The sequence below is a fragment of the Notechis scutatus genome, chromosome 3, assembly GCF_049901735.1.
Source record: "Notechis scutatus isolate UNSWTSFEM ecotype Mainland chromosome 3, rNotScu1.2, whole genome shotgun sequence".
Lineage (NCBI taxonomy): Eukaryota > Metazoa > Chordata > Lepidosauria > Squamata > Elapidae > Notechis > Notechis scutatus.
The window spans coordinates 42,328,062-42,400,150 of record NC_142011.1 but is presented as its reverse complement, the minus strand read 5'-3'; positions in this window follow the sequence as shown (position 1 = coordinate 42,400,150).

Here is a 72,089-nt window from a genome sequence, read left to right as displayed (position 1 = left end):
GGTACATTGTTGAAAGGAAGGGAGGGAAGGGGAGAAGGATTTAGTCCAAAGTATTCATTACTCATTACTACATTCAGCACTGTTGAAATCCTCTTTTCTAGTGAATTTTCAACTGGAAGTGATTTTACTTTAACTACAAATGAAATATTGTTTGTTTTCTTATTTTTCAGTGATATCTGTTGAATGTGTGAAAAGTAAAAATGTGTCCCTATATTCCAGTTCATTCTCTTCTATTATATCATCTGTGCATATGCAACTCTATTATTGTGAATCATGCATATTTAAAGTCTTGGTAAGTCACCATCATACTAGGAATCATGCATATTTAACATCTTGGAGTCCCAGTGAATGGTTAAACATGAGCCAATAGTGTGCAGCAGCAGCCAATAAAGCTAATACAATCCTTGGTTGTATAAATAGAGACATAGATGCAAAATCACATAAGTATTAGTAGCACTTTATAAATTCTTAGTAAGACCACACTTGTAATACTGCAATATGTTTGGTTACCATATTACAAAAAAGACATTAAGACTTTGGAAAAATTGCAAAGAACAACAACTAAGATGATTAAGGGCCTAGAGACAAAAACATATGAAGAATGGTTGCAGGAATTGGGTATGGCCAGTCTGGAGAAAAGAAAGACTAGGGGTGACATGATAGCAATATTTCACTATTTGAGGGACTACCACAAAGAAGAGGGGGTCAACATATTTTCCAAATCACCAAAAGGCAAGACCAGAAACAATGGATGGAAACTAATCAAGGAGAGAAGCAACGTGGAATTAAGGAGACACTTCCTAACAGTGAGGGCAATCAACCAGTGGAAAAGCTTGCCTTCAGAAGTTGTAGGTGCTTCATCACTGGAGTTTTAAGATAGGTTTTTTAAGCCATCTATCAGAAATGGTACAGGGTCTCCTACTTGAAGACTATGTTGTTCCTAGAGAATGACATTTAACAGACTTAGAGTAAGCACAATGGGGTGTAATCCTGCATATAAAAATGCAATATTTGAAATATTAAGGTATCAGCCCCACAGTTGTTGAGGATGGAAAAAAATTAATATGGTTTCCATCTCATCCAGGTTACATAAGGATACCTGCATAGTTTTCCTCATCTCAATTCTCACCATGCATTTCTGTCTGCTGGAAGATTTGTGGAAGCGGTAGGATTTGTCCTCTGGTAGCTGGTAGAAGCTGTTATAAAATGCCTTGTGATGTTCAAATTCTTGCTCACCCTCCTGTGCCCCATCTGTTACTGCAAGTCTTATTTTTGCGCAAAAGAAAGCAAAATAGAATTTGAATAGCTTGATGAATGGTCAGTACTGAAGGGTCAGTCAGTATTATTCAAGTAAAGGATGATCATCTGTAAGGCTGTAATGGTCTAAAATTTTAGGTCAAGACGAAACACTATATAAGAGAAGGAAATCCATTAATTAAAGTTCTCAGTAAGAACAACATTCATAAGGGACAGTTTGGAATTCTCATTCCCTTACCAGGGTATTTCAAAAATTTTGAAATGGCCTATTGGTCTCCATCAGCTTCATCTGCTTAATTTTACATTTTTTACATTCCACAAACTGCTTCAATTCCCACAAACTCAGAGGTGGTATTCAGCAGGTTCTGACCAGTTCTGGAGAACCGGTAGAGGAAATGTTGAGTAGTTTGGAGAACTGACAAATACCACCTCTGACTGGAGATTTTATAGTATCCTTGCCCTGCCATGCCCACCAAGCCATGCCCACAGAACTGGTAGTAAAAAAATTTGAATCCCACCACTGCATAAACTGATAAGATGGAAGCTTCAGCTTCATAAATTCAGAAAGGTATTAATCTGATTCAGTTCCACCAAATACTAATAGAAATAACAAAACTAATCATGAGGTTTATAAAGGCAATTTATTTAAAAAAATGTCTCTACAAAGCTTCAGATATTTTAACTGATCCCAAAATTCCCACATTTTTTATGATCCATCTATGTAGAAGGGAATCAAATGTTTTCTCCTCACTAGCATAGAATAGAATAGAATAGAATAGAATTCTTTATTGGCCAAGTGTGATTGGACACACAAGGAATTTATTTTGGTGCACAAGTTACTTTTAAAAATTACTTTAGCTCATTTCGAATATTTTAGCATTGCTTTACCTATAACACCAACTAAGCTTTAGTTCTTGTGAATTTTTGCTGTTTTCCTTTTGCTGAATTGAACTGAGAGAATTTTCTTCAGATTGAATTTGCTGTTATACTTGTAGACATTTTGAACAGGATATGTCTCCCTTTTTGTTTTTCTTTATTAAAAAGATGTTTTCAGTTGTCATACAGTCTTCATTTGTACTTTAGTGCAAGAGTAAACTGATCAGCCAACCACATATGGTTAAATATTGAAGCAAAAATGTATTCCATTCAGTACCAGATACATTTTAATTCTTGATTTTCTATAAATGCTTCTGAACCATTAATTTCCTTGTAATTAATCTTTGCATAGTTTTCCTTTGAAATTAATTTTCTGTAGGATAAATCCATTGTGCCCCCTTGTTAGGTCCAATTGGGCAATATCAGAATATTCTCTAAGGTGCAAGACTTCTTCATGGTCAGGTTTCAAGATATTAATTTCACTTTGATGGTACTTGGAGCCAAATTACTGTCCTCTGGAACACTATTCCCCACCACCCTTGCTCAATTTAAATGAACCATTCAAACCTGGCTCAGACTTCAGGTCTTGGGTCAGAGTGGGTGATGGATCCCTTGTGTGTTTTAAATGACTATTGATTTTTGTCTCACATTCTCTTTTGATTATATAATTCTGTATTTTATTATTTCTGGGGAGACTATAAATCTCATCAATAAATAAATCCATCTTTCTGTTCTATAAAACTGAGGATGACTTGTTATAAATATAAGTTTGGTTCATATTGGTCTATGCAACATATAATGCTACAATCATTTGTTTTAGTTATTGCACTTTAGCTATGGCTTTAATTCCAATGTGATTTTTTTTGTAAGAACCAGTTTCAATATTTCAGTTTTCCTAGTTTCATTTTTTTTTCAATTACTCTGATTCAGCTACAGATTTTTCTTGGTTTTGTTTTTCTCATTTTCAGTTTCTTCATCATCATCATCATTATCATCACCATAATCATCTCAAATTATAACCTAGGCAAGGCAGGCATTTATTCATGACCTTGTAATGTTTCCATTAATCAAAATTCTCATACCATTTGATTTGATTTATTATGGCTCTTATAGTCATTTTACTCTAAACATATATCTTTCAGAGACAATCTTAATGAATGGAAGGAGGTCTTCTTAAGGTCTCATACTACAAGATTATCAAAATGGTAATAAGTACAAAAAACAATGCACATGAACCATAAATGAGGAAAATGTATATATTGACTGTTTCCTAGTATGATTTGATTGCTTACTGTACCCTATGACTATTATTAAGTGTTGTATCTTATGATTCTTGACTCTTAACAAATATTTTCTTTTATGTATATTGAAAGCTTTTGCACCAAGACTAATTCCTTGTGTGTCCAATCACACTTGGCCAATAAAAGGATTCTATTCTATTCTATTTAAGGAAAAATTGAACATTAGAAAAATTTGGCTAATATTACCCATGTTGCCTCACAGCTTCACGAGCTGCACTGTCTGCCAGTTTGTTTCCAGGTACAGTTCAAGTTATTGGTTATGACCTTTAAAGCCTTCTATAACATAGGTCTAGACTACTTGGTGAATTGTTTCATCCTGTTAAGACAAGCCCAACCTAGTCATGCTGGCAAAGGAGGCCTCCTGAAGATGCTGTCGGGCAAGGAACTCTTACTGCTAGGATCCAGGAGAGGAATCTTTTCTGGGCTGTAGCACTGACCTTCTGGAACATCTCACCCCCTGGGTGAGACTTGCCCCCACCCTCCTATCCTTCCACAAGGACCTGAAGACCTGGTTCTGCCAGTTGGGCTAGGGATTCAGTAGGGGAGTACTTCATTGGAGGTGGTTGATGGGTTAACTAGTTGACCTCACCCCCTTATGCTTCTTGTTCCCCCTCTGTTCATCTTTTTAATGTCATATTTGTTAGGGATATAAACCCTAGCAGAATCTGCACGGCAGTCAGGCAGGCAGGCAAATATGTGAGACAAACGTTTTTGTAGCTTACACTCAGTAAAACAGATACACTGTTCTAGTTAAATAGTTTATTCCAGTAAAGAGTTTTTTAGCATAGTCAAACAGTCCATATATCATTCAGCAGTTCAGTCCGTCCGGGGATTAATCAGTTGCAAAGTCCAGTGTCGAAAAAGAGGTCGGTAAACTTACAAATATCAGTCCAGTAATATATCTCTTCACAGTTGAGATATGAAGAAGTCAAACCTCTTTTCTTCCTTTAGCAACAGGGAACACGCAGTTATCACACCATCAATCCATCATCGTCAGCAAGCAATCCAGTAAGCTAGCAATCAATCCAGTTCTCTTGCTCCCTCTTATGGCGATTTACAGCCGCACCCAAAATTACATGCTTTGGAGTTAAAGTGACACACACTTAAACTCACTATCATAGTTTATATATATTATTTTACCCAAACTACGTTAGGTAACCATGTTATTCCTAACAATATTACTGTACTTCCACTGTTTATTTTTATTGTTTCACTCCTTTACTATTGTTATTTTTACCATTTTATTGTTGTTAGTCACCTAGAGTAGCTCCACAGTGAGATGGGCACAAATAAATTTAACAAACAAATGAATAATGAATTGTGGGCTTTATTCAGATAAATTTATATTGTAGATGAATGTGGCAAAGCCGTATCTGTGCAGCTTCCTTTCCCAGGTTTGTAGTACTTGTTCACAGTGATGAAAATGAGATACAAATGAGAGTTTGTTTCATTTCCGGTAATGTGAACATTGAAAATTAAATTGCTCCTTCCCAGATTTTTTTTCCATTTTGCTTGCTAAGTGCTTCTTGACTGAACTTGGTACTCAAACATATATAAATATATAATACCAATTAAATATACACGTAATAGTTCTTTGTGGTCCTTCTATAATATTACCTTTTTCCATTTTCTATCTCCCTTTGGTAAATCTTGGTAAGTTCATAATATTGATTAATATTTTCAATTTGCTTATCCTATTATTCTCAGCTAAATTGGATGTAGCTGGCTGAAAGCCTAAATCATATGAACTAAAATGAGAATGCCATGGAGGAAAAACACACACTTAGAATTTCTGTTATTAAGACACCTTTACAAAAAATCTTCCAGAGGCCCTATTTCATTATAATTAATTAATTAATAGGTGTTTATACTTTTTTTCAGCAAAGCTACCAAGATGGCACATTACCAAGATAATATAACTTCAGTACAAAACCCACTTAAGAAATACACTGCAGACTAGCACATATAGGATAACAATGAAGTGCTTAAAATATATATATTTGAATGTCATGATACTGTATATGTATGCCCACAAAGATCAAAATTGTTCAGGTAATGGTTTTTCCTGGTGCCCTCTATGAAAGTGAAAGTTGGTTTTTCAAGAGTTTAGGAAAGATATTGATGCTTTTAAACTTTGGTATGGGAGAAAACTATGAAGTAATTGTAGTATTAGGAATGAGTAATATTGCTTGCATTTTAGGAAATCTGAAAGCTTTATTACAGATCAGTAGAACTGGTTACTATCAGTAGAACAGATAGTGGGATGGTGTGAACAATTGAAATAGAGATGCTTATAAAATGTCTTGTAAACTCTGTTTAATTTGCTGGAGCACTTGCCTCTACTCACTTATCCTCCCTTTTCAAAGACTCATCTGGAGCAGGAAAATGGAGAGACAGTAACAGATTCAGTGGATTAGTAAAAAAACAATTTTCTCTGCTGAGAATGGCATCAAGAGCACAAAATCCAAAGTAAATATCATATTGTTTACATATCACAGAGCTCAATTTCTCTAAGAGCTATTGTAAAAGTAAATAGTCCATCTTCTCCCAAGCAGTCATAGAAAAGAGGTACAGAGGTTACATTATGCTTCCATGTATTTTACATGATTTCCATCACCTCAGAGGAGGATGAAAATTATTTTTATATACAGTTATCGTGACCATAAGAAAGACAATATGTCTGCTATCATGCTATGGGGAAAAAATCAAACATACTATAGGTATGCAAAAGTTATTGTATGATGTTCAAAACTTGTACCTGGAATTAGACTACAGACCACTAAGTGTCAGGATCTAGATAGCTGCTAAAGTTATTGTACTGGTTACAGTTGTCTAAAGTACAAAGACAGTTAAATTCCTGATAGATGCTCTCAGCCACACAGAATAATATCTGGCCACCCACAATCAGTAAAATAAAACAAAACTGGTCACATGGTGTGCTTAATTGACCAATTTTCTTTAAACTTGATGGGTTATTATGGTTCTGGATAGACATAAAGCTCACAAATGGAATTATGCATCAGATATATAGAAGGATGTGCATGATAACAAAAGCATTTCAGCATGACAGAAAGAAAGAGAGAGAGAGAAGTGCTCTGGAAAAATGTATAATATTTTGCATATTTTATACAAAAATATACAAATATTTTAAAATAATAATATTACAAAGATTATTTTCAGACTAAGCAATTTATTTCTTATTTAAAAGAAATAAAATAATGGAATTGTCATGCCCCTGTTGGAGATTGACTCCAAGGGAGAGGAGGAACAGCCAACAGGGAGTGGAAGTGTAGCTCTGGAGGAAGCTGGGGAAGGGCACAGGCTGGCTGGGTAGTCAGAGGAGGACCCAGGCCATCCCCTCTCCATCCTAGGTCATGCAGGGAGGAGACGATAAGGGAGAAATGTGAATAGCATGGTCTACGGAGGAGGAAAGGGTCTTGATTCCCCTTCATGGGCTGCAGCTGTGAGAACTGGTTAAAAGGACGGACTGCGCATGAGCCAGTGCTGGAAACAAAGTGTCCGTTCTTACCTGAGTTTGGCATCCTTCCCGGTGTGTACTCCAATATCTGTGCACGTCTTCAAGTCTTTACCTTGCCTGGTTCCCTTAATTGCTTCAGTGTGGTTTGATTTGTTTTTTCTATTTATAATTTATAGGTATTTTTAGTTTAAATGGCATTTTCTCCTTTTTGCAACTGTTTGTGGGGAGTTTTTTGTCTCCAGTCAAGGATATTTGGAGCTTTGAAGCCAAATTGAAGGAATTAAAGGGACTTCACTTGTTTTTGGGCTTGTGTTGTTTTTGCATCCCACCCTGGGTCATCACAGGAATTTTGCAGATTGACCCTCCTGAGTATATTGATTTTCCATCTGCCTTCCAACTTAACTATTACTGAATCTTGTATTCTGCAAGACTTCTTCATACAATATCAAAGTTCACTCACTGATCAACTCCTAAGTACTGACACACCAATGAAACAGACTAGTGACTGGGGCTTCACAATTTGATATTTCTAACAGGTCCTTCATGATTTTTATTTATGTTTGCAACCAGTTTTTGCTTAAACAGATTGAATAACTAACCTGAACTGAATGTTGAAAAACTCATCCTGTTATATTTCACCTCTGTGCAAGAAATATTTTTGTCTTGTAGGTGATTCATTAAGTATTGAATTGGTTATGATATCATTATTTACAGTATATTTGAATTTATGTTTAAAGTATTCTATTTACATATTGGTCAAATTGAAGATTCTCCTTACTCACTCTAGAATATTATCTATCAATCAATATTTCTTTATATTCAGCTATGAAATTTTCTTCAATATATTTATATGGGGGGGGGGGCGGAATTTAACTAGATCTGACATACTAAGCTTCACAATATATTGTTACCCACTGACAATACAGCTTAAAACTTCAGTGAGACTGAACTGATTGCTACTAAAAATATTTACTTCAATTTAAGCAACTTTTGATGATAGGCTTTTGGTTTTAAAATGTTTTAAAGAACATCCTTGAATTGACTGGTCATTTCTAGTCTGTATTTCATGAATTAAATATACACATTGATTGCAGTGAACTTAACCAATTTGTATAATGTAATGAACATGAAAATCATGTCATTTTATAGTCTATAATTTTGTGCCACCCACATGAATATAAATGTTGATTGAGTCTCCTAATTTGCATCCCTAATTTTGCTTTAATCTTTTCTATGGAATTTGAAATGCCTTTTTTTTTTAGAAAGAACAAATAAAATTGTTTTCTAAGATAAAAGTAGTACCGTGTTTCTCATATAATAAGGCCAGGTCTTTTTTTTTTTTGAGCCCCGAAAAAATGGCTAGGCCGTCTTTTCGGGGGTGACTTAATTCCCCCCCCCTTGCATCCTCGGGCAGACGGGTGGTGACGGCTTATATGTTGACCTCGGCGTTGGTGGGGCACATTGTATTGGGAGACCTTCTGCGACCATTGCTTTCCCTTCTTCCAGTGCTGCCGTGGCATTTAGAACAATGCTGTGGTGTTTGGCGCAGCCACGCAGCATTTGGCGCAGCCATGCAGGGCTGGCCAGGGTTCCTTCCTGCAAATGGAGCCCATCGGAGACACTCGGCTTCAGGCACTCCTGTCGCCGCCTTCCTGGGCATCATTCGAAGGCAAAGCCGATTCTTTTAAAAACGGCACCCTACTACCGGTACGACAAAGCCTGCCCTACCCAAGAGGGCAGCCCAACCCCACATGGGGAGGCGAACCTCCAGGGGCCACAGCGCAGGATCAGCCCACCCTGGGAGAAGTGCCCAGCTGCCATCCCTGCCTGGCGCCGGGCAGAGTGCGAAGAGCTTCACCTGGGGCGCCCAGCGCAGCTGACAGGCGGGCCCTCCTGCCTGGCAGTGGAGCTCTGGCCAAAGCAGCGAGCGCCTCCCTGCCAGACCCTCCACTCATCCCGCCAGGGCCGCGCCGGAGCCGGGCAGGGTTGGCAGAGCCGGGAAAGCGAGCCGCTGGTGCGCATCCGCCTGCCAAGCGAAAGAACCAGGCTGACTCAAGCTTGGCTTCCTTCCCAAGTCCCTCCAGCCCGACCCGGAAGGGGCCACTGGGAGAGGCCGCCCGAGGCAGTGATAGTGCTCACCCATCCGTGGACAGGGAGGCAAGGTGACAGCCCACGCCACGTCCTCCTCCGAGCTGAGGCCCGCCGAGTGAGCGCCTCTGCCTGATGCCTATGCCGCTGCAGTGTTTGGAGCTGCCGGTGAGTTTGGAGATGCGTGGGGACAGGGACAGGCTGGGTAAGGGGTGGAAAGGACGGGCGGCTTTGGGCTCTCTCCGCTGGACCTGCCGGCAGGGAAGCAGCATCTGAAGCCGCATGTCTCCACCAGGCTCCGGTTGCAGGGAGGAGCCCTGGCTGGCCGTGCATGGCTGCACCAAACGCCACGTGGCTGCGCCAAACACCGCGGCATTGCTCCAAACGCCGCAGCAAGCCCCCCACCATTCCCCACCATTTCGCATGTTTTAATATAGGCCTTAATTTGGGGGGAGGGGCTTAATTTCATTTCATGCCAAGAAAACATGCTGGGACTTCCTATTGGGGGAGGCCGTATTGTTGGAGAAACAGGGTAGAGAGAATAGATCAAAGCAAAAAATACTTAAATATATTTGTCAAATATTAATTATTGTATTTGTACATATATTTAATTCACAAAAATATGAATGATTTCTATTTTTATTGAAGAACATGTGTACTACTTTTAGACGCCTTGGACAGAAGAAGGCACATAAAAATAGACTGAATAAATAACCAGAATACAGAATGCTCTGAGATAACTGAAGACAAATAATGCTAATTCAAACTGAGGGGAATGCGGTGTAGAAAATCTTATTCCAAATCAATTTTATTTCCTCTGTTTGCATATTTGTTATCATCCAGCAGGTTTATATTGCTATATTAAATATATTAATATATTAATTTTTTGTTCCTGTTTTTAAAAACATAATGAAATGGCTTCTGTAAATAAGTTAAAGAATAATGACAGTCCTGCTATTTTCAGAGTTTTTGTGATATGCAACTTACTAATGTTCCAAAAATGTAGCTGCATAATTTAATGGAAGAAGCCATTAATGGTACATATATAGAAAAGAGGGAAATATTACAATATTACAATCCCTCATAATCAAGCCAACCATTTATATTATCCAGTGTGTAGCAATATCAATATCATTTAGACTTATATACCACTTCACAATGCTTTACAGCCCTCTCTAAGCGGGTTACAGAATCAGCATATTGCTCCCAACAATCTGGATCTTCATTTTATTGAACTTGAAAAGGTGGAAGGCTGAGTCAATCTTGAACCGGTGTGAATCGAAGTTAGTCTGCAATACTGAATTCCAATCACTGCACCACCACCACCACACCAGTGAATATCACAATCATAGAGATATCATATTCAGAGAAAGTTAAAACATTCTGACTAAGCTTTTTTTTTCCATTTACAATTTTTATTCCCATGGGACAATGCACAATTATGTCCTATTATTAAATTACTCACTGCGATAGGAAAGTTCTTATCTATATGAAAGGGGAGTTAAGCTTATTATCTGATAATACTGAGGATAGGAAAAGAAACAGCAGGTTATAATTAATAGAAAGGAAATCTAAGGAGGAATTTCTGATGGCAAAACAGAGGGCAGGGGGCAAGGCATGTGTCAATCTGGACCTCATTTCTTGGTTGCTGAGGGCTTTCCAGAAGGCTTCTCACATAAAAACAAAAGCTGGGGATGACACACACGAGCAGCAGCAAGAGGCCCCAGAAGAAGTGAGCCAGCAGCAGGATCTTGCTGGGCAGGGCTGTCATTGCTGCCACCTCAAGGTGAGTCAGTATAAGACACCTCCCTCCCCAAAAATAAGACCTGGTACCTTTTTTGTTGGCAAAAAATATATATAAGACCGGCTCTTATTTTCGGGAAAACATGGGTAGGACAAATGCTATTTTCATTACAAATCCTTCAAATCTAGAAAGATTTCATGACAACCATGTAGTTCAAAAAAGGATACAATGCTAAATCTGAGTTATTTTCAAAGTCATTTCTTGAGGATTTAAAGAAAAGAGGTCTCTGACATTCTTCCAATATGACAGACGGCTTCCAATGGGCTGATTTCTTGCAGAGACCATTGAGAAATGTAGTCTGTCCATAAAACGGAACAGCCTACTCAGTCTTTTTGTCCCAGGCATCCATCCATCCAGTTCCTTCAGAATTTGTTTAGTTCTGCTTGATATATGTTACTATTTCAGCCGTGACAAAAAGATACACCATGCTGCATCTTCCTTTTTACAGAAGAAATAAACTACTGTATTGTTTTCCCTGAAAGCAAGAAATATCCTATTATTAAAAACTCTCTGGCTAAATGTGTCCAATTAAATGCATGTGCCATGTTCTCTAGATAGCTTGTAATAGATGAGCTGATTTATAGTCAAGAGGAACTGGTTCGCTGGCAGGCAAAGAGCCAACTGGTAAAGAATGCCCTATTTTAGCATGATTCCCCCAGAGGCAAACTTTAAACAGTTGCATTTACAAACAACTTGATTTCATATTAACCCAGTTTTGCAATTGCTTCCTTGGGAAAATATGATCAAGGTTTCTATATCCTCTCTCCCACAACTTCAGGGCATTAATATGAGCAATTAAAAGGGAGGGTGTTAAAGAGAATTGGGAGGAGAACAGCTGGAAGCCATATGCATTGGGGACATCTGAAAGTGTTAAAAATATATCTTTTTAAATTGTTCCATCTATTTATTGGGGAGAATTCATTATTTTATTTCTACCAGCCCAACATGAGTTTTTTTTTTTTTTTTTTGCCACAAATACTTTTTATAATTTCAAAGGGATTTTTAAGACTAGGGTTCCACTTCAGAGAAATGCCCATGGAGGTTATCCTACAATTGTTTGTAGAAATGTTGAGAGGGAGAAGAAAGGAATAAGACAACTCAACATGATACACAAAACACCACCCCATAAAGCCTGTATATCCAGAGTTACAACCCTGCAGTTATGGTGATTATCTTCACTTTTTGACAACCTCCTGAGCAAATGCAAATGTTTCTGGTTAATTCATCCCTGGAGTCAGGGATGTCTCTCCATCTTTCCTCAGTATCACATTTAAATGATCCTTTTTTAAAAGATTACTTAATACTTAAAGAAAATGTATTGATAAGAATGAGAAATTAAGTATATGTTGGGTGCAATGATGCTGACTTGTCATCAAGCTCTTTCTTGCAACAGGTCAAAGAAAAATTAAGTTCACAAAGTTTATAGGATAAAACTGAGAAACATGAATAGAATGGAGTGTTACAATAATGGATATTAGAACTTCCAATGGTCATATTGTCTTCCTGCCTCCTTTTGAATCAGCAGTCTTGTAGCTACTACCTATTGTATTACCTTGTAGCTATTTTCTTTGCTGCAACATTTTTCTTTACCAAAGAAGTAGTATAAAATGGTTTGTTCCTTCAGCTACTTTGTGTTAATTACCAGTTTCTATTTATTTCCTTCTGATAACCATGATTAAACTATTCATTAAGAACATAACTATAACTTACACATAGAAATGTCTATTGTAGCATATATGTGAAATATTGTCAATATGAGATAGAATGTATATGGAATACCTAGATATGGTGGAAGATGGTGAGAAGGAGAAAGTAGGCAAAGAAAAAGTAGTATTGTATGTATAGATGAGCGAAGAAGAGAGAGAAGTGGATGCTACCATTTGCAACTACTGAACTGTAGCAATAATCCCTTGCTTGTATTTCTCCACTACATGGCATAGGTTTAAATAAAGGGTTAGAAACTCTAATTTAGGAATGCTTATCAAAAGTGGTATTGCCATTTGTAACACTTTTATATCACAATGATTTAATTAGTTAGCCACCAGTTAGCTTCCAGGTGCATTTTAAAATGTTACTTTCAAGCTATAAAGTCCTATATAGCTCTTCAATTCTGAATCAGTATATAAAATCAGTGGCCCGCAATCTTTGTGGTTTGTTGACCTGGCTGGGGGGGGAGGGAAACTGGGCCATAAAAGCAGTGGGCTGGCATGTATGTATGTGCACATACAGCCCTTGCACAAGTGGTGAGTTGGTGTGCATGAGTGTAGCTCGACTTGTGGGAGTGGCGGGCCTATGTGTAAATGCAAGAGTGCCCGCGGGCCCACTGCTTGTGCAAGTTGAACTGTGTGCAGGTGTGTACTCTGGTCAGTCATTCATATAATCCAATTCTAAATAGACCACAACCCAGTAGAGGGCCTCAGGGTTGGAAACCCATTTATTAGATTATCTAGGGAAACAATACTCCTAGTGCTTACCAATGGGAATTAAAAGAAGGTATAGCAAGGAAGTGCTGGTTTGGGATGGCAGCATTAATCCTCTGGGAACAGAGGATCTTCCTACAGAGATCAGGCTAGCACCATTCCTGAGTGCATTCAGGAGGATAAAGCTATTCTTCACAGCATTTCAACCTGTTCTAGGGCATCTTTTGTTTTTTATGTTTTGTTTTTATTTCAATGTCATAAAATTTTGTCTTTTAATCTTTTTTCTTATCAAGGATGTTTTACATTTGTTTTCCACCATATAAATCACCCAGATTTGAACTGATTGCAGGAGAGCATAAATACATACTGTAATCAAGTTAACTTTGCAGCCTATCTACAATTGCCCAACATTTCAGTCACTGCCACCAAACTTGTAATACACCTTAGATTTTCCCAGTAATATACTGAAATTCAGCAAGGTTGACATTTAAGGATTAGCTTAGTACAAAATTGGTCATGTATTGGTCTATTTTCTCTCATACTGTTTCTAATTCAAGGATAGAATTGTCCTTTCTGAAATGCATATTCTACAACTGTTCTTAGAACTTTAGTCAGGCTTGAGAGTTTTACACAACAATATTTTTAAGTATATACAAATCAGGGGTGTCAAATTTAATTTCATTGAGGGTCACATCAGGGTTGTGTTTGACCCCCGGGAAGGCCAGGGGGCATGGCCAGCTCGATATAATCTGTGTCAGAGGTGCTGGTGGTGGCCTGAGTACTCTGCCAGCAAAATCAGGCTCCCAAGCTCAATTTTCAGACCTCCTGCAACCCTCTGCCAGTGAAAACAGACCTTGGGAGAGCCACCCATGCCCCTCCCAAGCTCTGTTTTAACTGGCAGAGGCACCACAGGCCAGTCCTTCACTGTTTCCAGGGCAGCCCCATGGGCCAGATCTAAGCACTCTGGCCGGATCTGGGTTGCGGGCCTTGAGTTTGACATCCCTGATATAAATTATTCCTTTGAAGATTGATTCAAACTGACTTTTACACCCCTTTCCATTTTCTCTTTCTTTTATTCTTGAGTTAATCCAGAGCATCTGCGTTCTGTTCTTTTAGTTCTGTTCTCTCTTTTCAACTTCTCCATATATATTGATTACCTATCTTTTTAGCTGCATAGATAATTTCTTGCAATTCATAAGTTCTACCCTTAACAGTTTGCCAATTACTGGATTGTGCTTGAGGGATTTTCTGGATTGTATTTCTGGTCATAACTTTCCCTCATTTAGAATTTGTCTTGTCTCATAAGTGATTGCTTGTAAATGATAAAGTTTCTTATATCAATAAGAAAGCATAGGTTGGGTGCCAGAGCCCACTTCTGAGTCCCCCAGCATTCATCAATTATAACATCAACTCATGTCCAGGTCCATTATGGAACTTGGTTCTAATATACCTCTGTTCAGTGAAATACACAGCCTTTGCATTTGTAACAATAACTTAATCCATTCAAACTTCCAAGTTAACAAAAAAGTTCATTCCTGAAAATCCATATTTTAATAGTCACACATTCAATAGTGATTTGAAGAATGAACTGGATTCTTAATGACATTCTGTGCCTTTCATTAGAAAATCAGAGATGTTACAAAATGACCTTCATGCCAGTTTAACATCAAATTACAAATGGTTTCATAATACTGAAAAGAAAAATGTGTATCAAATTAAAATCCATTTTATATTATTATTTTTTTGCTTTTTTCTTCATATTTGCAAATGGAAGTAGTTATAGGACAGACATTACTTTAAGTTGAACTAGACAAATAAAAAAAAATCCAGCTAGAAAATAATGAGTGACCCACTTTAAAAGCAGCTAAAGAAAGAGATGAATTAAATTACTCCTCTACTGAAATGATCAGATAATTATAATTGTGTGTTCTCTCATGGACCTTCGTTGGTCAAATGGCAGAAGAGTTTAATGAATATTCTTAAAGTCACAGTTAAAATTTATATTGTATTCTTGATTATTTTAAGAAACTATTTTATGTATACCTATGGTTCCGATGACAAAGAAAAGCTACATTAAAACAAATTGTATTTTTATCTAACTATGAATTTTTGGGTTTTACTTGTTGAGAGAGATGGTAAACCTATGACTCTCTTTTTAAAGAAATTATATGGCCTATTGACTGATGATTATGGGATTTGTTATCCAATGTTAATGGAAGAAACCATGTTAGAGAAGATGGCCCAACATATCTTAGATGAGTCTCTCATCAATGAAAATATACTTAATGTATCAAGATAAAGTATATTCTAGTTTAGTACTGTATGTATTTCACTACATTTAGGATCCTACATAATAATCCTACATTTAGGATTATTAATACTAGACATAATTAAAGGCTGTTTGATTTTTTTTAATATGCATTTTTCTCCTTTCAGAAAGCAGACAGCAAAAGAAGTTCACCTTGCTTTCAACTTATCTCCTACCACTCATCTCTTTTAAGGACTTGTCCAGTTCTTATGCTACAAGATTACTGAAACTGGTTGATCTCTGACCAGCTAGCACATATTAGTATAGTCTACTATGTGTATTCATATATAATAGTTAATTCTGCCACCTTGTCTTGGAAGAGTAGTGTCTTGTCATTAGCTATAATTATCTAGCACGGCAAGTCAGATATCTTTAAGCTGTCTAAGGAAAGTTCTGAGCATGATCCATGATGTAGGTACATACTGTACAATCATGAGAATTAAAACTTTGTTCTCACATCAACAAACTTGCTTTACTTGATAAAAATACTAAGTCATCTGAACTCATATCTCAGAGTCATAGATACATTTCTGCTGAGAATTAATGAGCAGGTATAATAGAAAGCTACAGTAGATCATATCAGCAACTATAATATACACCCAAGGTCTGCATTCTTTAAAAATGCAGTAGGTACTTTTTCTATATACAAGAAAGTCCTTCAAACCATTTGCAGAAAAATTATATCTGCTTTTCTTGATAATGCTGATATAAGCTTAAAATCATTTAATTAACATACATGAAATTGCTCATTTTTAAATACCTATATAGAAGCAGAATGGTGACTGTGTATTTAGTATATTTTTTGAGTATTTAGTATTTATTTGATTTGTCAATTCCTTACAAGATACAAATATAAGAATAAATATAGTTTTGAATACATGAGATTGATACTTATAAGAAAAATAAATAACAATAGGACAGGGATGGTAGGCACAATTGGTGCGCTTATGCACGCCCCCTACAGGCCTCTTAGGAAAGGGGTGATGTCAATAGTAGACAGTCTAAGGTTAAAGTTTTGGGGGTTTGGGGAAGAAACCACAGAGTCAGGGAGAGTATTCCAGATATTGACCACTCTGTTGCTGAAGTTGTATTTTCTGCAATCAAGTTTGGTGCGGTTAACCTTGAGTTTGTATCTATTGTGTGCTCTTATATTGTTATGATTGAAGCTGAAGTATTCATTTGCAGGAAGGACATTGCGATGTATGATTTTATATACTATATTTAGATCGGACCGGAGGCAGCGTAGTTCTAGATTTTCTAGGTCTAGAGTTTCAAGTCTGGTGGCATAAGGGATTCTGCAATGAGCAGAGGAGCAGAGAACTCTTCTTGTGAACTCTTCTTTTCTGGACTTTTTCAATTGTGTTAATATCAGATACATGATATGGGTTCCAGACTGATGAGCTGTATTCAAGTATAGGTCTAGCAAATGTTTTGTATGCTCTAGTTAGGAGTGTGATATTACCAGAGAAGAGGCTACGTAAGATTAGATTAACAACTCTTAATGCCTTTTTGGCTATATAGTTACAGTGGGCTCTAGCACTTAGATCATTTGAGATGAGTACTCCAAGGTCCTTGACAAAGTTTGGATCTTCAACAAAGTCTTGACTATTTAGCTTGTATTATATTTTCTGATTTTTTTTCTGCCAATATGTAACACAGAGCATTTATTTGTTGAGATTTGAAGTTGCCATTTGGTTGACCATTCTGATACATAGTCAAGGTCTTTTTGGAGGGTAGTAGTATTATCTGCGGTGTTGAATAGCTTTACATCATCAGCGAAGAGAATGCAGTTGCTCTTAATATGATCACAGAGGTCATTTATGTAGAGTATGAAGAGAGTTGGTCCTTGGGGGACACCACTGTTGATAGGTACAGAATTTGATAGGACGTTCCCAATTTTGACCATTTGTTTTCTGTTTGACAGGAATGCTTCTATCCAGTTATGTAGGTGTCCAGAGATACCATAAGATTTTAGTTTTAGTAGTAGTTTGTCATGTACCACTGAATCAAAGGCTTTACAGAAGTCTATGTAGATTGCGTCTATTGTTTTGCCCTGATCGAGTTGTGTAGTCCATATGTTTTTGCAATGTAAGAGTTGCAGATTACAGGATAGTTTTTTTCTGAAACCAAATTGTTTATTAGAGAGTAGGTTGTTTGTGGAGGATAATGGATTGGTTAATAATTGATTCCATGACTTTACAGGTGACGCAGCATAAGGGGATTAGTCTGTAATTTTCAACTAGGCTGGGATCTCCCTTTTTGAAGATGGGGCTGACCGTGGCAAGGAGCTGGTCCTGAAAGATTTTTCAAAGATTATGCTTAGAGGTTCAGCTATGGCAGTGGATCGCTTTTTTAAGAAGTAGGTACATATTCCATCCGGTCCAATTGATAGGGATGGTTTTAGATTGTGCAGTGCTTTTTCAACAATGTCTTCTGTAAAATCAATATGTATGAGATCATTGTAGTTGTCTGTGGTTCGACTAGGAAATATTGGGCTTGATCCATTGCTGTTTACAAATACTGAGCCAAAGAATGTGTTAAAGAGGTTTGCTTTGATGGTGTCATCGTTGCAGTCTTTGCCATTAGGTCCTTTCAGGGGTGGGATGGAACTTGAGTCTTTTAGTTTGTTGTTTACAAAATTGTAGAAAGCACGGGTGGAATTTGTGCGTGGAAGGTTTTCCTCTTGTTTAATATGATAATTAGTGCATTCAGTTTTTATCTGGTGGCATAGATTTTTGTATCGGCTTTTGAAGTTGGCAACGTGACCAGATTTGTTTTTTCGTCAAAGTGATCTCTTTTTGGATTGAAGCTGCCTTATTGTTATGGGTAATTTGTTTTTCCTGGTTTGGGGAGTTGTTATTGGTACATATAGTTTGATGACTCTTTTGACTTCAAGTAAAAATATGTTGTAATATTCTTCTACAGTATTGCATCCAGAGAGTAGAAATTGCCAATCAAGGGATGAGAGGTTGTTGTTTATAAGATCATAGTTGCCTTTTTTGAAGTTATAATTGGGGATTTTGTCATTGTGATGATTTTTGTGTGGACGTATGTTGAGACAAAAGTCAATCATATTGTGGTCACTGTTGGAAAAGGGTTCTTTAATTTGTATTTCATAAATTGAATTCAAACTATTGCAGAAGATGAGATTGAGGCAGTTGTTAAACCTAGTATTGTTGGTTACTAGTTGTTCCAGTCCCAGATTTGTTACAGCATTGTAGAATGTTGCATGTATGGGTTCAGTTGTACATTTGTTTAGGGTTCAGTTAATATGAGGTAGATTGAAGTCACCAAGAAAAATAAAAGCGTGTGGGTAGGATGCTGCCCATGTTAGTAGTGTATTTAGCTTGTTTACATGTTCGATGTCATATTCAGGGGCTCTGTAACATAGTAAGAACCGAAATGTGATATTTAAGGTCAGTTCAGAGATAATGGTCTCAGGAAGAGCAAGCTCCTGGGTCACTTGGATGTATTTTAGATGTAGGGACTTTTTATAGATAGCAACACCACCTCCTCTACGGATTTCACGATCGGATCGGTAAACATGATAGTCTCTTACTGAGGTAATGGAGTCAGGGAGAGATGCGTTGAGCCATGTTTCACAGACAAATATGATGTCGAATTTAGCCATATTTAGTGAGAGGAGAAATTCAGGTATTTTATTTACAAAGCTTCTTGCATTGAGTAGGTTGCATTTAAGGCCAGTTGTAGTTTGAATTGAGGTAGTTGGGGGCGTGTGTGCCTAGTCTTGGGTGATGGTGGATTGGTTGAAGAAGGTTTGGATGCTGAGTTGTGGGTTGTGTGACTTTCTTTTGATACAGTCTGCACGGTAATCAACGTACAGGTCCTTCTCTCCATTGTCTAGACAATTTTTTATTTTGATTTTACAACATTTTGGGTGGTGGCATCTTACAGAGAAATCCAAAGGCTTTCCTCACAGTTCATTTAAATTGCTATCCACCATTCCTGAGCCAGCAGATATCAGCATAAAATTGCTGCCTTCATTGCTGGGTCCTGTTTATGATAGAAAAAAATGTCATCAAATAATGTTGTAGAGGATGTATTAAGACACAGATTGAGGGACCACCCTGGCTTTGTTACCCTCCCCTGTAACTAAACTTTGTTACTCTCAATAGGGCATGGAGAGCAAGCAAGTTTTGATGGTTTGCTATCTTTGTAAGTTTAGCTGTCCTTCAACATTTTCTCCAGGTTTTGAAAAAGTATTCTCCAAAAGTAATAGCTGGGTTAATAGCTCTCTTTGCATTGCAGAACCTATCCCACATAGTTAAAAATAATCCAGTGGGGGCTGATGGGTAATATGCCAATCAAACAATTGGCAAGAGAAGCTGTTATAGGTAGAACTTAGGAAATGCAAGAAATTATCTAAGCAAGTAAAAAGAGATTCTACTATGCATTCTCCCTACCATTCAAATGAAGCTTTCTAGATCCATTAGGTGTCATTTATTTATTTATAGCCCATGGTTTTTTTTCTACAAGAACTCCCTACTCCCAATTTCCTTGTAACAGCAACACTATGACATATGTTAGGTTGAGAGAGTAACTGGTCCAAAGTCACCCACTGAATTTCTATGGCTCATAGTGGACTAGAATCCTAGTCTAAGTTTAACCACTACACATGCTCTTTCAAAGTTAGGTCTCCTAGCCAGAGATTGCAGTTAGGATTTGTCTTGATCCCATATAATTTTTTTTCCACATATAAAACTACCTCTACAGAAAATATCAGAAAGAGAAGAAAAGCTACAGTGGAATAAATAATCTTCCAGAAAGGAAGATTTGCCTGTTTGCTTGCTTGTTTGCTTGGAGCACTTATACATTGCTCTTCCATTGAAGAACTCTGAGAATCATTTGCATAATGATCAAACCAGAGAGACTCTGCTTCACAATATTAAAAGAAGTGACACAGGAAAAAAAGGAAGGGAATAGATCTTAACATTTTAGCATTCCTGTAATAACTATTAGTAATAAAATAGGCTACTCAGGGAGTTTCAGATAACACTATTATTGTTTGAGTTGATGGGCTTGTTGCAATTTTTCACATGGCAGGTGGTCTCTATAACAAAAAGGTAGTACAAGAGTTTCATTTGTTATAATAACAAGCAGAAATGGCAGCTCCTCACTCTTAAATTCTTTCTCATTTGGTCTTGGTAGCCTTTGTGAGAAGGAGGAGCTTGGCCACAGCCTCTTGTGATGGAGCCAGTGATAAATTTAAACATGTGTCATGACACTTTTCTGTACTTTCATTATCTTGGCAACATTACAGTTAGGAATGGATATCTGTTAGCCCAGCCAATCTAATAACAGCTGTGACAAACCAAGAATTATAGGCTTACAAACTCTCCTTCAGTTGCTGTTCCATGATCTTTTTCACACAAAACACAACATCCTGTTAATATGATTTGTCTGGCTATGAACCAGAGTCTAATAATATAAAATCCAGTGACCACCAAGAAATTAGTATGGTGATTGCCCTTCGGTATTGAATACTAATCCTTTCTTGCTCACATCAGAATATAAGACCATGGGATAAGGCCTCATTATAATCACGATAGCTGGCATTCTAACAGAAATAGTTAATTCCACAACAGTATCTATTATGACTATATAATGGAGTGTGATACATCCAACCCCACCCAAAAATTCCAACTCAGCAAAACATAACAATGGTAATTTGATCAACTTGTTAGAGGCATTTTTGGTGCAATGTTAGTTTGATGCTCATAAGAGGCATTTCCAACTATTTTGCTGCTCTTGATGAAATCTAGAGTAGTACAATATATTTTCTAGAGCAGTGGTTGCCAACCAGTGGGCCGGGGACCACTGGTGGTCTGCGAGAAAATTTTGATGGTCCACAGAGAAATGTCCCCCTCCAAAGCACTTCCCCCAAAGTAATTTACTGCACAGGAACACAAGGCCGCACCACCCACGTGGCTTGGCCACCTGCTGGCCTCCACCCTTTAGCTGAACGCAAACCTTACCTTGAGTAGAGCCATGCAAGCTAGAACTGGAAGGTAAAACCAACAGCGGGGGAGGGAAATCCTTGAGGTGGCTTACTGACATTGGTGGGAAAGTATTCCAGAGCTGCAGTAGTCACAAGACTGGCCCTTTGGTAATCCCAGAACAGCTTCTCCAGTCCATGGCAGGATGGTGCACCCGGGTGGAGGAGCAGCTGCTCCGGGATGACCAAAGGGCCAGTCTTGTGACTACTGCAGGTCTGGAATATGGGACTGACTTTCCCACCAAGGTCAGCAAGCCACTGTCAGTCAAAATTCATATTAGTGGTCTGCGGGATTTAAAATTATGAGTTTGGTGGTCCCTGAGATCCAAAAGGTTGGCAACCCCTGTTCTAGAGTGCTAATCTTAAAAGCCAGGAAGGTATTACCCATGAGAGAAAACAGCCCAATCATGCTATATACTTTGCACTTCATTAAGTTATGCCTTAGGCATTTAAAAGCTACAGTAAGGCACCTTTTGCATCATTTTTGTGCATTTAATAACCAATATTGATTTAATATCAAAAGAAGCACGGAATGGTGTCCATTAAAACAAAGTATCATGGGCATTTAGATACTTATCTATAGACATGCAGTAACAAAGACATTGAAAAAGATAAACATTCATCTTAGAAATGACACTGTTTTGCAATTCCTTTGTTCTAGTTAACAACAGTAAACAATGTTCCACTGACCTCCAGTGGAAGCTATTGGAAAATGCATCACTCTGCTTCTTGAAGGTGATAGAGGAGATGTCTTCCTTTCATATTTGTTTTCTTTTGTGTTATTCTAATAACACTTTTCTAATCCATTCAAGCTAATGGTGTGGGTGATTTCAGAATATTTACTTCACCCAGTAATGTCGGAAAGTTCCCAGGAGAATCCAATAAGTTTCACCGTATAAACTTGATGGCTGGAAGCACCTAGGATATTGTTTTAAGGTAGTGAGGTTTGCCCACATAAGTGTGAGAAAAGTAATATTGATCAATTGATAAATTTATCAACAATTGAACGTACCCATGTCTATACAATATGATATATACTTTTCTAGTTGTTATTGTTCCCAGTCACAGTAGAGTTACAGTCAATTTTACTGGGCCTCCATTTTACTAACAACTAAATATTTTTAACCTAAAATATTCAATTAAAGCCAGAACTTTTCCTTTTATGGTTTATGGATAAACAGTTACCAGGCTCAATAGCAGTAATATGAGCCAGCAGTGTGCAGCAGCAGCCAAAAAAGCTAATTCAATCCTAAATTGCATTAACAGAGGGATACGATCAAGATCAAGTGAGGTACTAATGCCACTCTATAAAGCCTTAGTAAGACCACACCTAAAGTACTGCATCCAGTTTTGGTCACCACATTATAAAAAAGATGACTCTAGAAAAAGTACAGAGAAGCGCAACCAGGATGATTAGGGGACTGGAGACTAAAACATATGAAGAATGGTTACAGGAACTGGGCATGGCTAGTCTAGTGAAGAGAAGGACCAGGGGAGACATGATAGCAGTCTTCCAATATTTGAGGGGCTGCCACAGAAAGGAAGGGGTCAATCTATTTTCTAAAGCGCCTGTAGGCCAGACAAGGAATAATGGATGGAAACTGAACAAGGAGAGATTTAACCTGGAAATAAGGAGAAAGTTTCTGACAGTGAGAACAATCAACCAAAGGAACAGCTTGCCCTCGGAAGTTGTGGGAGTGTCATCACTTGAGACTTTCAAGAAGAGATTGGACTGCCATTTGTCAGAAAGAGTGTAGGGTCTCCCGCTTGGGCGGTAGGACTAGATGACCTATAAGGTCCCTTCCAACTCTGATTATCTGTTATCTGTTACAAAAGAACAGTGGAAAATGATTTCAATACATGATTACTGAGGCGAGATTACTATCTGCACAAAGAGGGAAAGATTCAGCATTACAGTAACCTACCATGGAGGAATGATTACTGCAATTGACAGAACTTGCTGAGATGGATACACTGACTTCTTTGATTAAACAAATGTCATTTTTTTTTTTTTTTGACACATCAATGACTGGAGACTTCTTGTGGGTTTTTTGTTTTTGTTTTTTGCAAATGGAAAAATGATTTTGTGACTTATGGTTTTAATGATTAGAAGGAATAAATGATAGAAGGAATTATGATGAAATCTCGAGACTTCTTTTTTTCTTTCTCACATTTCTTTATTTTTCTTTACATGTATTTCTTATTGTTATTTAAACTGTTTTAATAAAAATATTTTAAAAGAAGAAACATTGGTATTAACGGAACAGCCAGAGTTGCTTTCTTATTATTATTTTTAAACAAGTAACTTAATTTCAAAATAAGTCATGCTGGAGTTCGAGAGAATGAGAAGCCTAGTCTCATTAGTAATGATGGCTCTGAAAAACGTCCACTGGGAAAAATGTGACACATATATCAATCATCAATATATCATCTCAAAGATATAGGCTTGATTCTCAAAATATGGCAAGGATCAAATAAAACAAAGAAACTGAACTTGCCTTCATATTACAAGAAATCACTTTCAGTAAGAATTATGCTACTATTTACTGTTTTCTCTTTTGAGAAAACAAAGACAAAGAAAGCTAGAAGCAGCTAATTATTTCTGGTTTGCTATAACACCCACATATTTATTCTCGGTTCCTTACCGCAAGTTCCACATCATTTTCAATAGAAATGGAGTCCCTACCTATTTCCCTACGGCAGACTTTGGAACAACAAGGGTAAATACTTTTATGTAAAGATTATACATAGATATAACATTTGAATGGGCATAATGTTGACAACATCAAGTTTAAATAGGGATGACACCAGCATGAGTAGTAGGAGATTGGGCTCTATAAGTAGATTTGCAGAATCTGCTGATGCTGAACCAGAAACCTGGTGGGGCAAATTCTGAAAGGGAAACATTCCCTTCTCCAGTCTTGGTTATGCATGTCAGATCAGCACCCTCAATCACAGTAAGATCATTTATTCTCAACGACAATAAGATCATTACAAGACAGGTTTATTGAAAAGCAACTTGCATTCAGAAGTAGAAGCCAGAATCCATAGCTACTGAGGATCTGATTAACTAGTAGAAGAAGTAAATGCTGAGGATCAGACATCAGGATCAAATGGTGTCCCCAGCATTCTCAAGTAAAACAGTCTCTCAGATTCCCACATTTTCCCTGCCCATCACAGCACCAAAGATACTACTTGCCTCTCCTACCCCCTAATCTGTCTCACCCACAGCCCCCATGTGCCATGCTGAGGCACACATGCTGTATATTAACTCATCACCATTCTAAGCATGCCCACACAAATGCATCATCTTAGCCCTTACACATAATTATCCTATGTTAGGTATTATATTTCCACTATCCAGAAATATATAATCAAACTCACACTCTAAATTGTCTGATTGTATTGTATTGTGCTGTATTTCAATGATTGATCAGCCAGTTTTGGAATCTTATGTTTTGATCCAGAGATGTGAAGTTATAGGGCAATATCTCATCTCATTCTGATCCATTATATAACAAAGGGTGCACTTTGATCTTATCAGTCTAAGTAAAGATGACTTAAGAAGATTTTATCAAATATAAGCAGTGGTTTGATGGTGATCTTTACCAAGCCAGGAAAATATTGATTTGGCCAAAATATTTTTTCTAACATTAATATCTCATAAAATAGAGCAAATTCAGATGCTCCAGTGTGGCATTAAAATGCTATGCTAACAGTCCTTGTAAGGAGCCACATTTAAATGACTGCTGATTCACAGGGACACTAATTGGATTCTCACAGAAATGTTAGTCTCTTTTTATTCAACAAAATGCCAATCATACGCATAATCTGTATCTTGTTAAAATGGTGCTATTTCATAAATCTCGCCCTTTCTTCCAGACATTTTTCTGCTCATAGGCTGAAATTATTCCCAGCCTTCATCTCAACAGAAAAAGAACATCCTTCTTATCTATCCAAAGGCCCGGGGGGTGGGGGAGAGATAGACCACTCTTTCCATCTTATTGCATTAACATTCGGCTCATGGGTTACAGGTTCCTCATCCATAAATAGATTTAAAATTTAGATACAAGTGTGGCATGTTTTCTCCTCCTCCTCCTCTACTTCCTCCTCCTCCTCCTCTATCCCAAAGCAGGCTATAGATTACCAGTTGGCTAATTGTTATTTACTGGAACATGAACTATACTGTTATAAACTTAAACAAGTCATGTGGAAATCTGCCTACACAAGGCATGCCCAAAGACACAGTAATATCCAAGCTTCATTTGTGCAGAAAATGATATAATTCTCACTCCAAGCAATGTCTTCCTCAACTAGAAATTCAGTTACATGAGCTGAAAGCAGCTTTTCTTTAACAGGAAAAGACATGCAAATCTGCCCAACATTAAAGCATCAGAAGAGCATTTCATTTTAAAAGAATTAACTCACCTTGCTTCCGAACATTTCATATAATTCTAAGACATCATGAACAGATTATCAGCTGTGATATTTTTTTACAATTTCAATTTTTTGTTGGTTAAAATGCCATACCTCTATTCCGTCCCAAAAGGTTATACTTACATAGCTGCTTTAAAAAAAAAAGTCTGTTTAAAAGCAAATTTGGGTGGGATGGAAGAGAAAGGATTCCAAATAATGCCCGTGGCTCCTTCCTTCCCCCCAGCAAAGTGGCAGGCAGTTCCTTAGGTCAAATGAAGAGCACCCACACAATTGGCAAAAATTAGCACCTCGGGTTCACATTACCATTACATTTTAGAACTCAATGGGCCAAATCACTGATTCATAGCCTACCTAGCTTATTAAGAAGTTAAAGCATGATTCATAACTCCATGGGGATGTGGAAAGATTGCTGATATAAAATATTCATTCTTGGTTTACTCACAGGTTCCATGTTGGAAAGGAGAACTTAACAAATAATTGCTGGTATGCGAGCTGCAATACTTGACAGATAAAGGTATTTTTACTCCCTGCCTCTTTCCCAGCAGAGTCCAAAGCAAGCCCTAGCAAGGAGCCTGTGTAAGAGTTACTGAGGGAAAGGGAAGTAAAATAATCAAGATGGTGAACATCGCCATGTGATTGAAAGCCCATATTTTTAAATGTATTTTCATGTGAAAAGGTGCAGCCCTTCAAACATATAGTCATGTCCACAAATTTGACATTTTAATATATATATAATCTTAGTGCAGTCACCTCTTAGCTGGTCAATAGAAGCTCATATTGGAGCATCTATATGATGCTATGAGTGGTTTTAAGATTCTTACTTTTCTCATATTAGTTCTTAAAGAGAGCAAACCAAAAGCATCTTTTCTAAAGCCTCGTTGATTTCAGTCATTAAATGAATTCAGGAAGTTTTGTCTTGTCAATCAATTAGCTCCAACCACCCTTGTAATCAGTTTAACTCTTGAAGAAGGAGAAAATTAGATGCATTGACTCATATACTGCATGGATGTTATACAGAAGAAAAAAAAGGAAAACTTTTGAAAAAGAAGGAGTATTCATTCACCAAGACCTCATTACTTTACTAAACATCTTTAGTGGATTTCACTTGATTCTAAGCACTTTCAATATTACACCAACTTAACCTTTTAAAAGGGCTTTTATTGATAGTACAATGCAGCCATTCTTGCTTCCTGGGAGTTTGAGAAAAGGGAAGGGAGAAAATTAAATTACTTAACTTAGTGGTCTTAATTATCAGAAATAATTACCTCCACTCAATTCTCAAACACGAACTCTCTTGAGAATGAAACATTTTCACTGGGGGAGTCAGCAAGGAACTGAGTCCAGAGGAACCTGTTTGTAACTTATTTAGAGGCTTCTAATTAACCCACTGAGTGTATAATGCAATCAAAGCTTCTCTGTTAGACTTAATTATTAAAAGCTATTAAAGACAAGAAAACATGTGCCTCGAAAAACTGTGTGTGTCCAATATCCCCAAAGACAAGTCTACTTCTGAAAGAAAAATGAAGCATGCAACACTTTGCAGGTAAAGCCTACATGAAGAATGAGCTATGCACAGTATTCTAGAAAATACATATGAAATGAATTTTCTTATGCCATCAATCCATAAAGGCTTGGCCATCCATCACTTAGAAATGTATCAGCCAAGATGGCAGCTGTAAGGATAACACTGGGCTAAATTTACAGTTACCATCAACAAGGAACGCTGTTTATTATAAACCACCTATGCTGATCTTGTACCTGTCTACAATTTTCTGATATCAAACTGTTTGGCCATTTTAGGGATCTATCCCATACTATAAGACCACATATATAAATGACAGCCAGAGATAGAAATAATTGCTTTTTTTGAAATTCTGAAAAGTAACGATACATTTAACTTGCCTTCCAGTGCTTCCTAAGGATATCAGATAACTGAAATATTTTCCTCTATAATACTTTAATATTTAATTTGTTTTAAATATATGGTCCTTGAAATATAATATTGCTTATGCACAAAATCATTACCATATTTTTAAGATGTGGAATATGGGAAAAGAATTGGAAATTCTATAAAGAAAAAATTACCAAAATTAAACATTAATTGTTATAAATTTATACTGATTATCTTAATTCAAAACCCTGGGAAAAAATGCCTTCACCACTTAAGAAGGACTCCCATTTACAAATTTAGTGAATCAGTCTACTATTAAACAGTGAGAGGATAGGCAGCATTTTTAAAAAGGGATCCAGCAGCACAGCAATGGATAGAAAAGATTAAACTCATGGCCCCAGTGGGGCCTTCATGACAGGAAACAGCAGCAGGTAACAGGGCATTAAGGGAACATAGACATCTGCTACAAGCTACAATGGTGTCAAAATGACAACATGTGCATCATTACTTATCATGCTGCCTAAAATTTTTTCATCATTTGCACAATGATCTCTTTATGCATGCATCATAGTTTGAACTCTGCACATGTCTGATGCCAACACGTCAAACAATCTGAAAGCATCAGGATCTACCTGAGTTCTTTCCTTATGGGATTATTCAATATAATGTAGAATATCTACTATATGCTGCTAAAATTCTCATTGTCGTGATTTGTAACTGGGCGAAACAATGCATCATAGGACAACATTTTTTGAACCAAGTTCCCTTAAATAGGCTAGCTTACATAATGGGTACAAAATCTAGGATTTATGACTACTACCGTGTTTCTCCAACAATATGGCCTCCACCAATAGGAAGGCCCAGCATGATTTCTAGGCATGAGGTGAAATTAAGCCCTGCCCCCAAAATTTAGGCCTATTTAATCCATGCATTTCCCCATTTCTCACATCGTTTATTAAAACTACATGAGGTGAAGAGAAATGGGGGAGAAGGGGAGGGAGAAAACTTGCCTTTAGGAGCACCCTGCAGGTAGCCTAGGCTAAAATACCCCAGTCTACTACCGATAGAACATCGGCCGATAGAAACTCCCCAAAGGCAGAGTCACCAGCCATTTCTATCGGCTGGTAGAAGCGGCCTCGGGGCGAGTGCCCATGCGCAGTCCCCTCACCACGAAGCCATTTCTATCAGCTGATGGAAGCTCCCCAAAGGCAGTATCACCAGCTGTTTCTATTGGCCGATGGAAGCTCCCCAAAGGCAGAGTCACCAGCCGCTTTTATAGGCCAGTAGAAGTGGCTTCATGGTGAGGGGAGTGTGCGTGGGGTGCTCACCCTGAGGCTGCATCTATGAACGGATAGAAGCAGCTGGTGACTCTGCCTTTGGGGAGCTGCTATCGGCCAATAGAAATGGCTTCGTGGTGAGGGGAGTACACGTGGGGCGCTCCTATCAGGAGCACTCCATGGGCAGCAACGCCTCGCCCGAAGCGGCTGGTGACTCTGCCTTCGGGGAGCTTCCATCAGTTGATAGAAATGGCTTCGTGGCGAGGGGACTGCACATGGACGCTCGCCCCGAGGCCACTTCTACCATCCGATAGAAGTGGCTGGTGACTCTGCCTTTGGGGAGCTTCCATCGGCCAATAGAAACAGCTTTGTGGCGAGGGGAGTGCGTGTGGGCACTCACCACGAGGGCACTTCTACCAGCCGATAGATTTCCTCCCCCACACCCTCCACACCTAGAGCGCCCCATGCGCACTCACCTCTCCACGACGCCACTTCTACCGGCCGATAGCAGCGGCTGGTGACTCTGCCTTTGGGGAGCTTCCATCGGCCAATAGAAGCAGCCTTGTGCAGAGGTGAGTGCGCATGGGGCACTCTAGGTTGGGGTGCGTGTGGGGGAGGAAATTAAGTCACCCCCGAAAAGACGTCCTAGCCATTTTTTCGGGGCTCAAAAAAGAAATAAGACCTGGCCTTATTTTATGAGAAACACAGTAAGAGAATGAAATTTGGAGGAGTTGTGGCTGCTTCAATGCTGTGGTTGCTGCTGAAGTCACATGATCTTCATTTCCAATGTTCCGTGATAATTTTCCAGCAAGTGCTGTTAAGTTGGTATTGATTTTCTCCAGGATGAGCTATCCACAACTTGGGACATAAAGTCACCCAACAAGTGCATCCATTACTGTTGTACTTTCCTATTTACCAGATTGGAATATTTCCATAGTATGAATAAGGTGGATGTGATTTGTAGCAATTTGCAAAGCTATACTTAAGTGCCAGGAAAAACAATGAAAACATGAAAGAAATATAAGATAGATAGATAGATAGATAGATAGATAGATAGATAGATAGATAGATAGATAGATAGCCATAACTTACTTCATCCTCAATAAACTGAACCATTCATTAATATTCTCTTACAGCAGAACATCTTGAACTGTTACAAGAAATCAAATACTGGAAGAGATAAATGAATAGAATAGAAATGGAAACCAAGGAAAAATCTGGACATGCGGAGGATAATGAAAAACAAGGAAGCCACCAGAGCAGGCCTAAATGCCCCACCAGAGATAAGAATTGCCAGAAGCTTACAAGGAAACAATCCATCAAGGCCAAATGATGTCTAGAATCAGAGCTACTAAAGAACTGCTTTAGTGTTAGTGCAAAGCTGAGGTAACATGGAAGGAATGTGTAATGAGTACTGTTGGCAAGGAAGTAAAAGGAAAGCTATTAGTAACTTTATTTTATGAGACTCACTGTGAACCTATCGTTAAACTTCAGTGCTTCATTTCTTCCAGATCATCCCAAAGGTGCTTTTTTCAAGACTCAATTGGACTTTCCTTCTTTTTATTCTTTGAAAACATTTTGCTTCTCATCCAAAAAGCTTCTTCAGTTCTAACTGATTGTCAATAAGAACTGAAGAAGTTTGTTGGATGAGAAGCAAAATGTTTTCAAAGAAAAAAACCAAGAAAATCCAGTTGCTTTTTGGGGCAACTGTGAAAATCTCCATAGACATTTCTCCAGATACCTTGAAAATGTGACTATTTTCCAATGGTCAGGTGGTCAAGACCATGGTGAAGTACATGTAACAGTTAAGCAAACTATATTCAATAAAACTTTTATAAGTACAGGAAGACACTGTGTGCTGTGTGTTCATTACCACCTAATCATATCATTACCTCCTAAGACCTTGAATTCCTGTTTCACTTAGAACATAGAGTAATAGACTCTCCATTTAAAGCAGGGTCCCCAACGCGGTCCATGGACGTGCACCGGCCGCGGAACAAGCCTTACCGGCGCCTGTTGCTGGCGCGCCATCTTTTTGGTAAAGCGCTTCTGGTGAGCTTTTCCGGTAGAAGCTCACCGAGCGCTGTTCTCAAAAAAGATGGCGGCGCAGGCTCTGTGAGCTTTTCCGGTAGAAAGCCATTTCTACCCGAAAAGCTCACCAGAAGCAGGCCGCATCTTTTATGAGAACAGCGCCCGTGACGCCACCGAAGCGCCTTTTCGTCATAAAGATGGCGGCGCCCAGTTGACGCACCGGCCGCGCGCCCAGCTGATGTCGGAACCGGCCGCGGCCGAAAAGGTTGGGGATCCCTGATTTAAGCACCCAAGTATATCCATCAAACACTTCTTCCCACCCACTGACCAAGCTGTGCAGCACAAAGCCTCCATTGCACCTAACCAGTGTCTGGTTTAAAAAGAAAAGAGAAATGGAAGGCATATGTCAGAGAGATGCCTGAAGGTAATAGTGAACGAATGAAGTATAAGTGACAGAATTTTCAACAGAACAATGAGTGATAGTAACAGCTCAGAAGCCAAGGCCATAAGAGATTATACATAGAAGGTAAAGAAGAGGTAGTTACAAGTATATGAATAGAGAGGCACACACCTTTCCAAATGAGGTCCAGTCTATTCACAACCTCATGTAAGTTTTTAATATCATAGTTCAGTTTCCCTAATATTGGCAAAGCGACATGACATGTGCAAGCAAATGAATATGAGCAGTTTTGTCACAGACTGAGGAAACTGGGATCCAATCAGAGTGTAGTTTGTTCTTGTTGTTGTTATTTATGCCATCACTGACTAAGAAGCATCAATATGAGAAGACCACTTAGTTGTTCTGGTATTGTATCATTTTTCTTCAAAATTATTCACAACCACCACCCCTCAAACCTCTCCTTGGTCACTCAAATGTCTGTTCCCCATGACTTTCTCAGATGCCGAACCATTCAGCAGAAGAAAACACTGTTTGCACATCTTGCGCCTGCATATATTTAATGAGAACAAAATGCCCCAAATATTTATTGCTTGATCCATGCACAGCAGCCAGCAGGGTATTCTCATTTTTCATGCAAATGAATGCTTCCTGTTCAATATGTCAGAGTTAGAGCTATTCTGCTTTGCTAAGCCTGCACAGTCCACCTTAATCATAAGCCTGGGCTGAGGAAAGATTCATAGCTCTGTTCCTACAGGGAGCTAATCATAGGTACACACATACACATACACACACTCACCTACACACCCATACATACATGCTTATTGGAATAGGGCATACAGAAAACCAAGGCTAGTTAGAAAATATGGCACTAAATCTCCCAACAGCTTTTTTCCAATGAACGTTTCATATTTTCTGTTTACCAAAAGAGAAATCATCTCAGGCTAGACTGACAAGAAATCTTGCATTACAAATTAATTTAGTCTTTTAATTTTATTTCAGTAGCTTTCAAAGAAACAACAAGAGGGATATCCTTAAACAGCTACTGTTATAGGCCTGTTTGGGGATCTGCAATCTTTTTTTTTTTTTTGCAGCCCAGACAAAAAGAAAATATTTCATTGGTTTTAATTAATTTACTTAGCACATATGGGAGGCAAAACTGCAGCTTTTACTCAAATAGACCAGACAATTCATTTGCCACAAGGGAGGAGTCACTATGGAGAAAAGCAGCCATACTGATGGCAGAAAATTATATTGTGTGTATTATCCTAAAATGCCATATGTCACAGAGTTTATGGTGCCAATTGTCTATGGGCACTGCAGGTAACTTTTTGAAACTGTGGCATTCTTTTCTCTCCTTCCCTTTTATGTTTTAGTCACCTCTTTCTGATATTTTTGCTACTGTGGTAGAAAATTGAGAGAAGGAAAGAAGCTTTACTGATTTCCTGGCAGCATGTTATCATTCAGTTAAAAAAATGCCCCTGAGATTCTGCCTCATTTCAGATGATAGCTTTCTTCAGGCACTGCAGAACAATGTACAGTATACAAGCAATCAAATGGAGAAAGGACATGTGTATATCTCTGGCACCTTCTGTTACTGCCTTTTAATGTTCAGGTGTGGAGGCTGACTGTCTGCCAGAGGATGTTCTGCTGCTTATGGAACTGCTCTGTAAAACCCTGATTTTCAAAGGTCCTCAATCAGCATTTCTCTGGACTCCAACACTTTTTGCAGCAGCATGGCTAATGCTGAGTATTCTGTAAACTGGTATCTACATGTATGGATGGCTACAAGCTTAGGGAAGGCTATTTGAAACAAAAGTTGCAGACAGTTGATTGTTGGAAGTTGAAATCCATCCCCTCCTAGGAAAATGAAATATTTTAGGATATATTAAAAGGGCAGAATATTTTCCCTAAAAAAGAAGTAGAAACTCAGAGAGGCAGAAACTTAGCTCCCCCCACCTTTGTTAATGTGCCATTAAGGCCTGGGGCAGTCTATTCTACATAACAAAGATCTACCTCCTTCAGGCAAAGCCATAAAAGGAATTGCCCAAAGCCCTTTCATTGCATCACTCACCAAGTTTCAACCAAACTTAGCACACAGACAACCTACAAAGCTGGTTATGACCTCTGACAGCAACCAATCAGGATACTCTTCCTGTGCCCCAGAAAGTTCAAAGCCAAAGAGGGTATAAAACCCAGGGACTCTCAGCATCTCTTCCCTTTTCTACCCAGGCACCCATCCCGTTCATCAGTCACTTTTCAAGCAGTCACCATGTTTCCAGTGTCTTTCTTCCCCACTTGGAACTGAACCCAAAAGGATATTTCTTCCAACATGATCTTAATGTATACACCAAGTGATCATAGAGAAGGTGGAGATGACTGATTACTGATGATACTTCTATTCCTAGAAATTGTAAGGGTTAGATATTACATTTAAACCATGTCTGCACAGATTTAGAGTTTGTTCCTTTATTTAGATTTTAAGTTTTTCTCTTTTCTTTTCCTGGAATATTCTGATTTTTTTTCTTTTTTATATTTTTAGCAAGCAGTTAGATAGTAGGGGCCAAATTATTTAGCAAATTATATAGATAGTAGAGGCCAAATTATTTAACAATAGTCCTATGTGTAAATATCAGGTTTTACAACCAGCAGTTGCCAGTCCATCCATTCTGATGGATAACTGCAATATGGTAGCTGTCTTATAACTATTACATGAAAATATTTAAAATGTACACTGGAGCCCAACACTTAGTATGCATTGGTCAAGGGCAATTTATCATTTCATAGAATGGCATAGGTCACCTGGTCAATTATTTGGAGAACCACTGCTATATGCTTGTTAGGTAAGGATTGTTGGAATTAATGAAATAATAGAATAGGGGAAACTGTCTTCCTTGGGACTGTTTTTTCCTTCAGTTTCTACACCATGTTTTTAATGGTTACAATATCTCTAACCCTTGTGAACATGTAAAGCTATTCTAGCCAGTTGTACAGTATATCGGTATAAAATGCTGTTCCACAAAGCAATTTTATGGTGCAATGGTGAGGAAAAAGCAGAGTTCCTTATGAGTAACAGAAGCAAAATTCTGCTAGATTTAAGTGCTTCTCAACCAAAACACATTAACCTCTGTTCTTCTGGTTTTTCCTCCTGTTCCATTTTCTCCTCCCCAAGGACACAGAAGAGAAGGCGAGAAAACCTCCAGCAATAATTGAAATGCTTCAGGTGGTCCAATGTAACATTAGAAGTTAATATAAAGCAGCACAAAAACAATCTAAGCATACATATTCTAGTAAATGTTCAGCATTTGGTTTTTACTTTAAATGGGTACCAAATACATTGTTAAATCTAAGTTGCATTAAGATTTATGAAGTTTCCCCCGGGGTAAATATTCTTCTTCATCCTAGTGCTCCACCATGAAAGTACTTAGTACTTATAATAATGCAATTTTTGGAAGAACACTAGATCACGTTCACTTTGACATCCACAGGATTGAGATCAACATAAAAAATAGCATTCTGAATCTCAGCTAGAACAAAAACCTTTAGACATGTTTTCTAAAGAAATGTCACACTAATCCATTGACATTTTTCCCACTACAAAGCAAGGAACTTGGGTCCCTCTGTAGTTCTTGAAAAGATTATGATCACTTTAAAAGCAATAACTTGTCAGTTTTCCTGACTGTGCAATAAGGCCTGATTTTCTTGGCTTTCATTTTTATACTATGTAACTCAGAAAGTATCAGAGAATGGAAAAGAAGGGTGGAAATGAATCAGTAGCGAAATGAACAAATATTGGATCTTGAAAGGTTACATTTACAAATGAACTGTTGCTGATAAACTCTGTTCCACTGTCAGAATACAAAATGCAGACATAAACATGTGACAAGAATACAAGGGAAGCCAAGTTTATAAACTGAATCTGCAGATGAAATTTATCAAAGGCCTTAGCTGATGACATTTCTAAATCATATTCGTATGCCACATTGGGACCTGCTCCTGCTGCAACTTTCTATCAAAAGGAACAAGTCTGATACGGATTATTTGCTCATATAATATTTGAAGACATAAGCTTACTCTACTCAAACGCAGCGAAATAGCAAATATCTGAATTAAGTATTTGTTAATTGCAAATTAAAAGAGTCCCTCCATAAACTTGTGAATTATTTAGAAAATGCATGGATCCAGATGTTTCTGTCTTTCATGATTTCACTCATTCTCACCCCATGAGTTCTGAAAAATGGTGGTTGCACAATTGTTTCTACTGATTACTTCAGTATTTGGGGTGTAATTATTTGACCCTGCAGATTCACATTCTTTTAGTTTTCTTTGTTTTTCATGAAGATGTTTCGCTTCTCATTGAAGAAGCTTCTTCAGAACTGAAAAAGCAACTTCGATGAGAAGCAAATGTCTTCAAGCAAAAAACAGAAAGTCCAGTTGCCTTTTAAAAAAGCAATCTCACATGGTGTAGGTAGGGGTGGGATTCTACCGGTTCATACCAGTTTGGTCAAACCAGATGTTAAATTTGCATCTGGTTCACCCAACTGGTATTTGAACCAACCGGATGGCTCCACCCACCCTGCCCCTCACCTCCCAGGAGTCTCCACATGGCCCATTTTTGATACATGTAAGTGCAGGGTCTGTGCAGAGGCAACTAGGCAGTGAACCAGTTGCTGGGATTTTTGAATCCTACCCCAGGTGTAGGGAGGAAGGACCATAAATGATCAGGACTCAAAGCATAAGTGTTTTACAAAACCAGTACTTTGATACTTGCCATAATTAACTGACAGGGCTCTCTCTCTCTCTCTCTCTCTCTCTCTCTCTCTCTCCCTCTCCCTCTCCCTCTCCCTCCCTCCCTCCCTTCCTCCCTCCCTCTCCCTCTCCCTCCCTTTTTCTCTCTCTCTCCCATTTTAATTTGCTAACAAGAGCAAAATTTATTCCAAGAATCATTTCATCAGCTTATTTATAAGCAATGAACTGCTGCTTTTCATGTTAATCCAGCCTGAATGATTTTGAAAATATTTCAAGTCTGTTGTGGAAATCTCTGCTATCTCTTCACCCTAATATATATAGCTTAAGAATGGGCAGAGGAGTTACATTTTTTGGCTCAGCTTTCTCATTTATTAGTCTCATCAGAAGATTCCTAGAAGTTCCATAACCAAAGAATAAATATTAATATAAATATTAAGACATGCTTTGCTACAGATATCAAAAGATGGTTTAAGATGTAATTGGCCTCTGTCTGCTAACTATTGATCCCTTCTTTATGAAGGTAACCTAAAATCTTGCATAGGACTCTGTTCAATTTTTTTCTTGCATTTAGGCAAGAAAAACAAAATGCCTAGGTACAGTATATGTGATACCTTGTTCAACAGTAGTAATTGTGATAGGGATCTTGGAGTCCTAGTGGACAACCATTTAAATATGAGCCAGCAGTGTGCAGCAGCTGCCAAAAAAGCCAACACAGTTGTAGGCTGCATAAACAGAGGAATAGAATCAAAATCACGTGAAGTGTTAATACCACTTTATAATGGCTTGGTAAGGCCACACTTGGACTACTGCATTCAATGTTGGTCGCCACGATGTAAAAAGATGTTAAGACTCTAGAAAGAGTGCAGAGAAGAGCAACAAAGATGATTAGGGAACTGGGGACTTCCGGTTTGCAAGGTTTCGGCAGCGGCAGGGATTCGCGATACTGTGCGATCCCTGCTGCGTTCGCCGCCAAGGTTCCCCCGATCCGTTTGGATCTGGGGGATATAGCTGCCCTGTAGAGGCAGCTGAAGACAGGGGGGATCCGGACAGGGGCTTGGGGGTGTCACAGACCCCCTCCCCAGCCAGCAGAACCCCCTTTTCCCAAGGTGGAGGAGCAGCGGTCAGCAATGGCCGCCACGAAGAAACCTGCAGCCGGACAAGCTGGTGCAGGAGGGAGAAAGTTGGAAGAATTATGAAAGTGGCTTTCGACTGGGACAAGGCAAGAGAAAGTGCCCTGGAATCTGAAGGCTGCTAAGGATACATTGTTTCCAGAGAGAGTTACAAGCGGCGAATATCCTAAAAGGGAAAGTTTTGTTTTTTTTTCCGTTTCACTCTCCTTCCTAACGTGACAGCGGATGGAATCATAAGAGAAATCCGAAAATCTGCATTGGAGGTAATTGAATGCTGAAGGAATAAGGATTTCTGAACATTTAAAGGGGAAAAAAATCTTTTTGGCTGTGAGTGGGAAGGGAGAGGAAAGATGTCCTTGGCACTCTTTTTCAATTTTTAGAAATGGCGGTTTATACTTATGTAAAGCTGAATGAGCGATGACTGGGACAAAGAAGAAGCCATCTTTGATGAACAAGTGACTTTGGTCGGGGAAGGAAAAAAGAAAGAGAAAAAGGAGAAGAAGACTTTAAGACCTGGAAAAACAATCCAAAAAGAGAAGAATAAGGTGAAAAGGGATATTATGTTAGGAAACAACAGAAAGGAGGAAAGCAGAATAAAAGGGGGTGGAGAGACAAGGGGGTAAAGAGGACAAGGAGAAGAAGAAGCAAGGGAGAAAGGAAGGGATGAGAAGCCTTAATGGTGGGGAGCAAGATGCAAAGAAGCAAAAGTTTTTTAGAGATAATGGATAAATTTTATTGAAAAAGGGATTCTAGAAAGGTACATAAGATTGCATTTCTACATTTGTACTTAGAAATAACCATAGAAAATTGGAAATAATATGCAATTTAAAATGTGATAAAATATTTAGTATAATTTAGTGAAATTTTTGTTAAGAAAAGGGGAGTACTTCAATGAAACAATGATTTAAGATATGTGATGTGGGGGGGGGGGGAATAATTTTGGAAAGCATAAGTGTTCCCACAAAGGCATGATATCTAACTGAAATGGGTAAAATGTTTAAGATATAAATGATTGTTAATATTAATGATTAGACTATGTTATCCTAGTGAAACTTTTTTGTGAAATGAGAGATTTGAAGTAGGAGAGGGGGAACATCGTAATGAAATAATGATCTATAATATGTGATGTGTGTGGGGGGAATAACTATGGAAAATAGGTGCTCCCATAAAAGTATGTGATTTAACTGAAAAGTAATGTGCTAAATGTTTAAGATATAAATGAATATCAATATTAATGAATAGATTTGTATTGGTTTTGATAATGCTGTATAATTTTAGAACGTACCAGACAGAATCCCAATGTAAGCTATGTATTCTATATTAAGTATTATAAATATAGGGGAAAGAGATAAAGGCATCATACTCCAATTAGTGTACAGGAGAAGTTTTTTTCAAAGAAGAAAGATAAATGGATAGCTGGAAATAGAACAGACAAAGAATAATAAATATTATGATTTGAATCGAGAGGAGATAAATAAAATAAAATTGAGAAAATTTAAAAGAGAGGAGAAGTTATATAGAAAATTGAAAATGCTAATAAGATATGGAATGGTATGTAAAATGAATATGAATTTGAATTTGTGTCTGTACCAAGAGTTTTAACCCGGGTCTAAGCAACTTTCAGAAAAGAGATATTTCATGCTTTTATGTTTTGTGTTTCTGTGTATTTATGTTTTGTATGTCTTTAAAAATTAATAAAATTTGTTCAAAAAAAAAAGATGATTAGGGAACTGGTGGCTAAAACATATGAAGAACAGTTGCAGGAACTGGGTACATCTAGTTTAATGAAAAGAAGGACTAAGGTTGACATGATAGTAGTATTCCAATATTTCAGGGGCTGCCACAAAGAAGAGGAAGTCAAGCTATTCTCCAAAGCACCTGTGGGTAGGACAAGAAGCAATGGGTGGAAACTAATCAAGGAGAGAAGCAACTTAGAGCTAAGAAGAAATTTCCTGACAGAAGAATTATTCAGTGGAACAACTTGCCTTTAGAAGTTGTGAATGCTCCAACACTGGAAGTTTTTAAAAAGATGTTGGATAATCATTTGTCTGAAATGGTCTAGGGTTCCTGTCTAAGCAGGGGAAAACCCTACACCACTTCAGACAAATGGACTAGAAAAACTTCCAACTCTGTTATTCTATTCTATTCTATTCTATTCTATTCTATTCCATTCTATCCTATCCTATCCTATCCTATCCTATCCTATCCTATCCTATCCTATCCTATTCCATTCCATTCCATTCCATTCTATTCTATTCAAGTCTACTTAGAAACTAGTTATTTTCTAGCCATTGTCTCTTGGTTATATGTGTATAAAATTCAAGTCTACATGGCTGCAAATAACAAGAATGGATTTAGAAAAATCTCCTTTCCTAAATATTTAAATAATTGTGGGGTAAATAGAAATTTACTAAAAATATTCTTCCTTGGGGTTGAAATACAAAAACCAGACTCTATAACTATTTCATTTTATTGTTACATGTTAAACAATAAAAAGCCATCAGAAAAAGCTTCCAAATATTAATTATTATATCCACATATGTTCTGCAACGTCCATTGGTTTATTACATTTTTATGAAATGGTTTCAGAAAAAAAGTAAAAGATTAACCATACTCACTTTATAATACAGAATGATTATGTATTAGAATTATCGAGAGTTGTGTATTTGTTTTCATCATTCACTTCTAAATAAAAAGCTTAACATGCAGAACCCAAAAGCAAAAGAATGGATTGTTTGAAGTCAGACACCCAAAAGTGGGCTTATAATGTTACTATCTAAATAATGAATGAATTGTATTCCAGTCACATTAGGAGAGCGCATTGAATCCCTTGAGTGATAAATCAAAGGACGACAAGTGGCCTGCTAGCTAGCACCACAAAACTGATATGCAGCTTTATGAGAAAGGATTTAGGCTCTCAGAAGGATAAATCAGTGTAAATCTTAGTGGATTTGAAGTTATAGCACTTGGCAATGCCAAGCGAAGACCCTGTAATAACTCAGGCCCTTTATATGGGAAGTCTAGTGCTAGTAGATGAATTTACAGACTGATATAAGCCACCTTAACACTTGTTTATATTTCTGTAATAATAAATTACATTAAACATTATGTTGTTCACCAATTTTGTGGAATATACTAAATGTGTCTCTGATGGGAAGTGCTAATAAACACAGGAAATTGGAAAATTGGCTCAGAAGGAAGCACTTTTCTGCTACTTTAGGTCCAAGTAAAACTCTTTGGGTGTATATAATAATAAAAATGATGCTAGCTCAGGCAAGGTCAGGAAGAAACAGCCTGAATACAGTCTAGGCTATAAGCCATACAGATGGAAACAATTCCTTCTGGCTTAAAACCAGTGGGCTTGAAACCCTCAAGCCCACTGCACTGTGCAGAAAAAGGAGCCAGAATTTGAGCCTTCATTGTGATACAGGTAGCATTTTGTACATAGTAAGCACTGGAAATCTTTCCAAACATTAGTTTGCTCATAATGAAAAAAAACTACATATTGTGGGAATAAAACTTTGACTTGGGTTTTGGGTAATGATTAATCTAATGCCTTGTACATACATGCTTGTTTAAAGGTCACTGAGATAGTGCAAGGAAATTGAACACGGGAAGAACAAACACAAGTAACATGGAAGCAGCTCAGACAATTGTAAACAAGTCTGTACTATATCTAACTATTGTAAACCCATCATGTGATTATGTTTGCTATGTTTACCATGTACTAAAATCTCAATAAAAGGGAGTGCTGGATTTTGCTCTGGGCTCTCATCCCGAGAACACTTGCCTGTGTCTCATCTTTCCATGAGAGACCACCACAAGTGGTGACCCCGACGTGATCCACGGCAGGTGGTACGTGTCTGGACCTCCGTGTTTCCTCGCCTGGAATAGATAAAGTACATACTTAACTATTGCTGGACAATAGGATTTTTCAGGGAACATGGGGGGAAAACTTTCTCAGCCACAGGAACGGCATGTTAATGAGTTGCTGAAGTTAGTCAGGACAAATTTCTTTATCTTTAAACCCTCTGGAGGAGAACATATAGTTCTTTCAAAAGGTAATGTGAAAAAGCTGCTGCAAGAGATCTGGCAGCAATGCCCCTGGTACCCAGAGAGGGGCTCTTTAAAGTTGAGGAAAATTGGAACTTTCCTTCATGGGCAACAGCTGAAATTTTGACATATTGGAAGGTTGTTATGACTGCTTTAGAGACCCAGCAACAACCTCTTTTAAAACCTTTAATAGAACCTCCTCCTTATAAAGGAGTTGTGCTGCACCCTCCGACTCCAAAACTGGAGTATGTTTTATCACCCCCAACAGCGCCTACGCCTGTGGAGGAGAAACCCCAGCCACAAATGGGAAAAATTCAAGCAATGATGCATCAGGCTTTCAATGAGGGGAAATTAGAGCCTGATGAGATTCACCAGATTAATTTGTTTCCAGTTAATAGGCAAGTGGATGCTCAAGGCAACATGCAGGCAGAATGGGTTCCGATTCCATTGGCAGTACTTAGGGAAATCAAGAAAGCAGTTAAAGATTACGATATTCAAAGTCCTTTTACAAAGGGTCTCCTGACAAGTTTGGCTTCCTCACGCATGATTCCTAATGACTGGAAAGATTTAATGAGAATGATATTGAGTTCTACTCAGTATGTGGGTTTTGATTCAGAATACCAGAGGGAACTAGGGGACGGAATTCAGGGGGACTGTATACGCCAGACCAAATCTATGGGGCAGGCTTGTTTGAATCCACTGCTGATCAAGCTACTAATTTGCCTGATCACGTATTTCCCGTGATTATGGCGGCTGTCCTTGGGGCATTGTCCCGCATCCAGGACGTGGGAACCCCGGCACGATCTTTTTCTCAAATTAAGCAAACAGCATCTGAGTCCTATAACGATTTTGTGGAAAGGCTACAATTGGCTATTACCCGGCAAATTTCTAATGAGGAAGCGGCAAAGGAACTTTTGCTGAAATTGGCAGTCGAAAATGCAAACGCTGACTGCAAGCATATCTTACAGCCTTTGGTGGCTAGAGGTGAGGTTACTCTGGCTGATCTGTTAAAGGCATGTGCAGTGGTGGGTTCTCAGGCTTACAACATGGAGACTTTGGCTATGGCATTACAAAAAGGGATGAAATCTATGGGGAACTGTTTTAATTGTGGGAAGCCTGGCCATTTTAAAGCCCAATGCCGAGTCCCTGGGAGGGGAATGGCGTTTAACAAAAACAAAAATAAGGACGTCCGCCCGAAGTCGGTCTGTCTGAAATGCAAAAAAGGGTTTCATTGGGCAAATCAATGTCACTCTGATCAGAACCAAAATTCGGGAAACTAAATTTGGGGCGTGCAGCTAGCCCCGCTCCCAAGGCTGTCACAAAGGCATTGCCTGCAACTACCGGGAGTGCAGGTTTGGGTTTAAAAATGTTGCACTCGATTGATGTGACTTTTCCTAATCAAGTGTACATTGAGGACACTCATTTGCATGGGCCACTGCCAGAAAAAACAGTGGGATTGGTACTTCCCAGGTCTTCTGCATCAAAAAAGGGATTCTTTGTTATTCCAGGAGTTATTGATCAAGATTATAAAGGGGTTATAAAGGTACAATTGTACACTGATACTCCTGCATCACTAATGGCCGGTGACTCTATTGCTCAGTTATTATTGCTTCCATTATAGATTCCGGAGCAGATGTCTCTGTGATACGCCAAAAGGAATGGCCAAATGAATGGGTGCTTGAGGACTCTCCGGCTGTTCATGGAGTAGGTGGTATGCAGTTTGCAAGAAGTAGTGTACATTGGTTGACAGCATTGCATAGAGCAACTGGCGAGACCGCAAGGATTCAACCTCTTGTGTTGCCCCTGCATGTAAACTTGTGGGGTAGAGATTTGCTGACAGTTCCATACAAAAATTGTTATTGGATAATGGAAAAATTACAACTGTTAACCTCTCAGCCAGTTTGGATTGACCAATGGCCATTCACACAGGAAAAGCTTGTAGCTTTACATCAATTGGTAGCTGAGCAGCTACAATTAGGCCACATTGAGCCAACTTCTAGTCCGTATAACACTCCGGTGTTTGTTATCAAAAAGAAAAATGGAAAATGCAGATTTTTACATGATTTGAGAGCTGTCAACGCCATCCTTCAACCAATGGGAGCATTACAATGTGGCTTGCCTAACCCGAACCTGATCCCACGCAATTGGGATCTAGTTGTAGTAGATTTGCGGGATTGCTTCTTTTCTATCCCTTTGCATGTAGATGACAAGCAATTATTTGCCTTTACCGTACCTGAGTTGAATAACAATGCACCTACCTTTCGTTACCAATGGAAGGTTTTGCCACAAGGAATGCTAAATAGTCCAACGATGTGCCAGTCATATGTTCAAAAGGCTCTGACTCCGTTCAGAGCCTCCCATCCTGGGTGGAAGGTTTACCATTACATGGATGACATTTTAATTGCAGCTCCCGGCCCACCGGGAACAGTTAAGGCAGTGTTACCTTGCCTTAAAGAGGTATTATTGCGATTTGGACTTCATATTGCCCCAGAAAAAATTCAAAGTCAAACGCCATATGCCTACCTAGGGCATAAGGTCCTTGCAACCTATGCTCATCCGGTCATTCCAGAAATCAAAATTGAAGAAAAGATTTCTCTAGTAAAATTACAACAAATACTAGGAACAATTAACTGGGTTAGACCCTACCTGGGTTTAACTACAGCGGTACTCCAGCCCTTGTTCTTGGCCCTAAAGGGCTCTGCGAGGCCGGATTCTGCTATAACATTATCAGCAGAACAAAGGGAGGTACTGGCACACGTAAATGCAGCTTTAACGCAGCGTTGGGTTAATCGATGCATTCCCGATACCCCATTTGCTTTGGTAATTTTACAAACTCCAGCCTTGCCTACGGCAGCTTTATTTCAATTACATGAGGCACAGGTTTATATCATTGAATGGTTGCATTTGCAGAATACTCCCAGAAAAACAGTTTCTACTATGGCTATGCTTTATAGTGAGTTAATCATCAAAGGCCGGAATCGCAGTATGCATTTATATGGCATAGATCTAGTTCAGTTATTTTTACCCTCACTTTGTGGGAAACTTGGTATAGTCAATCCATTGAATTTCAGATTGCTCTTGAAAATTGGCCAGGGAAGATTTCTTGCCATACCCCCAGTTACCCCCATTTCCAGTTGGTTCGAAACATATCTGTAAATTTTAATTTAGTTATTGCTAAGCAGCCAGTTGAAGGCGTGACCGTTTATGAGAACGGTGGTAAGACCTACGGCGCTTGTGCATGGAGACAGGAAGGGGTATGGAAAACAAAGATTACCCCTCCTCAGCAATCAGCACAAAGAGCTGAATTAGCTACTGCTATTTTGGCCTTACAGGAATTTGCGCAAGAACTGATAAATCTAATTGTGGATTCTTTTTACGTTTATCAATTGATACTTAACATTGAATTTGCTTATCTCTCCCCATCTGTTGACACTAATCTTATGAGTTTGTTTTTAGCCCTGCAAAGCTGTCTTCATTCTCGCATACATTCTTTGCATGTCGCACATATTCGCAGCCACCAGCCACTTCCCGGGGAGCTGCAGGAAGGGAATGACGTGGCCGACGCAGCTGCCTCGGCCATGTCCTGTCTCTCGCTTTCCCCTGTTACTCCGTGGGACTCACATAGCTATTTTCATCAAAATGCCAAAGCTCTTTGTAAACAATTCGGTCTCACTGCTGCAGAAGCAGCAGCTATTATCCAGCAATATCCTAGTTGCAGTGCCCAATCTAGTGCTCTTCCTCCAGGAGTAAATCCTCGGGGGACAGCTGCTTGTCAGCTATGGCAGATGGATGTCACACAACACCCTCCTTTCAAACCATGGCACCATCTGCATGTCACCGTTGATATTGTTGAAAGGCTGGAAAATGCCTTTCTTCTGAGGGTTCAGTTTTCCTGCTGGGAGAACCCCAGTGTAAACACTGCTTGGAAGCTGGTTCTTTTTATTTTTCAGGAAGGCGAGAGATAGCAAGAAGTCTGTGTTCCTGGAGCTAGCTCTCTTTGTATGATAAGCCCCCTGATTTATATACCCTTTTCTCATTTTGTGTGTGTGTGCTTGTGTTTGTATTTCTTAATGTTTTAAATCCTGTCAGGGGTTGTCTTCATTTCCGCTGGAGGGTAAACTCCGTGGGGTGCAGAAGGCAAACTTTGCAGGGTAGTTTGATTGGATTATCAGTTTCCTAATGTTTTCTTATATTTGTTTTGTGGCAATCTCCTGTCTGCTATGGAATTTATTTCATGTCTTTTGTCTATTTGTTTTGCTGACTTGGCATGACCTGTTGTTTGTAAGGGATTTCTTTTTCTTGTTTCCCTAGCTTTCTTAATTACTTGGCTTTTGTCTAGGGGGCTTCTTTCAATACCTTTTATTAAATCTCTTTTCCTATGCAAGTTTGTTTTATGGCTGGCCTGATGTTCCCTTTGGGCTTTTCCTGCTTGGGTGTCACCACTGTCCTCATGAAGTTCCCTTTCCACAATACCTATTCAGGATTTATTATGGCAACACCTCAATGAGGAGAGGCTACAAAACATGTAGTCAATCATTGTCTCCGTACCTTCACACATGTGGGGCCACTAATGGAGATAAAAACCGATAATGGCCCTGCTTACGTCAGCACCGCCTTTGTGGAATTTTGTCATCGATGGTCAATTATACATAAATTTGGCATTCCCTATAACTCCACTGGTCAGGCCATTGTGGAACGAGATAATCAGACACTCAAACAAGCACTCCTTCATATAAAAACAAAAACGGGGGAAGTGGATGGATATGGTTTGCCTTACATACAAAACATTCTTAATATTACCTTATACACTTTAAATTTTTTAAACATGACAGGATCTCCTGCTGCTACGGCAGCCAGTAGGCATTTTGCTTCCTCCCCTTCTGCAGGTACGCCAAGACCGAAAATTCGGTATAGGAGACTGCCAGATCCAACGTGGAGAGGACCTGTCCCGCTGATAACTTGGGGCCGAGGATACGCTGCCGTTGAAGATGAGGGGACAGTTGTTTGGGTTCCTGCTCGCTATGTGCGTCGTTATCATTAGCCAAAGGGGCAAGGGGGTGGATTTGGGGGAATGGAAAAGAAACACGTTGATCCAGGACATGGGGAAGCTAGTGAACCTTCATAACAAAACTGATTGTTGGGTATGTATGCACATGCCAACTCACAAAACATCAGGGCTTCCAATGGTTGCAGTACCTCTGGCCGAAGGCGACTGGTATAAGGGACAATGCTATGGTTGTTCAGGGACATGGTCTAGCAGTTGGACTGCAAGTAACCTAACTACCTTACACCTTGGAAGCCGGATACAAGAGGTGGCAGGTATCTGTTGGACCCACAATGAGATGGTAGAGAATATGACTTACTTGGGAGCATATCCGTTTTGCAACAAAACAATTGTTATTGGCAATGGAAGTCGGGTTTATCCGGATGACATGAAAACTAAAAATCTCACTTACTTTGTACATAACATTTCTCGATTTGATATCACATCTTTGATCAATAAAAATGGGTGTCCATATATTCCTGCCACATGTTGTCCCACCACGAAAGAAAACCAGTTGTCTAAATGTGCGAATGGGAATAACGCACCATCGTCCACTTATTTGGCTATGTTAATGGAGTCCTTTGCAAAACTAATCAATGTTGAGCCAAATAAGGTTGGTCATCTCCTGGGAGCAAATTTATGGTTGCTGTGTGGCCGGATGGCCTATGATCGCATGCCAGCATGATGGAAAGGGGTCTGCACCTTTGGAAAAGTAATCCCATCTCATGTTATTTCAAAATCTTTGGGGACTGCTCATATCCACAATGCGCGTTCTACAACGGAAGTAAACTCTGTTTTGACCCATGACTACTGGACACAAATATCAAGGGGAGTTATTCCCGCTTTAGGAATCATGATGAACTATAAGATTTGCATCGTTTAAACAATTGGACAATTACTATGTTTAAAGACACCATTAAAACGCTAAAGCTGCTTGAAGAAGAGCAAGGCAAAATTCTTGACTTTGTCCTGCAAACCAGATATGCGGTGGATACTATTCTGGCTGCGCAAGGGGGAGTTTGCGCTGTGGTTCATACGCATTGTTGCATGTATATCTCTGATTATTCTCCAAACATTACAGCTACTATACAGCATATGGAACAAACCTTGAAGAAGAATCCATTACAATCGGAGGGCGAGGGACTGGACGTGTGGTCTGCACTTTGGTCCTGGTTGCCAAATGGTTCATGGATTCGTCACCTAATTGTTGGAGTGATATTGCTTACTATAATTTCTCTCTGTGCATGCTGTTGTATCCAATGTCTCCCTGGACTTTTAGGAATGTCGGGTGAAGCCTCCGGAAGGAGAACGGCTGTTACAGATGGCGAAAAGCTACCGAGGCATCCACGATTATCAAAAAACTAAAACAGGGGAGATGTGGGAATAAAACTTTGACTTGGGTTTTGGGTAATGATTAATCTAATGCCTTGTACATACATGCTTGTTTAAAGGTCACTGAGATAGTGCAAGGAAATTGAACACGGGAAGAACAAACACAAGTAACAAGGAAGCAACTCAGACAATTGTAAACAAGTCTGTACTATATCTAACTATTGTAAACCCATCATATGATTATGTTTGCTATGTTTACCATGTACTAAAATCTCAATAAAAGGGAGTGCTGGATTTTGCTCTGGGCTCTCATCCTGAGAACACTTGCCTGTGTCTCATTTTTCCATGAGAGACCACCACAACATATAAGTTATTTGTATCCTTAAATGCCTGCACTTACTTTTAGTTCTTGTATTTGACAAGGAAAGCCTCAATATTTAGCATACTGACCTTGCTTGGTCCATGGCCCTATGGACCACACTTAATAAAGCATAGCTTGGTTTCTTATATACATATTGTAATATGCTGTAATGCCGCATCATTGACTTGATAGTTATGGAAAATTACTATAGCAGAAAGGAAAGGTAATAGCAGAAGTATTCAAGTAAATAATTAACCAATTTATTCTCAAATCAGAATGTTGATAGTATTAGACTATCATTGGCTGATTCATAATGTCTAGGATGGTGAACATAGTTTGTGATTTGTGAAAGGGGAGAGGGAGGGAAGATATAATTTTGCCATCTGGTAGAATAATAAGAAAGAATGTTTGCAACTAGGAATTTGAAGAAAAAAGAGATGAGATGAGTAGGGAAGAATAAGTTTTAGCCCTGAACAAAATGGAGTTGCAGAAAGAAAGAATCAAAGCCTGCTAAGCAATGATAAGAGATCTTCTGGTTGATAGAAGATTACTCAGTAATTTTGGAGGAGAAGCACATAGCACAACTGTTTATTTGCAAACAATTTACCAATAAAAATCATGTATGTATTATGGAAAGGGAGCCACCCAAGTTTCCCACACCTAAATAATGAATCCCTAAAGAAGAAAGGAATAAATTAAATTGCAGAACCTAATTAGGCATAATGCTGAGTTATGCACCTAGATCTACCTAGGAAGCTTCAAAAGAAAGCATCAAATTATAACAATAATGAAAATGATATGGCACTGTCCAAAGAAAATTAGTCTGAGGAATCTGAAATAGGATCAGATTCAAAAATGGCTGCTGACACATAATCAGAACTAGAGCCTGAGTTAGGAGTAAAGAAATTTCAAAGATCTAATCAAGATCTGATGCACACTTACAATAAGAAATGTGCCTGGTTCCAATTCATGGAAGAAATACAGAGACTGCTTGCACTGAAGCACAGAAATTGAAGGAAGCTTAACAGGAGGATATAGAATCCAAAACATGGATTCTAATATAACTAACAAGGGGCAAGAAAGCCATAGGCTATAACTGAATTTTCAAAACATATCATAATGTTCATGAAAATGTGCAATACCAACAAGCTAGGATATAAACAAAGGGCAATCCACAAAATAAGACTAGGATTATGATGTTTTTGTATAGTTAATATGCAAGCATCAGAATTTTACTACATATAGCAGCATTTGGAAAATTGCATGTGAAATACTTAGATATCAGGATAACATTTATGTGTGGTGATATGAAACAGAGGATTTACATCAGGTTTTGAAGAGCCAGGCAAAAAAACAGATGTGTAAATTGCAAAAATCCATTTATGTGCTTAAGCAAGCAGCCAAAGCACAGTCTGATTAAATTAAATATTGCAAAACATAGATTTTGAACAAGTAAATGCTGACCCAGGCTTACATACAACAGTAAAAAAGGACCTCTGTACATTTGTATTAGGTTAATGATTTAATTGTATGTGCAGAGGACAAAAGAGACAGCTTTGAGATAATATGCAATTTAAATAAAGAAGTGGAGTACAACCTCTTGGAGATATTAGCCACTATCTTGGAAGTGAAATAAAAAAGGAAAAAAATTGAGGGAATTTGCATGGCTGCACAAATTACCACAAGACTTTAAAATAAAAGAACCAATCTCAATGTCATTATTGGAAGACAATACATAAGAATTGCAAAGACAAAGCAATCCAGAACCAATATGAAACACATAAATATTAAACTTCACTATGTGAAGGAAATACACTTTACCATTACTATCAGGAACAAGTAAAACTGAAGTATTGTGTGGACCAACTGATGCAGATTTCATTTCCCTGCTCAGGGATCACATTTTCAAACACTGGGACTCGGAGGATGAAACAGTGCATAGTAGTACAACCTATTAGGCTGCACAGATGGGTGCACAGAGCTGTTGAGAAGGATAATGTTTGATACTGTTAAGTTTGAGGCATGGGTATAATGAACGGAGACCAGACTGTCAACCTTGAACTTCAGCTCTTTATTCACAAGCATAACAGAGACAAAGAACCCCGGCTAGCAGTCACTCTTTTATAGCGTAAGCTGCTATCCGGATAACCAATGGATATTGTTATAGCATTTGAATCTTGGCGCGGCCCGCCAACAGCCAGTCAGATTGCTCGGAATGAACCAATCGTAACTTGCCATTATATGGGCCAATAGGACGTGCAGGATTACGATCCTGCTAGGCAAATGAATCTTTATTAATATATTTCTTTAGTTCACAACAGATACCACATTCTTATCTACCAAGTTGTTTGTTTAATGATACTGAGTAGAGGAAGGATATCCTGGCATCCCACTTTCCACCTTTAGTCTCCTGCTATGAAATACCAAAAAGGATTTAGGATGAGATAACCAAAAGCCACTGGATGTATATAATCTCTGTCTCAATTGAAAGTCAGTTAATAGGAATAGTACTGTATGTAACTAACTTGGACCGTCCCAAAGTATATATCTCATTATAGATATTTATATTATCCATGTAGATAATATTAATTCTCAACTATTCAGTCTCACTCTTTTTGTTTTTACTTGCATTTTATCCAGGGGTGGGATGCAAATTTTTAAATAACTGGTTCTGTGGGCATGGCTTAGGTGGTGGGCGCAGCTTGGTGATCATGTTATTGGCTGGGTGTGGCCAACTCAATATCACTCACATCAAGGCACGCATCTCCTTGCCTGGCCTCTCATGACTGTGGGGATACTGTCGTGAGTGTGAAAAATGTCATAAGTCACTTTTTTCAGTGCCATTGTAACTTTGAATGGTCACTCCACACAAGCAAAGTACCAGCAAAGGAGGGGGGAAAAAAACTCCAGAGACATTCCTGAGACAGGAAGTCTAGTCCTGCCAAGAATGTAATAAGGGTTAATGGAGAAGCAGTTTCTGTAAGCAACACCAGAATGTTTCCTTCCTGCCTTCCATACAGGATTAGGCCAGTAATTTCTTCTAACAACCGGTTCTCTAAACTGCTTAGAATGTTAACAACCAGTTCTAGCGAATAGGTGCGAACCTGTAGAATCCCACCCCTGATTTTATCCCATTGGTGTGTAATAAATAAATATCAATCTATATATCTTCCAAATGGGATTTTTTGCTGGAAACCCACAAAAATGTCACAATTGTTAAATGATTTATTGTTTTTAAATTAATAGTTGTTAAATGAGAACTACCTATACGTACATCTATATGTACTTATTTCAATTATCTCGCAGCAATCTGTGATACTTTAAAAAGTGTTTTAAATAAACCACTAGAATTATAAATACTATTTATAATGAGGAAATAATATTTCCTCATTTCCTCATGTCTCTCAATTTAAAATTGTAGTATTCATTTTTATGAATCCAGTTTATATGAGGTAAATATCCAATTTACAACAGTAAGATCCTAATCAGAATAACTAATGTTTCAAATTGATATCAGTGGGACCTATGAAATCAATCTATTTTGTTTTCCATAGATAATAGACAAACAGACAGACAGACAGACAGACACATAGACAGACAGACAGACAGACAGACAGACAGATATAGGTTTTTCAGAATTTGTATATACTGTTAGTGAAATGAGAATCAGCTGCTTTTCATTTTTTCCTTAAAAATCCTCAAAATGTCTTTAGGAAAGTTTGGGGGGGAAATTGCAAGAGAATCAGGGGGCTCAGAGCAAGGTTTTCAAGAGAAGAGATCAGAACAAACATCTGTTACATGTGCAGATTTCTATTTGTATAACAGTAAAAGTTATTTACATGATAGAAAATGTAAATATTATTTACTAAGGGATCAGCTATTGAGCCAAAAATATCATTCCGTAGGAAAGCATTCCACAACTAAGAAAGCAGTTTGCTGCAAAAGTTTCCAAATATCATGAGTACTGAATATGGAAACTCAAATTCTGGATAAAGATTCTAATCTACCAATAATTTGCCGTGCCATTTTAATGGCTTCCAACCAAATTAGCCTCAAATTCTATTTTGTATTTTAAAAGTTATCACTCGCCTTAAGATATGATTTATTTTTCTGTAGTTTAAATTTTAAAAAAATAATACTCTTACTGCTATGATTATCTGCCCTGAGAGAACAGAGTCTGAACAGATGGGATTCAAATTTTGTAAAGCAGGCAAATAAAAAGATAGATGATAGTTTCCTAAACCTAGAAAATGTTAATTGCTAGAAAGCAACCTGAATTAATCTACATGCCATAAGTCCTTGGTTTGTGTAGGTAGGTATGTGTACGGGTCTGTGTGCGTATATGTGCAGTAGGTTATCTCTGAAATTGAATCATTAGCATAAATAATGAAATTGCTCATCATTATTTATCTACTATATTAGATATAATAGTTAATACTTAAAAAGTATGTTGTGTAAAATGGAAGTGCTGTAATTTCTATTAATGCTTTGATTTCTATCAGTTTTCTTATATTAACTTGCGTTGCACAATGGGGATTCTGTGCTCTCAGTATCATGCAAATTTCCAAAAAGTTTCCCTCCAGATTTCCTTGTTCAGTCATGAGGTATGAGAATAAAAGAAGGGGGAATGAATAGAAGGAAGACATAGATCAAGCATCAACCTCCAAGAGGCTCCAAGACAGATGATATATTTTGCCTTATAAAGCTATGTGAGGAGGGCTATCAAGGACACTATTTCAGCAAAACAGCAGGTATTTTTCTGGATGTCCTCCATATTGCAGCAAATGCCAAGGTCAATGGGGGATAGGGTGATCAAAGAAGAATAATTAATTATTGGCAGTTTTAGCACTAACCTTAAAACTATAGCCATTACCTTTTGGGCTTGTTATTTTGTTAAGCTACAAATAACTTACAATAGTGTAAACTTTTTTCTCCAAATATATAGTTAGCCAAAATAAGAACCACAATAGTAAAAAAGTAATGTTTTAAAACCATAGTAAGCAATGTTTGATATTCAAAAATGATAAGTTTGATCATTATTTTCAGAGACGGTGATGAAGATATATTCCAGTTTCCCATTTTGTATGTGTTTGTGGTGGTGTGGGGTATCACTGACAGTCACTATATGTAGCATTTGCTTAATTGACTCAATAGAAAACACCTTCATGTATGCAAGCAGCATTAAGCTTTCAGACAGAATAAAGAGGCTAGATTCTATTATTCATCTCTGGCACTAAATCTGGATATTGAAATCAGACTTCTTTCTTCATGAGGTATCAGCTGTTACTTTTCCAAATCTTAATAGTGGTAAATGTAGACATTTCAAATTCAAATATATAGGTAGCTAAAGTCAGGTATGTGCTTGTGTATACAGAATTTATACATGTACACATTTTGGTTTCTTTTTTGATATTTAAATGTAACTGTTAGGTATAACATTGATACCAAATATGGTTTGGGTGAATAAATATATAAAACTTAGATATCATGGTTTAAGTGCTTATCACTTTAAGCACAATGCAGCAGGCAATTAGCCGATTAAGGGTGCGGTTAGAAGTTACAATATAAGGAAGCATTAGAAGCTGGAAAGCTTACTGGCTGTTACCGTCTGTCTGTAACTGTGTGCTGCTGCGACTAACTGTGATTACTGACTGTGAGTGCCTGTGACTGAACTGTTATTGTTTGCTACTGTTTGCTGAATATCCAGCGTTTGTTTCTCTGGAGAGTGAAACCGGAGGAGGAGAAGATATCTTTATCGGCTGATAAAGATATTGCAAGACTCTTAACTTGGACTATACTAGTGAGTCTTACTGGATGGAAATACTGTGAATGACTTAATGGACTGAATGACAATGCTTAAACTCTAACTGGATTAAAAACTATTTAAACTACAAACAGTGTTTGTGTTCAGTGTGTGCATACTCTGGGGCCCTTCCGCTCTCCTTTGGCTTCCTGGCTTGACTACTGCTGCAATACTTTTCTAGGGGTCAATCCCCAAAAACCTAACATTGGTTATGGGCCCAGCAGCATAGTCTAACTAACCAGGATATAGCAGAGAGTTGGTGTGAGTTGCACATTACTGTAAAAACAAACTGTTTTAATTAGTTTAAAATAGTAAAAATATCTGAAGAGTAATGGCACAAGTAAATTTGTCACAACTGTCCATGATATCCAGGCTGGATGGAACAAACTATGTTTCATGGTCAATGAAATGTAGTTTACTTCTCGCAGAGAAGGTTTGTGGGACATTATAGCAAACCCACCAGATATGAGTAGATGGGATCCTGCTGATGATGATGATAAAGAAAAGTTACAAGACTTTAAACTGAAGAATGAGCAGGCTTTATGCATCATAGGACTGACTCTCTGTGATCAGCAGCTTGTCCATATTCGTGGAGAAGAAAATGCTGCAAACTGCTGGGAGAACCTCAGGAAGATTTATGTTCGGGACAGTGTAGGAGCACATATAAATCTTACACGGAAGCTTTTCAACGCATCTTCAGAGGAATGGAGATATGTTAGTTCATTTAAACTGTATGAAGAGCATTTTTCAAGATTTGCAAGAAAAAGAGCTTATATTTAATGAACTGCAACAAGTCTACATAATATTATCTTCATTAGATCAAAGCTATGATGACTATGTGACTTCGTTGGAAGTATTGCCAAAAGAAAGCCTCTCATTAACCGAGATTACAGGCAGGCTACTAGAAGAAGCCAGAAGAAGGCGTGAGCGTGACGAGCTGAGAAGATAAGAAGAAGAGAAATTATCTTCAAAGCTTGAAAGAAACCAGCAAAGCAAAGTAAAGCACCCGGAAGAAGAGAATTTATCTTCAACGGCATACACAATTAAAAAGTGTTTTAATTGTGGAGGCAGAGACATTTGGCAAGATTCTGCAAAAAGAGAAAAGCCAGAATGTAAAAAAGCCAAAGAAAGCATTTGAACTAGCCACGTTAAGCAACTCTGATGTGAAGAATAATTTATGGGTGGTTGACAGTGGCGCATCCCACTGCATCACAAGAGATAAGACAAAATTTATAAAAATGTCTACAAGTTCTCAACATATATCTCTTGCTAACGGCTGGAACCTGAAAGCGAAAGGTCAAGGTTTTGCACGTTGTCCGTACATAAACCAGGATATAAAATGTTGTATGTACCGCAACTAAAGTTTAATTTGCTTTCAGTAAGGGTATTAGATAAATTAGGTTATGTAATTACTTTTAAAGATAATAATTGCATAATTGAAAAAGATAACAAAAGGGTAACTGCAGCTTTAAATGGAACATTATATGTCTTAGATAATAGTAAGAAAGGGGAGGCTCAAACTGTATTTAATAATATAAAGCCTCATGATGAATGTATCCATTTATTGCATAGGCGTTTGGGGCATGTAAATTTTAAAATGCTAAAACGTACAGTTGAGTTATCTGAAGGAATAAGGTTAAAACCTTGTGATAAATATTTGCGTTGTAATGTTTGCTGTGAAGATAAGAGCAAGGTATTGCCTGCAAATAGGCTAAATGGTTTCAAAACAAAAGAACCTTTAGAAGTGGTATTTGCAGACATAATAGGTCCAAAGAAACCCAGTATGGGGGTGCTAGATATATACTGAGCATTATGGACCATTATTCTAGATATGGGTTTTGCTATTTAATGAAAAGCAAAACTGAAACATATCAACATTTTTTCAATTGGCTAAAGTTTGCTGAAAGAAAGTCTAAACGGCAACTGATAACCCTGGTGACAGATAATGGTACGGAATTTATTAATAACAAATTCCAGAACAGACTTAAGATAGCTGGAATAGAGCATAAGAAGTCTGCTCCATACAGGCCAGAACATAATGCTTTTATTGAAAGAAGAGGCCAAACACTACAGGCAATGGTTAGAACAATGTTAAATGATTCTGGGTTACCTGATTCTTTGTGGGGGAGGCTACAATGTGTGCTAATAACATATTGAACAACGTTGTTAATACAACAACAGGTGAAATACCATTCACCAGGTGGCATGGCAGGAAACCTGATCTAAGTTACCTGCACATTTGGTGCACCAGCATGGGTGTATATTCCTGCACAACTCAGAAAAAAAGGGCAACATAGAGCTAAAGATTTTTCTTCGTTGGTTATCAGGCAAACCATAGGGCATATAGATTTTGGGAGAAAGGCACATCTAAAGTGTTATGTAGTGCTAGTGCCCAATTTCTAGAACATGAAGGATGGGAGAAATTAGAACAGGATGCCAATAAAGATGTAATTATTGAATCCTATAGAAATCCCATTAGTTATCCTGTAACTTTAAAAATAAAGTAAAGAGACAAATACAGGATGAAATTGTGCCCATAGAGGAAGAAATAGATTCAATAGCTGAACAGGATGAGGAAGATGAACAGGTAGTAGTTCAACAAAGTCCTCCTGTAAGCCCTGTAATTCCCAGAAGAACTACACGTATATCTAGACCGCCTGATAGGTACCAGGCTAACACAGTGTGCCAGATTAATCAAGTTCCTAATTCTGTTGAAGAAATTAAAAGTATCCTAATAAGGAAAAAGAAAGATGGTATGCAGCAATGAATAAGGAACTGAATTCATTAAGTGATATGAAGGTGTATGAAAATGCTAAATTACCTGTAGGAAAGAAATCCATTGGCTGCAAATGGATATTTAAGGTAAAAATAAATAAAGATGGTAATTTAATCCATAAGGCAAGGTTAGTAGCCCAAGGTTTTAGGCAGAATGCCAATGACTATGATGAGGTGTTTGCACCTAGTCTTAAGGCAGCAACCTTGAGAGCAGCTTTAGTGTGGGCAGCTAGTAAAAACTATATAGTTAACCATCTAGATGTGGAAACTGCTTACTTGCACGCCCCATTAAAACATACTATTTATATGAAAAACCTGTTGGTATTAAAAGTGAAAATAAGGATAATAATGATTGTTGGTTGTTAAAGAAAAGCCTCTATGGTCTTAAACAATCAGGCTATGAATGGAACCAGTATATTGTAAAGGAACTAAACAATATAGGATTTAAAGCTGGTTTAGCCGATCCATGTCTGTTTAAGAGGGAGACAAATGGGAAAGTATCATTATTATTACTATTCACAGATGATATTGCTTTGATTACTGAAACTAATGATGAGGCAAATAAAATAATAACATCATTAGGAAAGAGAATAAAGATCAAGCAATTAGGGAGATAAAGAAGTATCTCGGTTTGAATATAAAGAAAACACGGAAAGGTTATAAGATATCTCAGGAAGATAAGATAAGCAAATTACTAAAAGATTACAAGATGGAGCTTTGTAAGCCTGCTAAGACTCCAATGAGTCAGGAGTTTAGCAACACTGATGAACAAAGCCCGGAGTTTGATAAGGTGATTTATCAATCTTTAATTGGTAGTTTGAGTTATATTAGTAATTGGTCTAGACCAGATATATCGTACTGTGTGAATCAGTTGGCTAGATTCAATTCTGCACCATGTGAAAGACACTGGATAGCAGCTAAGAGGATATTAAGATATCTTAAAAGACAATGAATTATTCATTGTATTTAGAACCAAAGGGTGATTTAATTCTGAGTGCTTATGCAGATGCTAGCTTTGCATCAGAAAGAGACACTAGAAAGTCGACTTCAGGAACAGCCATAATGCTGGGTAAGACATTAATAGGCTGGAAGTCAATAAGACAACAGCATATAAGTTTGTCTACTATGGAGGCAGAATTCTCCTGTTTATCATTGTTATGTACAGAATTAATAATGTATAAACAAATGTTAATTGATATAGGTATAACTGTAGATTATCCTATAATTATACATGAAGATAATCAGGCAGCAATTCAAATGGCCACAAATATTGGAGTAAAAACAAGGAGCAAGCATACAGATCTAAGATACCTAAACGTGAGACAATCTGTAAGAAGTAAGATGATTCAGCTAGAGTACTGTATGTCGGAGGACAATTTAGCTGATAATTTTACTAAAGCCCAAAGGTGCCAGTAAGCACCAGGAGAGTTGTGAAAAATATGGGATAAGATTGTAAGGTATTATATATTTATTTCACCCAAAAGGGGAGTATGTTAGGTATAACATTGATACCAAATATGGTTTGGGTGAATAAATATATAAAACTTAGATATCATGGTTTAAGTGCTTATCACTTTAAGCACAATGCAGCAGGCAATTAGCCGATTAAGGGTGCGGTTAGAAGTTACAATATAAGGAAGCATTAGAAGCTGCTTACTGGCTGTTACCGTCTGTCTGTAACTGTGTGCTGCTGCGACTAACTGTGATTACTGACTGTGAGTGCCTGTGACTGAACTGTTATTGTTTGCTACTGTTTGCTGAATATCCAGCGTTTGTTTCTCTGGAGAGTGAAACCGGAGGAGGAGAAGATATCTTTATCGGCTGATAAAGATATTGCAAGGACTCTTAACTTGGACTATACTAGTGAGTCTTACTGGATGGAAATACTGTGAATGACTTAATGGACTGAATGACAATGCTTAAACTCTAACTGGATTAAAAACTATTTAAACTACAAACAGTGTTTGTGTTCAGTGTGTGCATACTCTGGGGCCCTTCCGCTCTCCTTTGGCTTCCTGGCTTGACTACTGCTGCAATACTTTTCTAGGGGTCAATCCCCAAAAACCTAACAGTAACTTTTCCCTTTTCTTATTTTTAGCAATTGAGGCAGTGTTGTATGATATCAGAATGCATGAATATGTTGGTATAATAATTACAATAAAATATAGTAGAGATTTCAAACATGTGGTTTTGAGAAGCTAGAGTAGAGTCCAGAGGTCAATAAGTGAACAGATAAATTCAGTCCTGTTCTTCCATAGCTGAGAGTCCTTACAGAAAGGGATGAGCCTCTTGACCTAGCCCAACTCTCAACATTTTTACAATGACAGTCCTAAAAGTAAAGGCTTTAAGCTCCAAAGGGGTTTGTAATTTCATATGAGTTCAACAGAGGGAGCGATGGACTAAGAAATTTCACTAAGTAGGACGGTCACTGGAATTTGCCAAAAAACTATCACATTGCTAAGTGCATGTGATGAATAAATAGGGACTGAGATTCAGTTCATGCATTTGGGACATCTGTTTTAAGGTTTAATTAATTATCTGCCAGGTCTTAAAGGAATTGATTAAGTCCTAAATCACATTTTTAAACCCTTCATTAGTATTCTTTCTTGGTGGCTTGGTCCTGTAATTATTTTTTCATTCTCTTTTTATTTTAATAGTGCCTAAAACTTTGTTCTGGTAATAAAATGCCCAATTAATCAAGCACTGATTTGAGAGTGTTATTTTGAAATATATGTCTGTTGGTTAAATTACAGTATTCTCTTGCAGAACTGCATTGCAACAAAACAAGGAACCAGCCTCTAGAATCACCTTTATTTCCAAGAGCAGTCTTCAGTTTCACATCGACCAGTAGATATTTGTATGTGTGTTGCGGGGATGGGGGGGAATGAACAGTAATAGATGGTGGTTGGAACCTAGTATTTTTGTTATAAACATACCCATCTGCCCAGGAAAAAATATATCAGACATAGCAAGACTGGGAGTTGAACTTGATAATGGGAGATGGGGAAGTTAGAGATTTTTTTTTTTCAAACTTGGCAACTTTAAAATGTGTTTTAAAAGATGTGTTAAGATTTAAGCTTGCTGACTGGATGGTGAAGCTGACACATCTCAATATTGCCAAATTTGAAAAACACAAGTGGCAAGGAACAAGCTCAGCAGTTTATCTTCTGGCATGCTTATGTTTTTTCTAGCTACATTTCAGTGGCAGCCGTTTTGTGAATGGATAGCCCATCACCACCATGACAGTCATTTACTTTGAACTTCTATGATCTGCTTTCAAAATGTCAGATATGTTCAGTAACCCCCGAATATTGAAGAACCTGCATTAAAAGCCATGGCGGTGCAGTGGTTAGAAGTCAGAAGCAGGCTACTTCTGCTGACTCTCTCTAGGCTCGTAGTGAGAGGCTCATAGTTGATTCAGACTTCCATCCTTCTGAGGTCAGTAAAATGAGGACCCAGATTGTTGGAGACAGTATGCTGACTCTGTAAATTACTCCGAGAGAGATGTAAAAGCACTGTGAAGTGGTATATAAGTCTAAGTGCTATTTCTAATGGAAGCTCACTGCCTTATTTCACTAAAAATTAAACCACTTGATTCAATAAATATTAAATATCTCTGTCATGTAAACATGAACCAGATTTGCTGCATACTGCAATCATCAGTACCTGAGGGAGAAAGGCTATCTCTATGAACCCTGATGTAAATTTTTAATTTGATTGTGTTATTGTTTTAGAATTTATTCATCATCTCAAATAGCTCTGCATAGAGTACATTATTTATAAACACCATAAACAAGGAGATATATATTCTTGGTTTCTTTTTAGACATTGTGTCAGCTTTCACATGCCTTTTATATTGGTCATTTCCGATTCCAGCTTATTTCTCTATATTCATTTCAGCTGTTGTACCTATCCTACCGTCAGCCTAAAGTGAAAAGATACCTCTCCTGTGGCTTGTTTAGCTATTTGGTGAATTTTACATGCTGACAATAGCTAGAATAGTAGGTGTTCTGTCCATCATAATAACTTTGTTTAAATTGTTTTGCAAAATATCTTCCCTTGAGCAAATCTGCTGCCGAAGTTTTTCTGGAACAATTGAATGTTCCATGAAAGGTCTCCCATGTAACCCTTTGTTCATTTTCTCATCAGTCCCAGCTGTGAACTATGCAGTCATAGTTCAACCAAACAACTCCACTCTCTTCTCTTTTGGTTGCTTTGTTTTTTCTGGTCCCTTGAAGTGAGATTGGCTCCCATTCTCCTGACCTTCTGCAAGAGCCTGAAAACCTGCTTTGCAGTTGGTCTGGGGCCCCAATGGGGGAGCATCTGGAGGTAGTTGATAGACCAATAGGAGATTCCCCCCCCACACACACACACACACATTCATTCTGTTCTTTCCCTCTCCATCTTTTAGTTATATCCTGTTTTATTTTTGTTGTTTTACTGTGAATATATATCTGGTCTTTATTGCTTTTAATGTTGTAAGCTACCCAGAGTCACCTCATAGTGAGATAGGTGGCAAACAAATTTAATAAATAATAATAAATAATAGAAAATACAAAAACTTGTAAAATAAAAATAGAATGACTGTGGAAAAAAAACACCAAAAAAACAAAAACAAATGTAATACCAATAGACATCCTAGGTGGCAAACCCAAAACATTTGTTGGACTACTTGAATATCATCAGCATTGAAAAATTCACCAATCAATCAATTGCAAAAGGTAGCTTTACTTGAAACAGTTTACATCCTGCAACAATACCTCTAACACCACAAATCATCCACATCTGCCTATACCAAATCCTTGGAAAGGACTTGATAAATAGACACAAATGTCAAATCCAGTCTGAACATCTGGCTGACTGTTTGAAGAACTATCATAGTCCTCTTTTAACATTTGGTGGAAGATTTCTGGGACTAAGGCCATGTTTTCAGGGACTGCATGAATTTCAGAAATTTCCAAGTATCTATTCCTGCCTTTTTTCTTTTCTTTTTCTTTTCTTTTCTTTTCTTTTCTTTTCTTTTCTTCCAATTTTATCTTTAGTATAAAAGATATAATTTTATATTCTTCAGGGACTATAATGGGTTTTAGAGGGGCCCAAAGGTGGGTTTTCACAACAATGTTTTCAATAGCTCCAGAGAAAGCCTAATATGGACTGCTTTGCCTCTATACCCATAAAGCACTTAAACATCTTTCAGATTTCAATTTTTCCAATTTTTTTAAAATTCACAACCAGCAAAGGGCAAATTGCCCTGCACCATACACTAGGGAGCACTGTTACAAAAGGTTATCTAAAGTTTGGGTTGGAATTGCTCTACTCAAAATCTCTCAGATGCTGTCTCTAAAAATATTATTTCAAATTTGCCATAAAATTTTGTGCAAAATGAATTTGGAGGGCAGACCTTATCCTAGGCATTCTTAATCCTAGCTGCTACATGAAGTATCTCCTCACTCAAAAAAAAAAAAACAACCCCAGTAATACTGAACAGTAGATATACTCATGCAAATACTTATTCGAGCTTTATTAGTATTTTATGAATACCAGTTAATTAGTTTTAACGATAAACATCCTTTCTTCATTCAAATTAGTTGCAAGGTGATTTTCAGCAATTAGAACAGAACAAAAATAAAAAGAATTGAAATACAATGGAAGTCAGTAGTTGAACACCATCCTTATAATAAGCAATCAATTGTATTTTTTAAAAAGTTTGAACAAATAGAACAATATTTACTTAGGAAATAAAATTAAGTAAAGAGAGTATCAAACAAATATTAAAAGATTGTGTTTTACAGCTGAAGAATCAGAACAGGAAGAAAGCTCTGCTTGAAATCCATTCTGGTCTTTTAAAGATGAATAAAAATAACAGATGTACAAATGAATCTCCTGGAAGTTTCTGCATTGAATTTTGTCTGGCACTTCCCAATACTCCTCAAAACTTTGCTTTAAGAAAATAGCAAGTACTACTATTATTCATCTTCCCTCACCTATCTCTGTCTTTCTCTTGTCCCAGTTAGTTCTTAAGCAATACCACATTAAATATACAAAAGAATCTTCCACGATAGTTAATGTATTGAACAGCAAGATTATTGTCATAATTTTGCTGTTCAATATACTATAACCTGAATCAGCCCTGACTCTGCTTTCTGAATTTGCTGGCCTTAGCTGGAAAGCTGACACCCTGGGATCGAGACTCAAGTGTTTTGCAATGAGGTGAGCTCTCATTATTTGCCCCAGCTCCTACCTGCCTACCTAGCAGTTTGAAAGCATGTAAATGTGAGTAGAAAAAGGGGTACCACTTTGCTGGGAAGGTAACAGCATTCTGTGCACCTCAGCATACAGTCATGCTGGCCACATGACCATGGAAATTCTTTGGGCAATACTTGCTCCATTGGCTAAGAAACAGATTTGAACACCATCCCCTAGAGCAGGGGTCCCCAACCACCGTCCGTGGACCGGTACCGTCCGCTGAACAAGTCCTACTGGTCGCTGGTTTGCTGGCGCCGCCATCTTTTTGATGAAAAAGTGCTTCCGGTGAGCTTTTCCGGTAGAAAGCTCACCGGCACTTTTTCATCAAAAAGATGGCGGCGCCCAGCTGATGCTGGTACTGGGCGCGCGCATAAAAGGTTGGGGATCACTGCCCTAGAGCAGTGGTTCCCAAACTTTTTCAGTCCACCGCCCCCTTGGTGCTACAAACTCATCCTCGGTGCCCCCACTTAGGGGTGGGATTAAAATTTCTGTGGGCATGGCCTAATTTAAGGGTGTGACTTGCTGGTTATGTGACTGGGTAGGTGTGGCTTGCTGGTCACGTGACTGGCTGGCATGGCTTGCTGGCTGGGCATGGCTTGCTGATCACATGATTGGGTAGGTGTGGATTGGTGGTCATGTGACTGGGTGGCCATGGCCAGGTGACTGGCAAACAAGTGGTCCTCACTTAATGGCCAGTTGTTTAGCAAGTGTTCTAATTTATGACTGGCCTCCCCAGAGATACTTGATCTGTTTTTGGAGTTTTGACAGCCATGTACACACATACACACACATACACACACACTCCCTTCTAACCCTTCTAACACTTCTAAACCTGCTGGAGCAGGTCATTGGACTAGAATCGGCAAAGCATCTCTGATTAGATTCTTTTCAAACATGCCACCACTGCCGTGTTCTAGGTGCCGGCCCTGCAGGTCCACCCCATTGAGGCCACTGCACTGGAGGGACCTGCCCAAGCAAGTCAAGTCAATGGGGTGAGCCTGAGAGAGGGAAAGAGAGAGAGAGAAAAGAGAGAGAGAAGGAAGAAAAGAAAGAGAAAAGGTAAAGAAAGAAAAAGGGACAAAGAAAGAGGGGGGGATGGATGGAAGGGACAGAAAGAAAAAGAAATAAAGAAGGAGGGAGGGAGGAGAAAGATAATGAGATATCTATTCTAGTCCAATCACCTGCTCCAGCAGGGTTAGAAGGGAGTGTGTGTGTGTGTGTGTGTTCTCCTTGTAATTTACCAGTACATTTTGGTTTTGCCTTCTTCAGAATTGGCACTGTAATACATTGGGGAAAAGTAATTTTTAGGGTGGAGATCTGGTCCAATGGATCCTATTTAAAGCCTTAACAAAATGTGAGAGCTTCCTGATAGTCTTGACCATGTTTCATCCACTTCCTCCCTCCCTCCCTCCCAGATTGGCTTTGTTCTACTTTCCTGATGTGCCCGCGGGGCTGGCACTTCGAACATGGATGGAGGGATGGATGGATGGAGAGGTGGGGGAGGGAAAGGTAGGTAGGTAAGTAGGTAGGTAGGCAGGCAAACCTTTTGGATGAATGTATGGATAGGTAGGTAGGTAGATAGATTGGTAGATAAGTAGGTAGGTAGGTAGATAGATAGATAGATAGATAGATAGATAGATAGATAGATAGATAGATAGATAGATAGATAGATAGATAGATAGATAGATCTATATTGGTAGGTAGGTAGGTGGGTAGGTAGGTAGACAGACAGAAAGACAGGCAGGCAGGTAGGTTGTCAGGAAGGCAGGCAGACAGACAGACCTTTTGGATGGATGGATGGATGGATGGATGGATGGATGGATGGATGGATAGATAGATAGATAGATGATAGATAGATAGATAGATAGATAGATGGATAGACAGACAGACAGACAGACAGACAGACAGAAAGACAGACAGAATGTGACAGCAGTGGCACTTTGGGAAAGTAGACCAAAGCCAGAGTGGGAATTGAAGTCCACACAACTTGCCAAGGTTGAGAAACATGGGCTGAATATATCAACCCAGCCATTCTGGTTAGAGTTTAGCATGCTGTTTGATTCCAGCTTAGTCAATAAACCATGGCTAAGATCATCCTGCTCCTTAACGCAGCTGCCACTCTGATCCTTTCCACCACCTCCCACTTCTCCCCCCACCCAGGCTTGGCAAGGCTCACTGCACACAGGTTCTGCATTCGAGGAGCCGGCTACAGAGCGATGAAACAGTCAATGGGCTGTGTGGCCGGCAGTCAGTGAACCTGCGGGTCCGGCACCTCAAATGTTCCCCTGCTGCCTCTTAGTGACCTCCTCCCCCTTGCCTCTTAGCATCCCCCTAAGGCATCCCACCGCCCCCCAGGGGGCAGTACCGCCCACTTTGGGAACCACTGTCCTAGAGTCACAGACAACTTTTAACCTTCAATACGTTTAAAAGAAAAGAAGTTGCCAGGGAGAAATGCAGGCAAATGCTCTATTTAATTTATGGTTTAATTATTAATATTTTAATTCTTTGAGATTTTATTGGACATTTTAACTTTTTATTTTATATTTAAAAACTATTGTAAGTTGCTTTGAATAATAGGTTTTTGAAGAAAAGGTGAATAAATGTTCATATTGGATTTGCCAAAATTGTACTTGGATTTCTTCATAAAATGTAGATCCTCTCATTCCATGTTTCTGGGTTCTCAATCCTCTCACACTTCCCACATATAATTACAATTTTGTTTACAATTTTTGTTGTCATCACATCCTTGTCACATGATATATCACAACTTTTTTCCCCTTTGCTAAACTGGAAGTGAGTGTGGATAGCGCATGACACATCTGGCCCGCAGGCCGCAAGTTTGACATCCCTGGTTTAGAGATATAACAGATATGCATATAAATTGTATTCTTTCTCTTTGTTACTTTGGAAACCTTGAAAAAAGTGATAATCAATACATAATAAATGAAATTTCTATGAAATTTCCTTCCGCTAACCATTTTCATTTTTGCAGTGAATGCATGGCATAGAAAGGGGACTGCATCTGTTGCTGATATAGATAACAATCACATACTTATCCAAAGACTGTACAGTAGCTATGTGCATGTAAATGGTACCCAAATATACATGAATAGAATTATATTTTATATCTGGTTAGACCAGATAGATTAGAGATTATTTAATTTAATCCAGTGGTTCAATCTGTAGACCCTGTGATAGGACAAGAATAATGCAAAGAAGAAGAAGAACACTGTGGCTCAATGCACATCCCCAATTCCATTGTGGAAGCAGAAGTCTTCAGAGTTATATAGATAGCTGGCAAAAGAAAGCAATTCTTTAGAATAACTAGGAAACTTTTGGTCCTATCACTCAATCTCTATCCCAGGCACATTGTATATATAATACAAGAGACTAAGAGTGCTGGTATAACGATTGTTGTTTCATCTCAAAAGAGAGTTGAGCTCCTGAATTAGCTGTCATACAAATATCAGTGTTAGGAGAAAGGTAAATATCTGTCCTTGCCTGAAAGTTTCTCGATTTTCCATTTAAAAGAAAAGAAAAGAAATAAACATGACTCCAGGGAATGCAATATCCCCATTGTGAGATTCTTTAAAACCTCAGAGCTGTGAAAATCAAATTTATTATTTTATATGTACATAATTAACCCCTTGAGTATGTATTCGGCTAAATCTAAATAATTATGGTACTTAATGTTCCAATAGCCGATGGAAATCTCTTTTAGCTCCTAATTGGCTGCCACCTTCTATTAGACCTCACTTTGAGCACTTAAAGGGATCCACTTGGAAAACAGGCTAGTTCACTAAGAAGGGATAAGGCCACAGCTGATAGAATGAGCTATGTTTTGGTCTCTAGGATAAAGTGCACAGCTTAGTGGGAAATATTTTATCTAAGTGATGCAAGATGTGTCACCAAGCCACTTAAACTGACCCAGTTAGTGGATGAATAATGCATTCCATGTAGGTATAATTAGGGCAGAGAATACCAGAAGCCATTTTCTGTTGATGACAATTATTCAAACTCAATAAAGTTGATACCTGATCTCCCTGAACTACAACTCTGAGCATTCTTTACCTTTGAGTACGTCTGGGAAGAAAAATTACACCTTTTGTCCACCCTTCATGTTTTTAAAACGTGTTTGTTTTCTGCTCATGAACACTATCCTGCATTTCTGATTAATTTTTGATTTTCAGTTCCATTATTTAAGGCTATTTTTTTCACACTACATCTGCTTACTAAAAACATAACAATGCAGTATATTTAGAAAAAAGAGAGATTAAAAAAAAACAAATACAAGGAAAAAAGGGAAAAAGGCAAGGGGACATACTTAGATACCAATTAAGCAAAAATAAATGTACCATTAAGGTATCTGTAGCATACCTAATTATTTTTAGTATTTTAACATTCTAAAACAAGAAAAGATTTATATGGTCAAAGTAATAAATAAGTTGCAAAGTAAGAATTGCTCGCAAACAATTAATTAATACTACTCTGATCATGATCATTTAGAGAATATTGTAAGAATATATATTTATTCTTGGTTATCATGTCTAAACAAAGTGAACCTCAATGCATTGGCAAACCCATGAAATAAATAAAATTTGTTACATTTATTGAGATATATGACAAATAGAATATAAATCAGTTCCTGATGTGGGTTTTTAGATGTTATGAAAGAAATATATCTGTTTCTTCATTTTTTTTTTTCATGGAGCTATCATAAAAGCATGAAATTCTACCTCTTTAAGGAGGAAGCATTTTTCAACGCAGCAGATGAGTCAATTTAAAGGTCACAGAAATCATTATGTCAAATTGGAATTAAGGATGATGTGCTATGTTTAGAAAGTAGATCAGGTTGATTACAATATTGTAACCTGCATTGCACCATTATATTTATTAATTTACTAGGAAATTACATGTTTTTATTATTAGTTACATTGTTGTTTCACCAGTTTCCCAATGTATGATATAGTTGAATGAGAATGGATGTCTACATCTCTTGATCTTACTAATGCAACATCCTGAGTTTCTTTCAACATCTTTAATTCACCCACTCCTCCTATTAGCCCCTCAGCAGTATTAAGAAAAATGTGTATTTGATAACAGCAAGGAAGAGAAAGTAATACGAGACAGGTATTGGGGGTAGGGAGAGGGAGAGGAGAGAAAAAATATGAATGACTCAGATGAAATCCATATGTGTGTGTGTGTGTGTGTGTGTGTGTGATATATATATATATATATATATATATATATATATATATATATATATATATATATATATATATATATATATATTGTTCTCAAGTATTTGTATGTGGATCTTTGGTTATTCGGTTTTCTCCGCGTAAGATTCAAAGTATCTAGGCAACGTGTCCCACTCGTCTTCAGGCTGTGCTGTGTGTGCCAGTGTGCAGTGTGTATGAGCTGCCATATATCTATATATATATATGGTGGGGATGTGTATATATATATATATATATATATATATATGGAGTATATATTGGAACACCACAGCAGCAGAATAATCAGAGAAGCCATAGAGATAGAAAACGCCCACACAGCATGAATAAAAGAGATGACACCTCCTGCTTACCAGCCATTTGGAAACCCGCCCTCATGAACAGACGAGTACCCAACATGATAAATGACACCAGACCCACACCCATGAGGGCCACACAAGATGCCACCACCACACTTCCACGTAAAAATCAGACTCACACCCACACAGAAGATGAGACACGACCACAGACCAGAAGCCGCACTGCAGCTGCATCACTACCCACTTCAAACTCCTCTGAACCATACATGAAGCGAACTGACCCCCACCATGAAGATGTGGCACCACTCAATGAACTCAAGCCAAACGAACACAGACCCAGACCCCAAACTCAAAGCCATATTAAAAACCCAAAATGCTACATCACAGCCACCCGCTCAGGACATCACATCAGAAAACTCAAGAAATTACACCTCAAGAACTCAAGAAGTCACAACACAGCAAATGACCCAGGATATCACAGCACAAGACCAAGGATACCACAGCAATAAATCTCACAAGGTCATCACACAACCCATTACCCAAGCTGTTACTACACAGGAGGCTAATCAAAAGAGATCAAAACACAAACGACCCAGGAGATTACAACGCAAGACCCAGGATACCACAACAAAAGAACTCACAAGCCCATCACACAACCCATTACCCAAGCCGTTAAAACACAAGAGGCTAACGACCCAGGAGATGACAGCACAAGATCCAGGATATTCTACAACAAAAGGCCATTACACAGCCCATTATACCAACATCAACTCCATCAACCAATCAAGAGGCTGCAGCACAGCCAACCAGCCCAGCACACCATCCCCCACCACTTGTATATATAGAGAGATGGCAGCTCTGAACACACACTGTTGCACTACTGCAACCGCCTGAATGCAGTATGCCTGATATATATATCCATATATATATATATATATATATATATATATATATATATATATATATATATATATATATATATGGATCTTTGGTTATTCGGTTTTCTCCCGTAAGATTCAAAGTATCTAGGAACGCCACAGGTCCCACTCGCCATCTTCAGTGGGTGCTTCAACTAGTGCCAGTGCAAGCAGTGTTCTTCAGGCTGGTGCTTCGCTTGCCAGTGCAAGCACATACAAATACCAGCGAGAACCTCAGAAAACAAATATATATATATATATATATATATATATATATATATATATATATATATATATATATATATATATATATATATATATATATATATATTCTTAAGTTTTCATGGGTACTTACATGTATGGCCTTCGGCTTTGTTCGGGTATTTTCCCACGTCATTGTAGTTGTTCTTTTAAAGTTGTAGCAATGTTTCAGCAGAATCTCATCTGCCATCATCAGGCTTTTGTATAGTGTTAGTCTCTGAGTCAGACTTTTACAGTGGTTTCAGATTTAAATTTGGGGCAGCCTATTGCTGTGCCAGAATGGGTTTTTTTAGCCAAAAAACAGACAGAAGATATTAGAGACACCAATCAAGCAGAACACAGCAAACTCCGAGACCAATAAACACAGACCAAGACTCCCAACCAATCAGGATGAAGAAAAAACCATTTTGGCACAGCAATAGGCTGCCCCAAATTTAAATCTGAAACCACTGTAAAAGTCTGACTCACAGACTAACACTATACAGAAGTGGGAAAATACCCGAACAAAGCTGAAGGATATATAAATTGTGACTATTGTGCAATGTATTTGTTAAAAAGTTATCTTTATGCCATGCCTTATTAAAATAGAATTTGGATTCATCATGAGACAATTAAAAAAAAACCACTTTGGAACAGATGAAAGTTAAGAACTTACCACTAGTGGAGTATAATGAAGTATTAAATTGTTTTAGAAAAAGTGTTTATTTATACATCCCATTGTGAATTTCTAACTACTACCTGAAAAAAAGCTCAACTGAACTTGACAGGATTTAGTTGTCTGTAAATATAGTTATGGCTTACATTAGAAAAGCTAAATTTTCATTCCCTTGGATAGAGACAGAAATAATTATTTTAAAACTTTGCATTAAATCCTTGTTATTTTTAAATTCCTGTTGCCAGAAATCAATAATGATCAGAAGCAACTTGAACCAAAAACTAATTAAGATAGATTTAAATCTGTATTTAAGCTGTTTTGCTCCTATTTATTCCAGATGGCGAAAAGCAAGCACTTACCATTCTGTACATTATGGGTTGATACACTATTCTGTTATTTAGCTTCAGTTAACTCTTGTACTATAAAATGATTGTTGAATGCAGAGGTACACAGACTGCAATGTTCTTGCCCCCTCACAATAAGCCTGTATAATACTTAGTGCAAGGAGAAGAGAATTTTTTAAAATACGAGACTGAAGAGCAATTGTGTTAACCATTTTTATATAATGCATGGAAGCATTAAAGAAATAAAACCAAGTTCAGTTATATATTGCTGGATTTAACCAGTACATTTTGCTCTGACATGAGACTGACATCTGACTGAGCACCGTGCCACTACCCCAAAATAACCCCTGGTTAACATTCAGACAGCTATGCTTATTGTCTGCTATTTCCAGTAGAAATAAATCTGTGGGCATTAGATTATTTCTGCATAGATACAATATCCGTATGATAATTTTAGAAGTTGTACAGTTTAAGCATTGTGTTCTTCAAGCCTCAGAGCCCTCTTCTCCTTTTCATGGCCCATGATGTTGAGATGAGAACAAGGAAGATTTTTTTCTAGGCACAGCTAATGATGACTTGCTAAGTCATGCAGAAGCCCAAGTCTCTCTTATAGAACTAGTCCAGTTGCTGAGTACTTTCGCTACAAAACTTTTCTTTTTACTCTTTGCTCCTGGTGTATAAATAAATGCTATATATGAACCAAAGCTTCTGCATTCCCACTGCTGACTGTCCCATTGTTAAAATATCTGCGACCTTGCTATCAACAGAACTGTTCCCCTAACTGGATTGGGAGGAAATATTTATCACACTTGCAATGTCACATTTTTCCCTTCTCCATAATTTATATAATTATCACTTCTATTTCTGCTTAATCTCTGCAATTGTATTTATGTTGTGACTTTGCTTCTGGGGCTACAGGCATTGAGCTAGATACCTAATAAGGAAAAGTGAGGATGAACTCCTTGCTTCCTGCTGCAGAATAGCCTTAATTAATTAACTTCATTTCCATACTTCTTTTCTGTTCAGAATGAACATTGGGTGCAACTTATAATTAAAAAAATACATGCAAGCACTAAGTAGAAAAAAATTAATAAATGTGAATTGAAACATGAATAATTAAGTTCTGATAATGGAAAGTGATTTCATTAGGCCAGCAATTCCTGCTAGATTGATCCTTGTTTGGTTCTTCTATCTTGAAGGCTAGGCCAGGCCAACCTCTGAGTGCATTTTGAAACTGTTACAACACTTGATAGAACCTAATTTTAACTAAATGACTAGTATCTGCAGTATCTTGCCTAATGA